This window comes from Nymphaea colorata, chromosome 8, assembly GCF_008831285.2.
Source record: "Nymphaea colorata isolate Beijing-Zhang1983 chromosome 8, ASM883128v2, whole genome shotgun sequence".
Taxonomy (NCBI): Eukaryota; Viridiplantae; Streptophyta; class Magnoliopsida; order Nymphaeales; family Nymphaeaceae; genus Nymphaea; species Nymphaea colorata.
In genome coordinates, this window is record NC_045145.1 from 3,970,951 (window position 1) to 4,043,039 (window position 72,089).

Below are 72,089 nucleotides of genomic sequence, written 5' to 3' on the forward strand. Positions count from 1 at the left end.
TTCCCAGAATTTTGTTCAACTTCTCTTCCGATTTGATGGTCGATTCTACTTGAGACTCATTTGAATGTAATTTCAGATTTTGGGTCCAAGCCCAACCCCAATCCACACGTATTTTATACTTCGGATCCAAATTCAGATATTGTCTATTTCTTTTCTCTCTATCTTAATGGTTTGATGATTTGCACCGGCACATATATAAAGAATAAAACTTAGTTTGGCTCATGTTTCGAACCAAAGGAAAAATGGTTGTTCAATGGGTACCAAACGCGTCACTTCTAAAAACCATCCAGTCCTAGTGACACTGGGGTATTATGGTCATTAGTTAGTGGCAAACTTGTAATTACCAACTATTCCCATCGGTAAGACCAGTCAATTCTCAGCTTGTCCATTAGATTTATGAATGTCCTGAGTCGGATAAGGGTAGGACATAATTTTTCAATCGAGTTGAAAATATAAAAAAACCCGGAGATCGGGTCGGCTCGAAACTCGATCTTCGTTTTGGCTAGACCCGATCTGGTTTTCATATATATATATATATATATATAATTAATATTAATAAAATATTAAAATTCTATGTAAAAATTAATAAAAATAATATTAAAAATATTTTATTAGGTCGAATCTAGCTTCTTTTTTCAGATCGGGCCAGTACCCAATGCCCATGCTTAACTGAAAATAGTGTGCGTGTTGACTTAAAAATAGACTTGCACGAATTAAAACAGCCATATATTTACGGCACCATGTTTAATATGGTTGATTCCGAAGCAATTCCTTTTAAAGTGGACGAGAGAGATGGCAAGTATTATCTGCCTGAAGATAGCAACGTTTCATTAATTACTGTCACTAAATTGGCACCATAACGGCGGCTGACACTTCTTCCAGAAACTATCCATCAACAGACAGCCTTCACTCAATTTCAACTAAAGTGCAAAGTAAAAATTGGCAGCTCGAAACAGCTGAACACCTGAAACCACTCGACCGTTGAGTTTTCTTCTTTTCCAGTATTCTGGAACCAAAACAGCAAAATTTGACTACCAACTGTTCAATAACATGATCCTTTTTAGTTATGGTATATGCTGTTTTTTTTATATGTAAGATGAAAGGAAACTTAAGCAAATCTGTATTTTGATTTTACTATATCTAATGGATAAAGGGTTCCCTCATCTCAATCTATTGATCAATGACTCCGGCGTATACAAGTATTTATAGGCCAGAATATGGCTTCAATATAGGCCTTGACACACAAATGGATAGCCATCAGTTACTTATACAGTTAGAAACTGATAGAACAGTCTAACTTACAGAAAGACAGCAGATAGGAGGAGCAGTTTTGAAGCTTCTAAAATAAATTGAAGGTAGGGACAAACTACTAACGGAATGCGAGTATGTAGCTTTCTTTTTTCTTTTTTCTTTTTTTCTAGAAGCTTCCCTTAAGGCAATGTGTCATAGTCTTATCAACAAAAGAGACTTCTCTAACTACTCAAGAACTGCTTCATGCTTTATGTTCTCTGAGTTCGGAGTCTTCAGACACATGTGAACTTAGAGGCCGTTATGGCAACCATAACTGATTGTTATTGTTCAATGGATCTGCCTTAAAATTGGAGCAGATTCTTAGAACAATGTAACAAATTGTTTAACGAATTTGCTTCAAGTTTTTGGATAATTCTTTGGACGGTATCAATCTCTTACTGTTGCCAAACAGGTTTCCATATAAAGCATCTGCTGCTTGTTGATAGTTCTTGACAGGAATCATGTGTTACTGTCATGTTACTTGACAGGAATTGCTGTCTTGAAAATGAATATGTTTATGTACTAGTCTGATATCAATTGTCTGGTATTCTTGTTGCAGGACCAACATTAACTGTGTCCTGACAACTTCATTGAGCAGATTGTGGAGCAGTATGTGTCGGCTCACCAACAGCATTGCTTGTTTATCTTTTTAGCCTTGAACGTGCCTGATTTGTTCTTAACGCTTTTATGAAGTGGTGCATCTAAATAACATCTTTTATGTTTTAAGCAAAAGTCTTCTTTCCTTCATCATTCGCTGAATGAATGATTTGAGATATGCAGTTGTTGTGGTTGATGATCATGGGTTTTAGAGCCTCTCTGCTGAATGATTTTAGATGCTGCATTGAACCAGGAATTAAAGGAAGGGTATTTTGTGCATAATAACTTGTTTAGTGCAGCACCATTTAAAGGGTGCAAATTTACCATATCAGATTGACTAAATATATTTAGAATTGATTCTCAAATTTCTTATGGGTCTCGTTAGGGATGTCAATATATCCGATTTAAATCGGATATCCGACCGATCCGATTCGAAAAAATCGAATATGGAAAAAAATTGAATATTCGATTTCTTAATCGGATCGGATTTGGATTTAATAAATGGCATCCGATCGAATTCAGAATCAGATCAGATTCATTTTTAGACAAATATCCTATATCTAATGCTATTAAATTTTGAAAATTGACAAAATCCGGTTCAAAATTTGGATTCAGATTCAAATATAAATATAAAAATCAGATTCAAATTGTAAAATTAGATTTCAGATTCGGATATGACTTTTCTTTATTCAAATTTGGATTCAGATTCAAATTCAAATATGCGAATATCCGAAAAAATGAATATGGTTAAAGATATATCCAATCTGAATTTGATCCATTCATATCCCTAGGTCTCTGCATCAAAGTTTCGTACTTGCCACTCTCTCTCTAAATAATAATAATAATAATAGTCATCATCATCAACCTTCAAGCTTTTGTTACAAAACATTTTCCTGGATTGTTTAGAAAATCACGATAAAAAGTTGTTAATTAATATTAAATGACTAAAATATACTATTTGCTTTTTATCTCCTTGATATTCTTTTAGCCTTTCATCTTGAAACGAACAAGGTCAGCATGATACAAATGTTAAGAAAGTCAAATTTCCGGTTTTATATCCAAACTTCAGCCGTCGCGATTTCGGCTTCTTTTTTCCGGCCCTTTCCCATTACGTGGTTGTCATTGTAAATCCGACCTGATTCTGGGCCTCTGGCTACGTTTGATCCAGTTTGGTCCGGAACATATTTTATGAGGTCGGGTCGGATTTACAAGAGCAATGCGTGACCGGACCGTCGACGGTACAGATTGACGAGTCTGTTCTCCCGCGATTCCCATCGCTAGGTCGGAGCGTCGTCCCGTGAGACTTCTTTCTCAGGGTTTACCAAACCTCCCGCGTCCCCCACCTTCTCTCTCCTTTACATCTCATCTTCCTCTGTTGGAAATGTCGAAGGTGGGTCATTCTCGTTATGGCTGATCGTGAAACTATCGCCAATTTCTTGTCTGGATTTGGGTTTTTGTTCGTTAGTCGGTTCGAGCTTAATCTTTGCTATTTTTTTTTTTCACTTGTGCACTATGCAGGAAACGCGCTTGTCTTCCTCAAATAAGTCCGGTAACCTTGACATTCAAGCTTTTATTTTCAGTCATTTGTTGAGAGTTGCATAAAACCCGAGCTTCGATTGCTTTTCTTGTTGGGTGCCATTTTAGTTTTGGCTGATTTTTTAATCTTTTGCCTTTCCCAGAGAATCGAGCAAAAGGAACCGAGGTTTTCATTGGGGCACTAGGTCGATCGGTGACGGAAAACATGATTCATCAGGTCCCTTTGTAATGCTTATTTGATATATCTTGCTATAGTTAACTTCTTGGTCATTCGAGGTATGGGGAAAGTTTCGGGAATTTCTTTGACGAAAATGTCGGAACAGAATAAACGTAAAGATTATTCAACTCGGATATTATATCTGCAATCTTATAGGAATATTAAAGCTTCGTATATATCTATACTTTGCTGCCCAAGTTGGAGGCGATATCACCCCCCCGAGCAAATGAACCATGCGTTGTGTATGTGAGCCTCATCGGCTGATTGAAGCTGAACAGTTTATTGATAAACCCTGTGTAGATAATTGAATGAACAGAAGAGTGTAAATCCACTTCAAACTTGTCTTCCATAACTTCAATAAGCACCTTCACAATTTGCTTGCCTATTGGCTGGAAGGTTCATATATGGTTATGGAAACCCTTTTTGTGCTCTACCTTTTTCGACAATTCCAGGTATAAAAACCAATATATGAAGTTGATTCAGTTAAAATTTTGATGCTATTTCCATCACCTAAGAGTAGAGTTATGTAAGCACCTCACTCCCTTCGATAATGGTCTCAGGTGTGTATTGTTCTATATACTCCCTTAGATAATTTTCTCAGGTGTCTATTGTATTACATATAAAGTCGTATATGTTTTGCATGCGCTATTAGCTGCAAAGGTTAGAGAAATTTCTATAAACATGTTGTTAGATACTTATGTATATCCTGAGTTTGCTGTTGAAAACTTGAAACAATTTGGAGATGTGGCGATTTGGCAAGGGAGCAAGTAAATTAAATTTCCTGCTGACGGGTTTAGATTGGTAAATGAATATTTTTTTTCTTCCAAATCGATTTGGTATATCTGTACCTTTGTGACTTGAGCTTTTCTTAAACCATGTGTACAGTGATATACTCCTTTTCTTGGAGGAAAAAATGTGTCTTTTGTAGTGACTTTTAATCAATCCTCTTTTGAGAAGTGGTCCAGAAGCATTTGTTGGATTAGATAACTTCTCCTTTTTTATGCTTCAGTTCTTATGCACTTCAGTTTGGTGCAAGAAGATATTGTTCTTATCATTGTGTTAATTTGACATCTATTACATTCTTCTGTACCTGTCTTTATAAAATTTAATTTTTAGGAGTTAGCCTTTGATTTTTCCTGTAGGGATAGTAAAACAATAATTTCTGCTCGATTTTGCAGGTTTTCTCCTCTTGTGGAGAAATACTAGAAATACGCCTGATGAAGGATAAAAATGGAATATCAAAGGTCCTAATTGTTAACTCACGTTCAGATTAACTTCATTTAATCATTTAATTGTTATGCTTCAGTATTTTTCAATAATTAAATGTTTGGCTGCTTTATCATTGCAGGGATACTGTTTTGTGCGTTTTACAACAAAAGATGCTGCTCTGAGAGCTCAAAAACAAAAGGATGGTTATGTGGTATGCCTATGAAATTGCACCATTTTGTCTTGGACAGTTGTCCCTATGATTCTTTCATGTATATCTATCTTTTATATTCTTGAAGCCTCCTTTTGTTGAATATCAATTTCGAGGAGATTGCTGAGTGCATCGTATTTGTCACCTTTTTCTTTGTTTGCCAAAAGCAGAAGCCCCCAATGACCCTAACATGTTCAAGTCTTATGCTCCTCATATGACATCCATGTCTTTTTAAGTTTTTGAAACGTTTGCAGTCAGCTTCAGGTCATGTTTGCTGTTGATGGAAAAACGTTGAATAGAAAAAATATTAAATTTGCTATTTATATTCGGTAGTGGCCTTATAATTAGTCGACTGCACATCCCAGCAACTGCACTTCAGGTCTTAGTTGTGAGTATTTTCTTCCAGACCACTGGAAGCTTTATTAGGTATATTATTCTGAAACTTTTTGGCCGATATTATACTAAGCACTCAATGCTTGATTTGCAGGCTCAAGCTTAAATTTCTCTTTTGTTCAGTTTTCAAGCTATTCCTTTTCGCCAAACTGCTTTTAGTATTTTATCTGCACCCTAAGGTCTCAACCATTTCCAATTTAGTGCTTTTTTACTTTCTTTACATGTGTCTCTTGGCTCAGCTCCGATGAAAGTGTCTGCAAGCACCATTTTGGTTTACTTTGTTGTGTGACAGAACATCCAGCTGTCTATTTATATGTGGTTTTCTCCAACTATGTCTGCATACACGTTTTTTCTTGTTATTTGTCAGCAAGCAGTGGAAACATTGATGTGAACATTAATATACTTGAGCATGCAAGATTGATGGATTGTACATGATTTTTTTTTTAAAATTTTTAGCTTCTTTATTTCAATGCTAATCTATTGTGCTGCCCTTTTTTGTTTGTTGGCTTGCTTCAAATATTTCAGATGGAAGGTAAAAAGATTGTGGTGGCTTTGTCATCTGATCAGAGTTCCTTGTTTTTTGGTAGCTTAAGGAAAGGTAAGCTTATGATTGGTTTTCTTCTTATTTAGTATTGATAACACTGATGCTTAAAAGTAAAGAGGACAAAGAACTAATATGTCTGATCTGCAAGAAGGGGTTAGGGTAAAGGAGAGGTGATAATGGTACAAGAATGGCTGATTCTCTTCCTTGAGGTTTTTGTTAATGATTAGCAATAAGGATTGGAAACTCTCTTAGTGAATGGTGGATGGTGCTAAGCTTGCTGCTAAGATACATACACTTTAGTTTGTAGCACAGCATGTATACCCAATGTTACATGGGTATGGGTGTGGGTGCAGACATAGGTTCAGAGCAATTTTAAGAAGCTTGGGTACAAGGATATGATTTTTTGTGTGTGTATATATGTAAAAATATCATAGTCACAAAAAATGTGTTTTTCTTGAAAAGAATACGATAAATTAAATTGCTGTTTAAAACTAAAAAAACACGTTTTTTTGAAAAAAACGTTAAAAACACGTTTTTTTCATTTTTTTTAATGCTAAACAGTTTTTTTTTTCATTTTCTATTTTTTATTTGTTGCAAATCTACTTATATTTTGATGTTTGTTTTATTAGTTTCTCACTTATTTTATTTTTCCTCCATTTTTAGTTTTTTTTTTAAATTTTTAAAAATTTACCATATTTTCTCCATATTTTTTTCTTTTTTTCAAGCTCGCCGTATTATACTCGAGAAAAATCTCACCGTTTACAACTCTAAAACGTTATTTATGACTATGACATGTATAACTAAAATATGATTTTAAACAAACAGTACAATGCATATCTGACCAACAAAAAAATCTGATTTGATGTGAGAATATTAGGTTTCAGATCCAGAATTTCAGGAAAGAGGTTACAAAATTATTTTAGTAAGAAACGAATACAATGAGAAGTAGGGTTTAAGAAACCAAGAGTTTAGACTGGAAAAGAATGAGGAAGATCTCTGACTGGAAGATCAAATAAACTGCATGGTTTGCACTTTGCATGCTAAAGAAAAATACTGATAGTGCATCGGAAAGAAAGAATGCATATTTGTGTCATTGCATATTCATATCATTTGCAAATCAGTTATGTCTATAGCTAGCATATGTGCATTTAATTGAGATAGCACCAGCATATTCATTTCTATGGTTATGTAAGACTTCTAATTAGTTTGATAGAATCACGAATGTTCATATCACTGCATGCTAAAAGAGAAACTAAAATTTACTAAAACTAAGAACGAGAGAAAGGGGGGGGGGGAGGGGATGGATTGAGGAAAACTAAGAAAGAGAGAGCAACTAGAGAGGACAAAGAAAGGAAGAGGCATGAATATGCCTGAAAGGGAGGGAGAAGCAGAGAAAAAAGGGAGGCAGAGGTAACATAATACCCGTTGCTGGAGAGAGAGCACCCAAAAAAAAAAGGGTGGTTTGCTTTCATGTGGATATTAACATCATACCTGTCCGTCATGGTGTAACCAAAGGGAACCAGCACTTTTATGTGGATATTGACATTTATGACTCAGAAATTATAAGTTTGACTAAAATTGTAGGATACTTAGAACAATCCAAAGGACGCTTGCAAGATATTGATCCTACAAGATATTGATCCTCCCATGTCTATTGAAAAAAGAAAAACTGTGACAATTTATTAGATATTGTACTAAGCATGCAACAATGCCGCCATAAAACAACTTAGAGTTCAGACATCTTCATTAGACTCTTCCATCAGTCATAGTTAGCGATGAGTAGAGATGTGGCCCCATTAAAGTGAGTGCAACAACCTTAAAATTTTCCTTTAGTGAAAGAAAAAACATCATATAAGATAAATTTAAGTAGCCATTAGTCACGGTAGCTAGAATAGAATCCATTGTTTTATTTAGCATAAATTTACATTGCAGGAATCATGGCCTTTACAAGCCAGACACATGCTTTAGATCCAGACTCAAGGCTACCCATCTTTCCTTCCCATTCAAACCTAGCCCTTCCCATTCAAACCTAGCCTTTCGTACATGTCCAGGCCTCATTTTAGATTTAAAAGACCACATTTTATTAGACAACCCGTGGCAAAATAAAATGAATCTCACTTGTCCAAAACTCCTTTCCCTAATTGCAACCCATTTAAACCTAAATAATAGGTAGATTCAATCTAAAACTCTTCCAGATGTCTCAATGGAACATATATTCCTTAGACCTCAAAGCCTGGATGCTTATCTTACCTTGGAAAGAAACCTCAAAGCAGCAGAAAGCAGTTGGAGGAAAAAGGAAAAAGAAGAATTAAAAGAAAAAATAGAGAAGTTGAAGCAAAAAATAGGGCTTTGGAAAAATATGCCGAAGAAGAAATGAAAAAATTAGGAGAAAAAAGAGAGACAATTCTTCCAAAACTTCTATTAGTAAAGGACCATATCTACCGCCTAGTCTTGAAGGATGAAAGGTGAGAACAAGTCAATATGCAAGGCATGCCTAAAGAATATGGCAAGAAGTCCCAACATGCAGAAGCCTGGTCTGCGCTTTAATTTAATTAGGTATCATCAAGATTATCATGAAAACAATTTCTTTTGTGAATGTGAAAAATAATTTTCCATAGTACATACTACTCTTAACCTTAGACGATGGAAAAATCAAGAAATTCAAGGAATAAAGCTATCTCCCAAGAGTTTATTGGATCAGAGGTTTTTAAGAAGAATTATGGTAACCAAGGAAGGATAGGGAAAACATGTGGAATTTAATTGGCAATTAGCATATGCAATTAGAGGGCTGTTCAAAGGAAACTCAGTAAACCCCTATGGATTTGTCAATATAGATATAGAAGTTATTCTTCCTTCTTATGAATATCTATGTGAAACAATGCAAGAAATTCTTATTAAAATTAATATTTGGTTGTAACCCCTACAAACTAGAATTCCTGCAGCCTAATGAGAAGAAGATGGAGAATGGAACAACAGAAAATACTGAGATAATAATGAGGAATATGAAGAAAAACCTATGGAAAAATGGACAATAATTAGTAGTAGGGACGATGCTGCTGGGTCCTTAACCCTGCAGCCAACGTTTGTCAAGATCGGAAAAAATTTGACCCTTGTAAGTAACGGTTAAACTTCTCATGGGTACAATACATCCTATGTAAAATTCAAGTAGTATTCGTTTGATCATTGATGAGGTGTGTGATAAACTTCTCATTGGGAAAATCCCCCAAGTGAAAACATGGATTTGCATTGTAGGTCATTGCTTAAAATCTACCTTGGGCCAATTCTCTAGGATAAGTATGAGTTTTACATTCATAAATTTTTTGACATAAAAATTTACCTTACAAATACCATACAGGATAAACTTTAGGTTACCTCTGAGATAAATCATATTGAGGAGTCCCTAGAAGATTGTCGTAGTTGTCGACAAACCTTTGTAAAATAAAACAACATATCCAACGAGATTAAAGGCAAAAGGAATCTCGCACACGTTAGACAAGTGCAAGTAATGATAAGTCAGATTGTTTTTTATTTGGAAAAAACAAAGGCGGTTACTGTAGCAGTTACTCTAATAGTTATTGTGGCATTGTGGAGAACACTCTTTGGCATTTTAGTACTATAACAATTCGGGACACTGTAGCACTGCGGCAAACATTGTGTTGCACTGTAGCACTTTTGACTTTCGGACACGTTCGATTGCAGCCTCATCCAGCACACGACATCTGTCCATTTTCAAGTTTCTTCTACCTTAGTGCTTGTAACGACTTTTGTTTGTTTATGCTTTGTTTGTTCGAGAAGGAATGTGATTCCTTTTTCAATTTGTAATGTTGTTTGGAGTTTGGTGCCTATATAAGCACCACCCCGGAGTTTGTAAAAATCATCCTCATCTTTGTTCATATTCATCCTCTATCATCATCCCTCAATCCTTTGTACATGTGCTTACTTGTTTGGTCTTGAGCCTTTCTCGATCTCCATTTCGACCCTCTTGCCTTCTTCTTTATCCCTATTCGTCATGGTGTAACCAAAGGGAACCAGTGCTTTCGTGTGGTAAATCCTCCAGCTGATTTTTGCTTGTGCTGCGTTGAGGGTTTTTTCCAAGGTAAGATAAACATCCAGGCTTTGGGGTCTAAGGGATATATGTTCCATGAAGACATTTGTAAGAGTTTTAGATTGGATGTGCCTATTTTTTAGGTTTAAATGGGTTGCCATTAGAGAAAAGATTTTTGGATAAGTGGGATTCCTTTTATTTTGCCACAGGTTGTCTAACACTTTAGAGAAGGGTGGTCGGATTTAACACACGAAAGCGTGTTCGCTTTCATTCCACCATGACAGACAGAGACAAATAAGAAGGGAAGAGGGTCAGAATGAAGACTGAGAAGGAATGACTAAGAATCAAACAAACAAAGCACTTGGAAGAAAGATTGAGGATGATGGTAGATGATGAACAAAGAAGAGGACGATTTTTATAGACTCTGGGATGATGCTTATATAAGCACCAGACTCCAAACGACTTTACAAATTGGAAAAGGAATCATATTCCTTCCCGAACAAACAAAGCATAAACAAACAAAAGTCGTTATAAACGATAAGGTGAAAGAAACTCAAAGATGGACAATTGTCATATGCTGGATGAGGTTGCACTAACGTGTTCGAAAGTTCAAAGTGCTACAATGCAATACAGTGTCTGCCGTAGTGTTAAGTGTTAAACAGTGTCCCACACTGCTACAGTACTACAGTGCCAAACAATGTTTCTCGCAGTGCCACAGTGACTGTTATAATAACCGTCTTTATTTTTTCCAAAAAAGAAACTGCAACTTGTCATTACTTGCACTTGTTTTACGCGTGTGAGATTCCTTTTGCCTTTATTCCCATTGACTTCAATGCTTTATTTTACAAAGACTTGTCGGCAACTACGACAACCTTTTAGAGGCCTCTTGAGATAATTTGTCTCAGGGGTAACCCAAAGATTATCCTGTGGGGTATTCGCATGGTAAATTTTTATGTCAAAAAGTTTATAAATGTAAAAGTTAAAACTCATATTTATCCTGCAGAGTTGGCCCACTGTAGCTTCTAAGGCGATGTCCTACAACGCAAATCCATGTTTTGACTTGGGAGATTTTCCCAAGGAGAAGTTTATCATGCATATTCTCAAACGGATAATACTTGAATTCTACATGGAAAGTACTGTACCCATGAGAAGTTTAACCGTTACTTACAAGGGTCAAGTTTTTTCGTTCTTGACGAACGTTAGGCTGCAAGGTTAAGGACTCAACAGCGTCGTCCCTACTATACTAAATTTTGTCCATATTTTCCGTACTTTCTTCTTCATATTCCTCATTATCATCTCAGTCTTCTTTGTTTTAACATCGTCCATTGTCTTCTCTTTGGAGAATTGCTCCTATACTCTGGGTATCTCTTGTCAGCTCTACGTCTTAGCTAGCTTGGATCTGGCAAAAATGTTCACATAGAGTAGGGTTTATTCTTATATTACTTTGGTAGGGTATACAGAAACTTGCAGTAATTCTGTTGTCTGCTAGATAAATGCGTGTATGTCTATTTTGGGTGATCATCCAATTGGTTCTGTTCCAATTGGAGGTCTGGTCTCTGGCTATTGTGAATGTTTTTTTTTTCTAAGTTGAAAATAAACGTCATCACAGCTTTGAGAGTGGTTGCCGGAATTCTAGTTTGTAGGGGATACAAACCATTATAAATTTTAATAAGAATTTCTTGCATGGCTTTACATGGATATTCATAAGAAGGGAAAATAACTTATATATCTATATTAACAAATTTGTAGGGGTTTACCCAGTTTCCCTTGAACAGCCCTCTAATTGCATATGCTAATCGCCAATTAAATTCCATCTGTTTTGCCTGTTCTTTCTTGGTTACCATAATTCTTCTTAAAAACCTCTGATCCAATAAACTCTTGGGAGATAGCTTTATTCTTTGAATTTCTTGATCTTGCCATCGTCTAAGATTAAGAGTAACATGTATTATGGAAATTCCTTTTTCACATTCATGAAAAGAATTGTTTTTATGATGATCTTGTTGATACCTAATTAAAGTAAAGCCTAGACCAGGCTTCTACATGCTGGGACTCCTTGCCATAATCCTTTCTATATCTTTCCATAAGCCTTCAAGAACTGTCAGGAAGGGTCGCATGCTTGACCCTTTTCTGCCCTATATACACAGGGATCAAAGAAAAAAAGCTCCAATTTTTTGATGAATATAGATTCCATCAGTTTTGATTGAGTTGAAAAATGGAAAAATTCGTCCGCGGGTGTGTTGAGCACATCCAACACGTTCAGATGGGTCAGACCTGCAAATGAGCCGTGTCCAGACCTGCACCTGTGTCTGCACCTGTGCTTGGGTGTGTCCAACCTGGTAGAACCACTTAAACAAGGTGGCAGTGTATACCTTTCTGTTTTCTTAGGTTTTCTTTTTGGCATGTACTGACAGCAGACAGAATGCTCACTTTAGGGGGAGACAAATATATGCGCTTTTGAGTTTGTTTTTAAGACTTGGGCAAGTCAACTGAGTTGGCTCAGCTGAGTCAAGTGACTCGGACCTCAATCTGGTAAGAAAAAAACCAAAAAAAACAGGAAGTTGGTTAGACTTGGCTGAGTCATGTTGTGGCCTCGCTGAGTTATCCAATTTTTGCAGAGTTAGCTGAGTTTTGGCCGAGGAAGCCAAGTCGAAGATTTTTTTTTATGAAGTCTATATGGCTATGTGCATGTCTATATATTTATATTTGACATTTGAAACATTATGTTAGAAAAGAAAAATAAGAAAAGTGAAAAAATGTAAAAAACCACTATATTTTAGATAAATTTTTAATTCTAAATATATTTTAAAATTTCTGGGTTTATTTTAATTTTTAATAACCATTTTCAACTTTTGTCAATGTACTTATAAGAAAATTAATAGAAATTCTAAATAATTTTAATTTTTTAAACTATAAATTAAATTTTTAAATTTGGGAGATTTTCTGGGAAAACATTCCTGATTGATGCCTGGCAAAACTTTGTCGATAAAAGGCTGAGAGCATATCTGGGACAACGATATACATGCATTATGCATATTACATATAACTATATCAATGTTAACGAACTACAAACGTTATGAGAAGAATGAAATTGTGAAAACCATGTCAAGTCATTCAGTTGACCAGCAAGTCACAGGTCAATCCACTTTGATGCGAATCTTTAGTCACTGGGTTTGAAAGCCCTTAGATGAGGTAATAACATGGTTGTAATTTGGGTGTCTGAGAGTTTAATCCTGGTAAATTGGTAGTCTTAACTCTTTGAACCACAATCATGAACTTTTTTATTTTTTTTTAATGGCAATTTTTATTTTTTAAATGTTTGCCAAATATATTTCTGGATTTTTTAAAAATAGATAGATGCTGGGATCCAGAACGCTTGTAGCGTGTATCATGATTGATGGAACTTTTAGCCTTTTGACTTAGTAGTAAAAAATGTGTCTATTTACCTGCCTAGGCACACTTGGGTGGGCTACACCTAGGAGGCCAAGTGAAGAAAATGTTGTAAAATTTTTGTCTTTTTTTTTTTTCCTTATACTACTTTCACCTCTTTGTTCCTTTTCATCTTCTTCTTTCTCCTCTACTTTTCTTTTGTTTACTGTTTTTTTGCCAGCCTAAGCCCCTGCCTAGCCGCTGCCTAGAACGCCCACTGCCTAGGCCTTCGTACCATTGGAGTCAAGTTGCATAGATATTCTATAGCGAGTGAACTGCAGATATGTTTTATCTCCCAAGTGTTTTCAGTATCCCAACAATTTAGGATAAGTTCTCAATCAAAATAACTTCCTGGTGTGCTACGTATCCGATAAACAAACTTACGAAGGTCTTCTTTAAGCCATATCTTTATGAACGACTTTTTAGTACTGATTCCTATCCTATTTTGTTATCTTATCTTCCATAATGGTTTCATTTTTGTTATTTTGTTTTGTCTTTAGATTGGAGTCAAGAAGAATTTGAGAAATTGGTGCGCCAGGTAAATATTTCTTGATCATATGATTTCATTTGTTTATTACCTATGCACCATTTTCAAGGGAAAAAGAAAGAGAAAAGAGCCAGAAAAAGACTTGGATCATTGTTATGAGTTCTTTCTTGTTCTAATTCATAGGCATTTGATGATGTTTTATCTGTCGATCTTGCGATGCCTTTAAGTCCTGGAGAATCTGGTAGAGGGAAAAAGCAAAAGAACAGGGGATTTGCATTTGTTCACTTCACTTCTCATGCTGTGAGTTACCACCATCAAATTTCTTTCTCATTCAAGTCTTGTTAATCTTATTGAACTACTTTGTTATTATCTTCTTATGAATTTATATTGTTTTTTTCTAAATGGGTTAACATTCATCTTCACAAGTTATTGCTTGTTGGTTAGATCTTCTAATTGTATATGTCAAGCCTTTTATTTTGTTTACTAATTTTTTCATGCCCTGTTGATTCTTTGGCAGAAATCTTCATTCGGCGAGCATGTTGTGGCCCTAATGGGTTTCATTTATCTCATTGTCATTGAATTATGCTTCCCGTAGTTGGTTCTTTTAAACAAAAGTGATTTAGTCTACCCCTATCATGTCAAACTGCTTGAATCATACTGATTTCTGCTCAACATGTCATTGTTTTGGTAACATATTTTCGTGTATCCATTCTTTGTGACTTTACATTATCTCCAGCTTCTGTGGCTTCAGTTTGTTATGTCAATTGAATCAGTTGATCTTTCATCTTTGCTTTCCATTATCTACAACATTTCCATGTCAATACTAAAAAAGTATCACAACGAATGTAAGTTGTGGTGTTTTCCTTCTCGTAAAATTGGATCTTTCTTCCATGTTATGGTTGCCATCCTCTATTTTCTAGATTTTCACTAGTTAGGGCAAGCATTTTGCTTCTATTCCTTACTGCTATGTGAAGAGAAAAGGTAAGCTATATCCAAATTACAAAGTGTAATCTCCTGAAAATGCATTCCTGTTTAGGCACTTCAAGGGCCAGTGTTTTACCACTGTTTCTTTAGACATCAAATCAGTGAAGCACAGGCTGCTTATTTGTTCAAACAGTTTTCTGCTGGAACAGTGAAACAATTCTTCTGTTGTACTTCTAACATACACATGTAATTGTGGTTTATTGTGACTAGTAATGGTCATAAGCAACAGTTTTATATGGTTTCTAGGCATGAAAATCTTTGCAGCCACTTCTATCATTGATCTGGACTTTGGATTAATGGAGGTGGTAGTGTGGTTGCCACATGGTATGCTTTCAAGAAACCATGTGTCTGCCTAAATTTGATAGGCATGAACACGTTTCTGTCTCCTCAAGGTAGCATAATCACATCTATGGGATTAAAAGACAATTTTCTATGTATTTTCCTCTGGTATCACTGGAAGTCTCTGTATATGAAGAGCATTTGCTGTTAATACTAGTCTTGGTTAGTCATATCCACAAAGCAAATGATACTTATCCTGTATATCTTCTTGTGAATTGTGTCCTTTTCCAGTCTATGGAACTTGTTATCATTTTCTGAAGGGAACTTTATCTTAGTCTTATTTTTTAGGTTTTAATGCTGTATGATTTTTTCTTCTTTTTCCCATATCTGAGTCATGTTTGAGCTCTTCCTAGACTAATCCATCCTCTCTTAGATCATTTTTGCTCCCTGCTGACTGTATGAGCATTTTCATGATTTTGTCTCATTATTTGTTAAAGTGGTCTATTTCTATTAGTTAACCACTGGTTACTATTGAACACATTTGAAGACAAACTTTAATAGTATCATTTTGACTAGCAACCTGCAAAGGGTTTTCTTGTTAAAACAGTTTTTTACTTGTGTAGTTTCCTGTGCTTTCTGAAACTTGCAAAGGTCAACATTTCTTGTTGACAGTTTGATTTAGGTGATCAAATAATTGCCTTTAATTGTAACTGCTTTCTGGTTGGTGCTCCTCTGAGATGACATTTTTTTAAATTCATGCTTTTCTGTTTTTTAATAGTCTCTGGTTGCTACAGGGCGGTTGTTTAACCATAGATATCTTATCATGGTTCAATAAGTCATAAGGAAGTAAAACTAGACTTTGTCTTGTAAGCTAAATTATTTATTTGCACCATCACTCCCTTTCTTGTCCTTGTGAAAAGTCCAAGTCTTCATCTAACGGAGTGTGGTTTTATGTGCATTATCTTCTTATGGAGACCTCCAGTTTGTTTTTCTGAGTTGGCCCCAAAGCCTCCTTATCTGAGTTGCAGAATTTGAGGTATTTCTTTGGTCAGTTCTTTATCATTTTTTTTCTCATCAAATAACAGAAAATAATTAAGGCCTATTAAGTAAAATCTAGAACTATCCTGTTGTTACTTTTTCACTAAAAAACATGTATCAAGTTAAGAACAACTTGAAATTTTTTGTTTAGGGGTATCACTACAGATACAACTAAATGCTGCACTTTGATTGTTGTGCATTCTGTGTCATATCTATGCAGCGGAGCAGTATCTTCAGATTTAGGTTGGGTAGGAACGTGCCGTTTAATCAGGTTGTTTTAAAGTTTGTAGGAAGCTGTAAGTGGATATTGATGGTTACAGGCTAATAACTTGTGTACCCCTCTGAAAGAGGAATTGGTCTTGCTTAAAGATTCCACTGCTCAGAGGCTTGGGGAACTCCTCAAAATGAACTGGACAATATTTTGAACCTAATGATCCTATGGGACTTGTAAGGATATGGTTGAATTCAGGAGTTTATATGCCAGGAAGTCAATTAGAAAAAGACTCATGTTATCTAACAAATGATTCTGGTGGACTGGATGCTGTTCATTAAGAATGATGAATCAAGTTCTAATTGCAATGTTGTGGTGGTTCCTAGCATAGAGGACATTGCTAAAGAAAAAAAAGCGAAAACGTGATAAATTAAGGCCGTTTAGAACTTTAAAAAACGTGTTTTTTTTTAAACGTTAAAAACAAAAAATGCGTTTTTAATGTGTTTTTAACTCGTTTTTTTCGTGTTTTTTTCATTTTTCCAAGTTCTTTAATGCCAAATAGTTCTTCTTTCATTTTCTATTTTTTATTTGTTGCAAATCTACTTACATTTTGATGTTTTTGTTATTAGTTTTTCACTTATTTTATTTTTTCCTCGTATTTCGTTTTTTAGAATTTTTAAAAATTTACCATATTTTTCCCGTTTTTTTCAAGCTCGCAGTTTTATACCCGAGAAAAACCTCGTCGTTTAAAAATCATTAACGTTATTTGTGGCTATCTACTCTCATGTAGTTATAAACATCTTAAACATGGTTTTGGCCAAGGTTTTAAAACCCTGACTTGGGGCTTGATTCGAAGTGAATTGACGGTTAACTTGCTGAGTCAACTCAGTGACTTGGCCTGGTTTTGGCAACTATATTTTTTCAAATAAAGTATATTGACATATGCATATGGTAGTGTTTTGAACATCTTAACCTTGATATATAAAATTTGTATAAAATGTACATGTATATACTAAATGCCAATTTTGGTTGTATATTTGCTATAAACTAGTAATATGTATATGCATCTTCTCTTGCATCTTCTTGTGATATAATGAAAATTTGACCGATAGTGTATAGTATAGTGTATACATGCATACCACACAATTTTTTAGTATCATTTTATGTAGTTTGCTTGTGTATATACACATTGTATACATGAATGACTATTAAACTTGGTTGAGTCGGTTGAGGCTTTAAACATTGGTTCTGGCAATGGACACACTAAACTCTGTGATATTTTGAAAATATTGCATCATAATATTGCTAACTTCAAGCCCATATTGTCAAGGGCTCGCCTGATAGCCTAGGCTAGCTGGTTTTAGGCGACTTGCCATTTTAAAATGGCAAGAATATAGCCTAGTATGTCTGGGTTCATCCAGACTATTGCCTAGTATGTCTGGGACTCTGGGTTCATCTAGAGACTAGCCTGGGCTTTTTCCATTGACAAATGAAAGGATTAATACATGAAAGGCCATGATGTAAATGTGCCATATCAAAGTCTCATTATATATGATGTTATCATGGTAATGTAGAGCTTGAACTTTTGTTCCTTCTTGAACATGTGCAGCTTCAATGAGCACCTTCTCTTGTCCGTCTCTCCATTACTCGATTGAAGTGTGATTTCTTAGGGATGAGTTTCTGAGTAGCTCTCACTGAAAGCTGTGCCATGCTATTCCCTAGGGGGCTCTTTGGGTATGGGGATTTTTGAGGACATCGTTTTGCTTAGATCATGGATTTTGAAGCTTTAGACATAACATAGTTACCTTTTGGTGATGCTTGTGGTCGGAGAAGGATGACAGAATCTTAAAAGCATAAAAGTCGTTCTTATTTTGATAAGTTGCAGGAGCTAGGGAGACATTGGTTTAATTTGAAATAACAACTCAAGGTAGTCTGACTTTGATTGACCTTACATATTGTCCTTAAATATGTGGTTTTGTTGAAGCTTTGCTTTCCTGCTTTGCCCCATCGTCCCCTTCTCTGCTTTATGATATGCTTAGTTTGGTGTCTGATCAAGAGCTTTCAGTCTGCTGCAGCACTGTCAGTTTCAATTGGCTTGATTAGGTTAACCACAATTTAATGAAATGAGAGAAAGAGCTATTTTATTTAGAAAGAGCATATCAGATGGGCATTGCTGAGGAGTGAGGACAGCAGATCATGTTCTGTTTAGATATTGAGAACTCCTGCTCTGTAATTTCATTTTCGAGTTCCTCGTGGGCAGGGAAACAAGAAAGATTGATGTAACAAGTTGAGTGTAAGTGATGGATAAGGATCTCAAACAATCTATCCTAGGGTACACAAGTACATGCAAGATGGTGTGAAGAGCTCTTCTGACAACGAGCTGCTTTTTATCCATGTGCATTATCAGTATGCATGCCCCAGATACCTTTTTATGCCTGAAATATATAGACTGATTAGAACTAGTATGCGAAGAGTGATTAGAATATGCTTATGCAATCCATTCAATGATGTCATCCCATTCTCTTGTCTCTAGAAAGTTGCCGTACTTGATTTTTTCCAGAGTTCTCCTTTTTCCAATTTAGAATGGAAAATTTTGGACAATAATGAAAATGGGAAGCATGACAAGATTTGCTGGAGAGCTAAATGATGGAAAAGAAGGCTTGCAAGACATGCTCCCTGTGAACAGAAAAGCACAAAAGATTAAGGAGATTAAACTGATTATATCTTTGACTATGTTGAACATGATTTGGAGATGTCCTATGGAAATGTGGTTCTGTTCATATGTTTATTTGTCATTTTTCTTGAATCTGCCTTCTTTCTTACCATATATTTCTCTTTATTGCAATTCCTCCTCTATGAACCGTAAAGTACTTGGTCAGTTGGTTGCTTTAGTAAGTGCATATAATTTGATAATCCATCGATATGGAAGTGCTATATGCATGCAAAATCTTTGAGCATGGATAAATATGTTATGAGCTCGTTTCTCTTCATGCTAAGCTTATTATCTACAAGCTTTTTAGATTCATCAAGTATTGACTTTGATAGATCTTCTGGTGCTTTTGAATCAAGATATTTGAATCGTTGAACATTTTCTTCTTATCTCATCCGGGTTTACTATTTTCATGCTTTTACAGATAGTTTCTTTTGACAGGGTCCTTACTTCAATAAATTCTCCTCTGCCCTGTATACCGACCATCTGCTAGTATACAGTCTATAGATTGCCATTTTCTGGATGTGATAATGGAAAAGAATGACTCTGTAATTCTTATTTGGCCTCTTTAACAACATGATCTCTTATTTCATTGAAGGGGTTTGAATCTCAAAAATAATTCAGGAGTATCTCTTATCTTAATCATCAATTACTTGTCTCCGGTCCAGCAGATATTTGCTGGAGTTCAGTCTGCTGAACACTTCAGATCTTTGCAGCTGCATGGTTCTAGGTTTCAAATATCTATTCTGTTTTCATCAATATCATATAAAGTGGATGCTCAGATGGAGCATCTGCTTGACTAAGTCTACCAAAATTTCCCACCATTATAAATTTTTGGGTCTAGATCACCTGGAAAATGTTCTTCCCAGTTCCAAATCACGTCACTAGCTCCTAAGCATTTGATCGAATCCACTGGAAAATTCTATCACAGGCTGCCGCACGTGCATTTAGAATTGGCAGCAAACCAGATTTTCGCCTTGGGGATGATTGGCATCCTATTGTGGATTGGGCTGAAAAGGAAGCTGAACTTGATCCCGAGGAAATGGCCAGGGTAATCTTTTACATGATTAAATTTCTCATATTTATGATTTTTTATCTGAGAACTGCTACTTGGAAGCAGATGATATGAGTTTTGTTCAAAATTCAGATAACAGTAGCATTTGTTGCCAACCTTCCTGGTGATGTCACTGAGGATTACTTACGAAGGTTGTTTGAGCCATTTGGGAAGGTATTGGCTTTTTTTCTTTTTCTCATCCCTCTTTTATTTAGGTTTAGTTGCAGTCTGCATATCTAGTTCAGAATCTTTTGCTAGTGCATCTGATTTTCTTTATAATTTTCTGTCTGCAGTTGGAGAGGGTTGCAATATCTCGAAAAAGTAATGTACCTGTTGGATTTGTCCACTATACAAGTCGCTCGGTGAGTTATAGATATTCCCATGGTAATCATGTTTATTCTCCTTAGCTGCAAGACATTTTTCTGTGTTTGCAATTTCTACTAATTTCTGTCCTTTTATGTCCCTTCATTTTTCATCATTTCTCTGTTTCACTGATACAGAGGTTAATTGAAGAGGTTGAGCTGAAATTGGTAACATCTTGTTTTAGGACATTATGTTTTAGCATGAAACATCCAGTTTGTATGTTGGAAAATAGAAGGATGAAACACCAAGTCCATACAGCTTAGCTGCTACTTGGAAGACGTTCTCCATTTTTTAGGGTTTTGTTTCAGACAAAATTTTGCCATTCGTCTTTGATTAAGTCTTTTTTGATCATTTGATCCTTATGAGATTTTGTGGAAAACCCACAACCAGTTTCTTGCAGCATATATGCATATATCTGTATGTGTTCTTATATTTCTTCTTAATTTTATTCCCAAGATCAAATTAAACGTACTCCAAACAACTACTCCAGGCTGGTCGTGATCAAAGTTTCAAAACCAGTGAGTTGGGTCTCAACTCATCCATTATCAACTGGTTTCTCAATGGGTCAGCCCGGCAAGGTTGGCCAGGTTTTGCTAACTATCATTTCTGAAAGAAAAACTATATATAGCTTGTCACTAACATATAAAAGGGATGCAAGAACATAACCTGATTAGTGATTACTTCTTATAATTCAGAAATAAATCAAATGAACATCAAGTAAAACATGTAACTGGATCATTGAGCTACCTTATAGTTGCATACTTCAACATAATTGAGTATCAGCTATCAAGCATCAACAGATCAATGAAAAACGACTACCCAACAAAAAAGCAGTAAAGTCAACATTTATTATCAAATGGCGAGTCAAACAAGTTCTGGGTGAGTCTTCTGAGTTTTGAATTAAACTGAGTCTTCGTCCAGAGTTGACATTGTAAGGTGTCTAGTTGAGCTGAGTCAACGACTTGAGTCAGCGGGTTTTTAAACTTGGTTCATGATTAGTCCTTTTAGGGCGTTGACCAACTTGTGGCTGACTTCCAATTTTGAATAGTTAGCTTTTAACCAAAGGTACTTATGTCTAACAGGTTAACTTAACATGATCAGTTCTCCAATAGGTTATAGGACTTGGGAGGGGATGGATTGACATCCCAAGTACTCCACAATCTTTAACATCATGAATATTCTCATGTGCAGAAGAAATAAATGTTGTGATTAATGGTGCAGAGTTTATGAGCTTGACTCTTAAGTTAAACAAGTTTGTAGTTCATGCTGTTCCTCTGAGGTTGTTTATTAAATGAAATTAGGCGAAGCACAGCTTTAGCTAAGCTTATGAATCATGACAACCTAAGCTGTAGCTAGAGTGGCCAAGCTTAACTTAAGCCCAAGCTTGACTTAAACTTGAGTTGAATGGGGTGATTCATGGCCAAGCTGAAGGAACCCATGATTTTGCTCATGTACTCTCCTGCTTGTGATTGGGATTCTGCGGAAATGATGAAAAAAGTACAATTCAGTTGCGCCATTATAACTGTAAAGAACTGATCCATGAACGATCTTTTGATGTTCCTACTGCAATAGTACTTGTGAATCAGTCTGAATACGGTTATGTTAATGAGGAGTATACCAATCATATAGGCTATAATCCTACATATCTGACCCACCCATGCCATTTCAGCACATTACACATTCTCCCTTCCTTTATGAAAGGGGAATGTAGGTGTGTGGATTCAGTTTTCCCTGTTAACGACAATAATTTTAGAACGAATCTTCGCTCCTTTCAACTTACGAGACATCCTACCCTTTATAAAACCAATCAGAAATTCCTACTCTTGAAAACCTTCCTAGCACCAATGAGTTAAACATTTGTGTGAAGTAAAAACGGGTTTGAAAGAGAGAAAACTATAGAGTTGGTGATATATGTTTCCTCCTTGAGACATAATTCTCCAGGTAACCAAAATGGAGGCCTTTCTGTTTCATAGTCTGCTCATGTATTATCTTCTATCAGAGATACTCTTCCTGTTGATGTTCTTGCTGTAGCTAAGCCTGAGGAAAAAATGATGCGTTGGAAACTAACCATGCTACGCTAAGATGATTGCCTATTAGCCCACAAGAACTGAAAGTATGCTTTGACATGTTGCCCGTCGACATGACCTCATCTCCATTCCATTCAGTCTCTAGCTTGCTGCAGCTGAATAGGATCAGTCCTTTTATCTTGATTCGTATTCTATGCCATTTAAATGTCTGTTGTAGGAAATTATTTTCCATAGCAGTGAACACGTAATTTTCCAAGGAAGTATGAGTTAATGGATATCAGCTTATTGTTAATTCAATGAAGATGAATCAACTAAAACTCTTGTCTTGAGGAATCACAGTTCCATGGAAATACAGTTCTTTTTTTTTTGGGGTAAAACTATGATTCTTTGTACTTTGTTCTAAACATGTACAAGATTGGGGAGCACTTTCCTTCAGCTTCAGAAGGGGTTCTAGGTAAGAAGGTTTTCTTAAAGCTTCTGATAATCATGAGAAGGCCATGAGCAACTTGGAGGGAGGTGTGACGGGTGTTTGATAGCAGATGAGATAGTATGCTGAAAGAAAAGACAGCAATATCCTTCTCGGGATACAATAACACTATGATGAAAGAAGTTTACAGGCTACAATAATTGAACTTCTTTAGACTAATCTGCTTGATTATATCTTTTAAGTTCTAACTGTAGAAAAGAGGTTCAGGAAACAGTGTTCTGCTTATCGGACATAAATTTGATTTGTACTGTAGTAAAAGCAATCCGAATTATGCTACCAAAAGGGAAGTTGTTGGGTTTCAAATGATGGATTTGTTTTACGTCTTATGAGAATTATCGGTTGAGTGAGGCAGCTTTGGGATGATTTTGGGGTTCTCCTGGCCGGGAAGGCTCCTCTTTTTCTTATCAAGCTGTCAAGAACTAGTTGTGTGGTTGAAATGGATGAAGTTTTGAAAAGTCCATGCTCTCTCTCTCCCTCAACAAAGTGAACTAGATTTTATTCTTTAATTGAATGATTTGAAAGTTATATATTCATATCTTCGTCTGTTTTTGTTTATCTCTGAACTGTTGAAGTCTTAATGTGCACTTAATGGTCTCTAGCCTCCTGTCACTAGTATTCAATTCTCTCGAGTAAATTGTTCTGATTTCTTTAGGACCTGGATAAAGCAATCAAGGAATTGGATGGAAAGCTAGTTCAAGGACCTGGGAAAGGGCCAAAATTTAACCTTCAGGTACTATGATCCTTTAGATGTTGCTTGGTAATATGGATATTCAGGTCTGGATTATATTGTTGATTCCCTTCTATCAGGTGTCAGTTGCAAGGACTATTGTGAAGGCTGACAAAAGAACTCATGATGAATCTCAAGCAAAGAGTACCCGGGGTGCAAGTCAGTACAAATCATCCAACACATATGACCATTCAGATGATCGTAAGATGAAAGTTCCCCGAGTTGACAGCCCAGTTGAGGTAAATTTTACATTTGCCATCAGTTCGTTGTTCAGAAAAGTATGTTTAGGGCATAATCGCGGAAACTGTTCTCACTTCTCAGCAATTTCTTTTCAGTCAAGATGTGGATTTTCTTGGGAAAATGTTATGAAAGTCTGAGAAGTTTTAGAACTCTAATGTACAAAAGACGAACAAGAAACTTGTCAAATGATAGGTTTTCTAGTATCTTTCTTGCAAAATATATAAATGAATAAGTAGGAATTTTTTTTAGAACATAAAAGAAACAAAATAATGAACTCGCATCATCAAAAATGTGAAAGAGGGTCTTTTATGACAGGAAGAGAGATGTCAGGTATATCTCTGAATGATATTGTGAACATATCATGACATTTTTGGTTAGTGTTATTAGTTATCGGGATGCTGATAATATTGGCAGGCTTCAAATGGTGATAATATCAGGGTATTTCACAGAACCAGAGATGTTTGTCTGAGGCATTAAGATTCATAATAGGAGCTTATTAGGATGAGAAGGTTCAAGCCATCTTAGCTTTGCTTTGTCAAATCTCATCCTGAACTAGGCTCAGGCACGAAAAGTTTGAGTCCAAGTTTAAAGTTGGTATGAAGCAGGAAACCCATTGGATGGCCAAGGTTGATTTATTTGCCAGTCCTATTCTCATCCTAAGAAAAGTTCAACCAAGGCTCTAGGGCAAATAGATTTGCTGAAATATTTATTTTCCTTGGGTTCCAGATATTACTTGGATGCTAGTTAGTTGTTACCAAAAATGGCAAGTCTGACAACAAACACTAGACAAGATCTCTCTCTTTCTCTCCCACTTACATACACACACATAACAAAAAGCAAACTTTTTTGCCCTTCTGTCAAGCTGTTTGACTTGTTATGTTTAGCTCTTTAACATGGTGGAAAAGATATAGTTTCTTGAGATGTGTGGGAAACTATTTTTGTAATTTTCTGCAACTTAAAGTTGTACATTATGTTTCTTCTACATATTTTGTCTCCTGTAGGACACTGGCGTTGCAGATCCTTATGAAGCAGCTGTACTTTCTTTGCCGTCATCAATTACAGGACGGTTGCTTCGCATCTTTCGACTTGGTATTGCTACACGATATGATGTAAGTAATCAACGAGTGTTAAAAGTGAATTGTTTCCCTTAGAATCACAACCTGAGTTGGTGGGTCTTTGGCTTAGGTCTTTTTTTACTATCATAGGAACCTCTTGGTCTGCCAACTTTGTTTGCTTTGGAAATGAGTTATTTATAGTATTATATGATTTATCTTTCACATTCTGCAGATTGACATTCAGTGCATTACTAGCCTGAAAGAACTTCCTGAGTCAACAGCAGTAGCAGTTCTCGATGAGGTATGAATCGTCAGCAAGTTTACAATTGGTTCTTCACCACTATACATGACTTTACATATACTATTGTTTTTTGCTGGCTTTGTAGTTTTTATCCAGTGGCCCAGTTGGTCATGCCAAAGGAGCTTATCTTACAAGCTTAATTGCTAAGGTTCATTTACTGTTTCCCACCTGTATGATTTGAATTTTTTTTCAGCATTCTTTAATTTTATCTATAGATTTTGTAGCTTCATTATATTTTCATATTTTCCTTTTGCAGCATCAGGCTGGCAGATTGGGCATTACCCATGATTCGTTTGCTGTCCGTCGGAGGTCCACAGAATTCACTTCCATTGAGCCTGATTTTGCAAAGGAACGAGCTTCTCTGCATACTCCTACTTATGACTCTTACATTTCTAGACCTGCTGCAACTTCTTCAATCAGGTGACATACATTTGCATTAGTTGTTTTAATTGCTTCATTGTCTACTTCTGATATCATCCGTTGATTGCTAATGAAGCATATAAATGGAACCAATATCCGTTATGTATGCCAACTGTCAAAAAAACCTGTGTTCTACTGGAGAATCTTAAACCACCATTGTGGGTTCTTTTGGGTGGAAAGTGCCAAAACTGAAGTGCTATGATCTGTTACTGGGGAACGCCAGTTATGCAAGTATCAAGTGTTGCTGATTTATTAACATAGCTGATGGTCTGATGCGTTGTTTATGCATATCCAAGTTATCTTGATGTCTTGATTAGGCATGATGCTGCTTTCTATAAGATTTATAGTCACAAGAAACACGTTTCTTCTTTTTGAAAAAAACGCGATAAATTAACTAGCCGTTTAAAATTAAAAAAAAAAACGTGTTTTTTGCGTTTTTTTAAGTTTTTTCATTTTCTATTTTTTATTTGTTGCAAATGTACTTATCTTTTGATGTTTGTGTTATTAGTTTCTCACTTATTTTATTTTTCCTCCATTTTTAGTTTTTTAAAATTTACCGTATTTTTTCGTTATTTTCAAGCTCGCCGTATTATATCCGAGAAGAACCTCGCCATTTAAAACTCCGAGACGTTATTTGCGACTATAAAACAAATAGACTCATAAAGCAATCCCAGATTCTTCCGTTATTGATCTCAAAAATTGAGGTTCACCAAGAGTTCAGAATTATGTCATCCGGATACCATAAAAGGCAATCATTCCCGCGTTGACCCTTCAGATGACACAAAGTGTAGACCTAGGACACGGATATGACTCAGTTAAAACCATGTCAATTGCAATCAATGCATCTTATAAGGTAGTACAACCCCTGCGAATTTCAGACTCAACCAACTTCAACTTGTCCAATTTTGCCTTTTGTTTTGCAAATCTTGTAAAAAAATTTCACATTTTCTTTTATTTTGTCAATAGTTTCATCTTTATATTCCAAAAATTTTAAATTTTGAACATTTTTATTGCATATTTTTAAGTAATGTATTAACCATTGTCACATATATCGTGTACGGGTATTATACGGCGAGAAATTTTTTGGGTATAATACGACAAAGTTGTATATCTCCGAAAAAATCTCGGCAAATTTTTAAAAAATTTGAAACATTTAATAAATCCTAAAATTCTAAAAAATAAAAAATAATAAAAAATACAAAAAAATGCGTATAATATGTGTTTTTATTTTCTTGCATTTTTTTAAAAAGATGCGTCTAATTGTCGTTTTATACAGCTGACTTATTTCTCGGGTATTATATGCATTTTTTTCGAATAATACGTGCTTTATGTGACAATGAATTTTGTTTAGTATCTAGGGTTCCGATCTAGGATCGGACATGAGTTGGATTTACTGGACTGACCCATAAGTTGGTTATAAATAAAGGAATTGGGATTCCAATTAGGGTTATCGATGTACTAGGGATTTTCGTCTAGTGAAGGTCGCTCCAACTGGGTTACGGCCGTGCGTGTGGATGAGTATTGTCTTGCATCTGGTTTAAGTGGGCAGGTGGCTGCTAACAATGGTATCAGGGCCAGTCTGTGAAGGCAACCTGATGAAGGACGTTTGCAGATAATTTGGGTCAGATAGAACAATGGAAGGTGAAACTGGAAGATTCTTTCGGTAGGATCGATAAAAAAATGCTTGACATTGACCAGAAACTTTAGGGGATTTGCCCGGGGCAACACGTTCTCAAGAAGCTGCTGCTGCAGTGGTTTCACGAAGACCGCAATGTTTCCGAGCTATGTCACATAGGTATGGGTACGCATACGGGTGCTGGTACGGGTGTTTTCGCCAATCTTGGTACGGCGGTAGAGCAATAATTGTATATTTTTAATTCTAAAAAACAAAATTAATATCATCACATCATTAAGACAATGTTCCTTTGATAGTTCCTACATATAATCTCATAAAAAAACATAAACAGGCCAAAACAATGTTTTTTGTATGGTTTGGATCGGTTCTGATCCGAAACCGATCCAAACGTACCCAGTCCGGTATAAGTACACCAGTACGCCAGTGCGGATACGTGGGCTCTCCCACGTGCCACTATGAGTTAGTTTCCGAGCAGATACAGTCTATGGTGAAGAAGCAACGTAACCCTCCAGAGATAGGACATGAGGATCTGAAAGAGAACGGAAAAGTTAAGCTTGTAACCAAAGTGCAACCTAGAAACACTCATACGGTTTCTAACGGTATGGAGGAAGCTGAAGGTGCTCTAGTAGTTGAGTTGATGAGCCAACGAGACTCACAGGAGGACTGCACATATCAAGTTGGGCACAGGGTTCACTAGTGAGGGAAAGAACCACGAAGCGAATGAGTTAGAAACAAAGATGATCTTGCATATTTTGCCACTCCCTTGCCAACCATGCATGCAACAGTTTCTTAGGGATTCCATAAACCCCTGATATGCAACAGGAAATCTAGGGAGGTGGCAAAACTTCCAAAGAAGGAAGCCTCAGCCTTCCTTATCGAGGGACCTATCCACTGGGCTCTAAGGGACATGCTTTGTGTAAAGAAGATGGGCCATGAAGAAGACGAAGAATGGGAGAGAGAGTGTGAAAGGCCACCTGGAAAACCTCCATGGCTTTATCGGCTGATAGGCAGAGCCATGTGCTCACCCTCGTCTAGGTTGAGGTTTCTACTATGCAAGAAGAGAGGGTGAAGGAATTGTTATGTCATGTGCCTAGTGTGTGAGTTTGAAGAATTGGGCGTAGATGAGCATGGGATCTTGGAGATGAGTTCTCTTAACATCAGCTGGTGGGAGATCTCAGTTGCTGGTCTTCCGCAGCGACCTCTTGTCAATGAGTTATCCAAGTCTGCTTCTAGTACTCGTATGATCAGTTGCATGTGAGAGCATTTAAGAGGAGCAACTGGAACAACCCAGCCCCATACTGAAAGGGTTATAATTAACCTGGGGTTAGTACTCATGAACCCTTGACAGACTCTTTCAGACGTTTACCCACATCTATATGCAGTGGTTTACCGCTCGCTTAAATTTATGTTGAATTTGGTTGAAGGGCAAGTAGTCCTTCTAGAACCTAGTGACACCACTACGAATTCTAGCTGCTGTTTGCAGTTGCTCCATATCTATGGCTCTCACAACATGGGGAAGGAGGATCCTGAAAGGGCAACTTCTGTTTATCCACTGTCAGCAATTTCTGTTACGACAGATGATTCCTGTAAGCATGATGGGCTTATTTGGCAGGAAAAGCAGGAGCATCAACATGATAACAGGGTAGTACAGAACAATCAGTTGTCAGGTGTATTACATGATTACACTGGTGATTTAACCCACGTGAGTACCTAAATCTGGCAAACAAGGGCTTCACTGGTCCTCTACCGAGCAAATGGGGTCAGCCTTCTAAGCTGCGCCACCTGGTAATTAGCAAGAATCAATTAGGTGGAGAAATTCTAGATGCAATCACAAACATTCCAGGGCTGCAAGAAGTGGGTTTTTCTTCCGACAATTTCAGTAGGACCATTCCTGTGAGGTTCTTTGTAGTTGCTAAATATATTGCGGAGAACCATACCAACTGCAACTCTAGCTCACAACAGCGTTTCTTGAGCTCTCCCATCGCCACCACATATTCACATTCATCAAATTTGGAATATCGTGGTTTTGTGATTGGTGGTGCTAGAGGAAGCCTAATTCTTGTATTTTCCATTAGGGTTGCATTCATTTACTTGAATTGCAAAGAACGTGCCTTCATGCATGAAACTGCCTTGGGCCAAATAAAGCAATTTTCTTGGCGTGAGCCGCAGCTTGCAACTGGTGATTTCAGCAAAACTAATGTCCTCGATCAATGTGGGTTTGGAAAAGTTTACAAGGGCATCCTTTCAGATATCACGAAGGTTGCTGTAGTACATTGGACAGCACACCACAGTCCTGTTGGTGAAGTTGCATTCCTTAGAGAGGTAAAGTCGATAAGTGTGGCAATTCATAAAAATGTTTTGAGACTAATTGGTTTCTGTATCACAGCACTATATCCATTCATGGAAAACCTGAGCGTTGCTCATTTCTACGAGATCTGAAACTTGGGAATAAGGTTTGAGGCTGGCTATGAAGGAAACGTTTTGCCCAGGAGACAGCTCGTGGATGGAATATTTGCGTGAGTACTTGAATCCTAAGTTTATACATCGTAATATGAAAGCTGCTAATATTTTATTAGATGAAAATTATGAACCAGTGGTTGGGGACTTTGGGCTAGTAATGCTGATTGATCCAAATTCCACCCTTGTGACAACCCTAGTGCATGGTGCAACGAGGCACATTGCTCCAAAACATTTAATCACAGGACGATCAGCGGGAAAGACAGATGTGTCTGGCTATGGGATTACACTTCTAGAACTAGTCACTGGACAACGTGCAATAGATCTCTCACGTCTTGAAGAACAGGAGGTTGTACTCCTAGACCCTATAAAAAAGCTTCTGAAAGAGGGAAGGCTGGCCGACTTTTTTAACAAATTGAAGCAGAACTATGATTCTAAAGAAGTAGAGGTAGTTGTCCAGGTGGCACCGTTGAGCACCCAACACTCACTTGATGATGGGCCAAAAGTGGCAGAAGTGGTGTGCATGCTGCAGGGCGAAGGGCTTGCGAAGCGACGCTGGAATATGATCTCGTGGAATACAATGGCTGCAAAGTATATTCAGCAGGGGTGTGCTATTGGAAATCTGAACCAACGGCAGACCCGAACACATGCAGTGGGTTTACTTGCAGACCCAAAACAGAGCTAGTGACTGCGAAAGTGGTGGCGGTCACTATTCCTTCATAGAGGCAGTCATGAAGAGCATTTCCCTAGCTATTGCATTTATGTATGCCATTTTATCCACTGCACTTGCACAGAGTGCCTCAACAATTGCAGAGAATGCAGCACAATAGTCATGGGAGGATACTTCTCCTTCGACAACAATTTTTTTTCAGCTATTCACACCTTGAGGACAAGGTGTTTTTGGAAGGGGGAAGTAATGTTAGTGTCCAGGGTTTGGATCTGCGATCGGACCTGAACTGGGTCTACTGGACTGACTCAGAAGTTGGTTATAAATAAAGGAATTGGGAGTCCAATTAGGGTTATTGATGTAATGGGTATTTTCCTCTAGTGAGGTCGCTCTAACTGGGTTAGGGCAGTGCGTGTGGGTGAGTATTGTCTTGTAGCAGGTGGAAGTTAGCAGGCAGCTGCTAACACTATTCTACTGCCAAAATATGCTTAACGGAGAATTTACTGATTTCAAGATGGCCCATGGGTGCAGAATGCAGAACGGTGCCTCAGTTGTTGAATATCATGTCCTGCTATTTGCTGGCGGTTGTGGTGCTTGGTTTAGTTTTGGGTTTAGAATTTTGATTGACCCTCCAAGCTAAGCCTGGTCATTCGACCCGGGCTCAGGCCCGAAAAAAGGCACCAGGCCAGCCGCATGGGCTCAACTTAGCCTTGTTCGGCCCGGTAAGATTTTTTTAATATTATTTTTATTGATTTTCATATATAATTATAATATTTTATTATGATTAATTATATTTATATATTATTTTATATTAAAAATATATATTTTTTAATTTTCACTGGGTCGGGCCTGGCTGGGCCCAGGTTTTCGGTGTTGGGCCGGACCGATGCCCAGGCCTACTCCAAGCTGGAACTTCTGAATTATTTCAGTGTAGCTCAGTTGGCTATGTGTCTGTTGGTTATGGGTCGACAGCTGGCTACTTGAACACCATCAAGTGGACAGTTTCTCCCATGATGATATGCGTGTTGCGTCATTGGATTATCTCTTCACAATTATGGCTTTCAGAATTGCTGTTGTACAAAGCCCTAAATAATTGCTCTCCTGGGCTTGAAATTGAAGTCCCCTGAAGAAAAATCAAATCAATTTCATATTCTACTTGCAAGACCCAATTTTTCTTAATATTCCATGCTAAATGATTAGAAAATCGAAGCTTTCCTTGTCTCAGTTTAGCCCATGCCACAGATGTAAATAGGTTGAATCTATGAGCTGATTAAAATGATCAAAACTTGAATGATGCTTGTACTCCATAATTACCTCAATTCAATTTGATGAGGTAACCTTTTTAACATAATAGACTTAATTATTTGATATTGGTTTGAGGTCGTTTTCATGCTTATTTATGTCTTCCACTTTGCAATTCTGCTCTTCTTTTTTTTGTTTTTTTTGTTTTTATATTCTGTTTGAGGGCATCTGTTAAGCTGTTTAGTGTTGCAGGTATGATATCTCACCTGCAAAAGAACGTTACCGATCATCTCTCTCAACTGAACCAATTCTTCCAAGGTCGAGCTTTACCTCGCCAGTTGATTCTGCACCTCATTCCTTATACAGAGAAACAGCGCCATCTCTTTCGTATGAAGAGACCATCAGGGCTGATCTTCGCCTTGCTTCAAGTGGTGCTGATCGCAGGCCCACTTTCCGCTTTGATCCATTCACTGGTACCCCTTACAAGTTTGATCCATTTACCGGTGAGCCAATTCAGCATGAAACATTTCCAAGTCACTCAAGTAGCAGATACTGAACGATTATAGAAATTAGATATTCCGAAGTAGCTGTGAAGGATCGTGTTAGAATCATTTGTTTATTTTACTGCTGTAGTGCATTGGTCGTTGGTAAACGGTGTAGGTGCCTAAATAGTGATTCCATAATCAACGATGTAATTGAAAAATTGTCAAGTTGATGTAGTCCTCCTTTGGCATTTTCATCGAGGACCTTCTTCAGTTGAAAAGCTTCTTTTCATTCTGTTCTTTTGAAGCCATCCGTCATAAACCGTAATCAACTGTTCACCTGAAAGTGGCTATTATGTTGGAATTCTGCCTAATTAAAGTTGTGCCCGCAAAAGATGAAAGTTACCAGTGAATTAGTGACTTGCAGTTGGACATGGTGCTGGTTCAGATTGGAAAGAGTGGAAATGCTCTTGCAGTGGGGGGCTCTAGTAAGAGGAACACTGCATTAGTGTTTGAAGGCAATGTCAGTTCCATACATCTTTACATCTTGCAAAAGTATGCAAATTTACATATTGTTCTGATTCCTTTGATGAAGAGTAGAATTTGCAAGGATAGTTTTTATAGCAGTTACCATAATGTGAAGGTGGATGTGGGTGGTTTGTAATCCTATTAGTACTTCTTAAGTGATAGATATGCCTTCCCTTAAGTGTTCTAAGTGTGAGGGACTAAAGGAAACTTGCAAAAAGTGATGAGGTAGCACTGTGAGAAGCCAACAAAGAGCTCTATTTAGAGTTCTAAAGCTTTACAAGATAAAAGGTTGTGTTCAAACTGCACTGCACCCAAATAGTCTGATAGAATTTTCTTATAGAAGAAAAGTAAAAGTTAAAAGCTTTTGATAGAATTTGGTTATAGAAGAGGAAAAAGGAAAAAGTATGGAGAGTGGAAGTCTACAAGTGGAACGTATTGGAAACAAAAGATAATGCAATGCTAGTCGTGGATGGGAGAATGAGAAGCATGTTTCTACCTACTGCGGAGCTTATTCCCTGACTAATCCGTTCATTTTAAAATGTCGAGGAACTGAAACTAAGAAAGGCTGGGGGGAGGGGGGTTGCTGCAGGGCCTGGGTGCCACCCTAACCCTTCAATTTTTTAAAAAAAAATACATGTAAAATTTAAAAAATCAATTATCTTGTGCAAAAGTTTTGAAAAATTATATTTCAGCCCAAGTTAAAATTTTAAAAATATAATTCGGCCAAAAAATTTTCGGGTCCGCCGCTTAGTGCATTGGCTTTGACTGAATACATGGTGTTGTCTTTAAAAATAACCTCGATTTTCTGCCTTCATACATTCTTGCTGGACCAGTTCATCTTTCTGCTGCTAAAACTTCGATCAATTCATTCTCTAACCGATCCCCACAAAGATTGTTCCATCTTCATTCAAACAGGTTTCCTACTTTTCTTAACATTTGGTTTACAGGCTTTTAGTGTTTGTTGAGTTGCGAGTGCACCATGTTAACCAAAATATGGGATGAGGGACACTTTGACGGCTCTTACATGAAACCATGGAGAAGGGATTCTTCTCTAGCGTCCCTTGGCTATTTTCAGCATTTCTTGGCTTCAAAGTGAGAGCAAGAATGTGAGAAATATGCCGCAGCTTGGATGAGAGTTAGAGCTCTTTTTTTTTTGTTCCATCCCTTTGCCCCAAGGTTCAAGGCTGTATCGATGCTTGGTGTGTGCTCCATATAGTGTTTGATTTGTAAAGAACTATATTTGAAAATAAATGAGAGGTCTTAAGAGTGTTTAGATTGAGGACTCAGATACCTCAAGTGTGCTTGCAATGGCACATGAGGCTGGTGATCCATTGATTCCATCCATGAGTTATGTGAGATGCTTCTTTGCAAATAACATTTACGAGTTTTAAATAATGAAGCTTTTTCAGGTATAATACATCGAAGTTATTTTCTTAGGGAAAATCTGTGCAAATGTTAAAAAAAATCTAAACTGATCCTAAAAGTTAAAGAAAAATAAAATAAATGATAAATAACTAGAAAACATCAACAAATAACTAAATAAGCAACAAATTGATTATTAAAAAAATGAAAGCAAGCAATCTTGCAAATATATAACAGCCAACAAAAGTTTATATCCTTCATGGTTTTACAAAACAATCAAGTCATTTTTCAATTAAAGTTAAAAAAGGAACAATTAATTTTTATAGTCTACATAAGCTTGGGTACGGAGTCGGGTAACAAAGTGCCCCACCCGATGAGGGCCCAGGCCTAAAAATTGGACGTCAGCCCGACTCATTTCGATAATTTACATTTAGTATTATTTTATTTTATATGTATATTATATTATAATGATTCATTGTATTTATCTATTATTGCAAAAAAATAACACACTTTTAACATTTCATATATTTTGCCTTTTTTTACATCAGTTTGGGACTCTCTCTCTCTCTCTCTTGAGAGATCGAGGTTGGATATGAGATCCAGGATTCTCAAACACCTCTCTAAGGTCATATACTTCTATCGTTACTGGCATGGTGATCCCTTTCTCAAAAAGAAATAGAGGAAAACCAGGTCATTCTCTTACCGATCGTTGGCATTAGAAACATGTGAGTGTTCCATGAATTTAACTTAAAATTGAAGTAAATTCATGAGGCATTTGTTCGAGTGCCTAATGAAATTTTGAGTTAGATTCATGAAACACTTACTCCTTGTTCCCAATGACAAACAACCTCTTAGTGTTACCAAATCAATCTCCCAGCTCTACATTGATGTCTCGCTAAAAGAGAGAGTACTAATAAAAATCATGATGACGAGTCAACCATCATTAAGCGCTATGACCTCTTCAGAATTGGCTTAAGAAATCTTGATCATCTTCATCGCATGCCTTTGGCAAATCTGTCATGAATAAAATAGATGTTCTGCCCTCGAGGAGATGGCGTAATTTTCAAGGACGCCAACCCTTTGTGTTGCAAAAATGGAGCCACTGATATGCAAGTTGAAGTGTGAGAGGAGCGACAACTAAATGAGAATATTACATATTTTTTTCCGTCATTGTACAAACACAAACGGATGTACAGTTTGTACTGCGTGATGCACATTGGAATAAATTATAGAAAGTAGCATTCTCTATCTAGGACACATTTTCAACCGCACGAAGTATTTTCCGTCTTCTGTTTTAGAATGAATGCCCTGCATTCTCCAAATTAAGCGATTTGCAAACTCTTTCTAATTGAAAGAAATTCGTCTATGAGGATCGATCTATCTAATTGAAGTTGATGTACAAATACTTAAAAAAAGCGCCAAGCAAGATAGCTTAGTATGGTTCAAGTTAGGGAGAGTTATGTTCCCAGCAAGGGCCGAGGCAAGGTAGGGGCCCACATGGGCTTTGACCCCACATCAATTTTTTTTTGTTTAATTTACATATAATTTTTAAAAAATTTCACTTTTTTAATATGAAATTTTGAAAAATGATATTTCGGTTCTAATCAAAATTTAGAAACTTTAATTTGACTCCTCTTACGAAAAATTTCTAGCTCCGCCCCTAGCTCCTAGTTAATGAAGTGACACATAGACTAGGTTGAAAATACAATGTCTTCACTTTAAGACCCCAAAGTAGTCCTAGACTCCAAGGCTAGAGAAAAAGAGAGGCGGAGAAAAAGGGGGACAGCGCTAGAATAGTCTTATTGTTTATTAGGAATTGTTTGATAATAGAAACAGTTTGTTATTGTTCGATGTACCATCTACTCTACATATTGTTGTTGTTGCCAAAGGGCCCCCTTAAAGTACTCTCTACATTTAGTGTGGCCGACGGTGGAAGCATGGAATTGACATTCCAATTGGAAAAGATCACCCACCAAACAGGTTCCATGAGTCAACTGGACCCAGGAACGGGTTTGGGGAATCTCAGAACTGGATCCAGACTGGAGAAGGGTTCGGGGCGGGTTTCCCTTTTTTCCTATTGGGTTAGACCCGGATTTAACAAGGGTTGCCGATGTTCACAGGCATGAGAATTGAGAAGCAAGAAATTCATAAATTGCCAGCCTGGCCTGACGCCAAGCATCAATGGAGAGAGAGAGGGAGGACAAGGAACGTGAATCCGTACTCTGCCACGCTCCCAGGCGTGGCTTTAATGTGTGTGTGTGTGTTTTTTTTTGTAAAGACTATCCTAAGGGTGGACATCTGACCCGCCGGGCACGACCCTGTAATAACCGGGTCGGGTATCCGAAACCGGGCTGGAGCGCGACCCGGCCCAGCCTGGCCTTTACAATTTTTTAAAATATAAAATAAAATTTTTGAATATAAAATATATTTTAAATAATAAAATATATATTATTATTAATAAAATTTAATTGAACCGAATCGAGCCTCCATCGAATCGATCCAGGCTGTCCCATCAAGCCCCGACCACCATTACTGGTAGTATGAACCTTCTTGACTCTCATTTTCTCTCTCTATAGCATAATCGGTCGGGTTCTATAGCATAATCGATCCCCCAAGTGTTAATTAGGGATGTCAACCTATCAGACTTGAATTGAATATGTTGACCGAACGAATCTAAAAAAAAAAAAAAGTTTTTCGATTAAGAAATCGGATTCAGATTTGAGAAATGACATTTGATCGGATTTGGCTATACATAAATATTCAATCGGATTCGGATCAGATTTATTTTTAAATAAATATCCTACATTTAATGCTGAAAATTGATAAAATTTGGTTCAAAATTCAGATTCGAATTGTAAAATCAGATTTCAGATTTGAATTTAGATATGACTTTTCTTGATTCATATTTGAACCCAAATACTTCACTCCTAAAAACCAGATATGATTAAAGGTATATTCTATCCAAATCCAATCTATTGACAACCTTTTCATCCGGGTTGAGCTTGAGTAAAGAAGCGAGTATCTTCTCTCTCTACTCATCCATCTCTCTCTCTCTTATGTTGACTGTTGTAAGATGGGGCATTGGCGACTGTATCAGTTTGCCTGTATCGTCTTATTTTCCAAATTTATGAATTTCAAAAGTAATTTAAATGGATTAACATAAGAAAAAAATTCAAAAATAAGAACCTTATATGAAGATCTGATACAACCATACCTACCACGCCCGATACATACCGTTAGGGAGTACTGACGCTAACAAAATTCTCTCCCTCTCTCTCCTTCTTAAATGGATGTTGGAAAATAAGAAAAAAAAAAAAACTTAATTGTATTCACCAACTTGAGGAGAGGACGGATAATCTACGATGCAATTGCACAATTTGTAAAATTACTTACACTTATGATCAAATTTTTATAGTTTATTTTTTTCAAGTCCAAATTGTGGAGAGGTGAGCACAGATCGGAAGCCAAATTGATCTCCTTTTACGTGATCAACAGAGCCAATACTGCATTGTTTGTTCATATAGAATTGGTGGTAGAGCAAGAAATTCCTTTTGCTAACGAGTACTAACACATCAATTTTTAGTTATTAAGGGGTATCCTACACCTAAGTAATTAATGACCATAATATATCAGTATATATATATAATGTAATGTGCTTGTTGCTTCAAAATTTAAAGGCAAATGCAAAATTGATCTGGTGGAAAGAAGGTTTTCTTGGATATGCTTGATTAATTAATAATTAATTTATATTTAGTTGTTATCAAGTTTGGTTATCAGGTTTCGGACGGAAGAGATTATGTCTGTTAGCGCCCATTTCACTTTAATAATTTATTCACTAATATACATATTTAAGTTACTCCAACTTGGGTTGCATGTGTTACTTCGAAGGGACGAAACTAAAAATTTTTGGTGAGGAGTGTTGAATGAATGTTTTTAAATTTTGACAAGGGCCGAAATATCATTTTTTTAACTTTTCATATATTACAAGTAAATTTTTTTAAAAATTTAAATGTAAATTAAAAAAAAATTGAGGTGAGGCCAGGGCTCTTGCGAGTCCCATTTGGCTCCACCCCTAGTTAAGATTAAGGCTGTATTTGTACCACAGCCTAGGCTTGCTGGAGAGGTCGAACTCAGCTGTGACTCATATATTGTTCAACTCAAGCTCGACTTGTTTCTCAAGTCAAACTTTACAAGGCCAACTCGATCTCAACTTGATAAACTATGTTGGAGCTTGAGATCTACTCATTTAAGCTTGTAAAATTAAAACCGTGTTGAGCTCGATCTGGGTAACACTTTAGCTCAACTCAAACTTGATAACAAGCTAATAGTTGAGCCACTGGGCTCAGGTCGAGCAGTACATGGGCCGAAGCCCTTGAACCAGCTATACGAGTATGCTCGACTTATTGAACACAGTAAGCCTACTTGAGTTTAAATGAATCGAGTTTGCGCTCAACTCATTCACAAAGTTGAGAGTTAATTTAAATTCGAAGTTGACTAGTTTAGTAAATGAGTTGAGTTTCCAATTAACACCCCTACGTAAGAGCACGTGAACTTGTGAATAGTGTTATCTCAGTATTTGCGTATTCAAATAGAATTGGTTGCAAACTCATTCGGCTTGGTCATTTCAAGAATGATACGTACCATTTTTTAAACTATTAAGGGAAATAATTTAAGGCTTTTATTTTATTTTATATATTTTGATTTATTTTTCAAGAATATATATATATATATATATATATTCTTGAAAAATAAATCAAAATATATAAAATAAAATAAAAGCCTTAAATTTTATATAATATATATATATATATTCTTATTCAATGATTCAATTCACAAACCAGTTTTCATAACACGGACCAAACCATCTTGAATGGGATGTAAAACTCCTTCGGCAAGTACGGGAGACTGTGTGAGTTCATGTAGGCAGTTAACCACAAGGACCCACATAATTTAGTTTTATTTGCTTCACTAGTTCTACATAATTTAGCTTCTTGTACATTAGTAACCACTAATTTAGGATTTTCCAAAAGTTGTAAAAATTGACTCTAACTAAGGCGAGCACAACGAGTCGAGTCAGCTCGAACTTGCTTGTTAAAACTCGACTCAAAATCAACTCGTTTATAAACTGTTTATAAACTGGTTGAGTTAGAGTTGAAACTTCGGTTTATAATAAGTGAGTCTTGTTTGTTTAAACTTGGTTCGCGTCAGCTACATGCTAAATTGAAATATAATGACAGAATAGTTAAATGACTAGCAACTAAACGTAACTCGACTTAAAAGAAATGAAACAAGCTTAACAAAAAATAAGTTAAATGGGTTAACCCATGTTCGACATTGTATTGTCGAATCAAGCTTGAGCTCAAGTCTAATCTACGGAACTTGACTCGAGTTCGAGCCGAGCTCAAGTTTTATGAGCGGCTTGTATACGATAGCGTTCGTGATGTTGATTTTATATAATATAGCTCTTTTCATTATCCGAAGTTAGTTTCATGCATATAATAAGATGGTCAAAAAAATGAGATGCGAGGAACCCACGGCTCTCTCTTCAGCTGTTCCGTACTCTTTCTCTCTCTTATATATATATATATATATACACATATAGTTGTTTGTTTGTATAGTGCTGCCAACCATCAATTCCATGCCGGGAATGTGCAGAATGTGCTACCATGTGAGCCGAATCACATCTCTCTCTTTCTCTCTCTTTCCCTTTCTGTCTCTCTCTCTCTCTAACAGGTCTTAAAGTTAACAAGGCCACCATGTGCATGTGCTACCATGTGAGCCGAATCACATCTCTCTCTTTCTCTCTCATCCCCACACACATGGAGCAGAAGTACATGCACTCTTCTCTCTCTCCCCACAGAGCCGATACACACACATGGTGCTCTCTGCCTATCTCTGCGCTGTGTGCTGCGAAGGCGCCGCCCTCTCCCTTTCGCTCTGGCTGGCCTTCGCTGTACATGCCGACTTCACATGCGCCCTTTGGGGAAACCACTCCCAATCTCCCTCCTCCTCCTCCCCCGACCGATTCCCTCACTTCCTTTTACTCTTTTGCCCTTCCTTCTCTCTCATGCCTTTCTCTCTCTATCTCTTCGTATTTCTTCCCTCCCATTTTCTTTGCTTGTTTTTCTTTTATGTTCGTTCTCTCTCCCATGCATTATTTTTTTTATTAATGAAATCATGCTTTTATTCACTTTTTAAGGTGCATTTGATTAATTAAGATTGAAAATACAATGCGGGTATGATGTGACAACGAGTAAATATTTCTTAAAATCTACGCTTGAAAGAGAAAAGGATCAGATAGAAAAGATCTTGGATTTTTTTTCACACAAGGAAACTACCTTGGTCTTTGCCTCTTATTTTTTAAATCGCGGAACAAGAGAAACGTGGCTCATGTCTGCCTTTAAAAAAAGGAAAGCGGCGTGTTATTATAAACAGAAAGCGAGGGGCAATCGCATCATTTTTTGTGAACGTGAATGGAAAGCGTTGCGAAGATCACGGGAAAGAGCGGACACAGGAGGGGGCTGAACCGGGGAGGGGCAAAACGGACATTTCCTTCTTCCCCAAAATCCGCTGCACATGCATGGTTGCAGGCCGGCAGGCCTTCTTTTGAGTTGAGAGAGAGATTTAAAACGCTTCCTTTTCTCTCGTTTCATTCTATCTCCTTCTCTCTCTCTCGCTATAATCTAGTCTCTCCTGAACATCTCTCATTTCAATCTAGTCTCTTCTCCTCCTGAGAGAGAAAGCACTTTCAGTGAGGGAGAGAGAGAGAGAGTCTCTGTTGAAAGAGAATGGCGGAGTGCATGAAGATGAAGACAGGCGCAGGGTGTAGAAGGATCATGAAGAGGGGAGGCATGAGGAAGCCCAGAAGAATCCCCCCAAGCAGGCGCGGCGGCCTGAAAGGCCAGCCGCTTGGTGGTGGGAGCGACAGAGGGTCGATCTCCGCCAAGTTGGTGGCGCTCCAGGGCCTGGTGGCGGCGGGAGGGAGGATGAAGGTGGAGACGCTGTTCCAGGAGACGGCCAAGTACATCCTCTGCCTGAGAACCCAAGTCCAGATCTTGCAACGCTTGGTTGAGCTCTACGGCGGCGATGATGGTGGTGATTGTGGAGGCGAAGGAAGATGAGGGGAGGCGCAGGGAACGATGGTTCTTGTCTTGGGGTTTGTACTTTGTACAGTAAAACTGCATGGGTTCCATTTTTTTTTTTTTGGGTTTATTTTCTCATTTTCCCCTCATTTTGCTCTTAGCTTCTTGGTAGCTAGTCCGGCTTCTTTTTGTTCCTTCACAAAGTAGAAAGTCTGCTATTTCCTTTCAATCTGTCTTCTTCTTTCTTTAATGGTTGCCGTGAAAGGATCTCTCTCTCTCTCTCTAAGCTAGCTGGGAGTCTTCAATGTTGAAAATGGTTTCTTTGTTTAACCAAATAATGGAAATAGCGCTGCTGCCTCCCTTTCCTACCAAATTTAAACAAAAAAAAAAAAACTAAGAAACACATCATCTCGACGATACTCTTTCATTTCTGGATTTCTTTTCCTCTGCAACATAAGAATCGCAGGGAGCTTCCTTCTTCTTCATTGTAGAAGGTCGTTCACAGAGATACTCATGTAACTGCCGATGGATGAAATGCAGCTAAGCCTGATGCCAAATGCAGTTCCAATTACAAAAAAGAATTCATATCATGCATCTAAATCAGAGCCACGCGTGAGTTGTAATCTGATGATGATGATATTACATGTGATTTCTTGGGGTTAAAATGTTTTGAGTTGTCTGGAGTGTGAGCATTTATGAGCAGAATGTTGGCACCCATTGCTGCCAACTTAGCTCTGCTTGCAATATTCTTCTAAAAGGAGGCTGATGAGTTGGAGTTCGCAGTCTCGACATGCCCAAAATTCTTTCTCACACATTTTATCTGGATATTGCCTCAACTTATCCAGAAAAATGTAGTATCGGGTGGTTTTGTTCATAATCCAACTACTCAAAGATTTTTCCCACCATTTCTGGTCAAATGAATGCTTGTCCGGACTGGGATATGTTCAGATATCGCACTATGAAAGTGGAAACTGTCTTTCCTAGATTCTAATATGTTGGGTGTACCCCAAACGCCCTCTTTATTTAAGTACCTAGTAGTTTTAAGCGTGGGTATTTAGTTTCATATATTTAAACAGGCAGATATGCTTATATTTTTGATTTTTTTTTTTAACTTTGCATATATAAAAAGTATGAAAAATATTGTTGGATCCATGTGCAAATATTTAAAAATATTATTAAGTTCTTTAAAAAAATTTTTAGCTCCGCCTCTGCCCTCAAAAGGTTTGATTGTTTTATGGAAGATTGAGAGTAAGGATGTAGATTCGGATCCAAGCAGCAAATTGCATTAGATGATGGATCTTGATTGTATTGTTATGCTTAAAAATATCAAAACCATATTCAAGACTAAGTACTCTTTTCTTCAGTTCTCTGATATGTTCTAAACCAACTGTACCGTACTATCTAGATGTAATTTTTTTCTTTAAAAAGTTGTCATCTCGGTTTCAGTTAAACGTATGCAGAATATATGTGTGAGAATGGCTTGTTCGTCAGAATGCAACATCCTAGCATGAGTTCAAGTGCATTCGCGGCCATTGATTGATTGATCTATTTACGTTTTCCTTTTCCTGTTTGTCCTTCTTCGTCCCATTTTACCTCTTCCCTTTTGTTTTACACTACGTGTTCCAACTGTTATTTGTCAGTGAGTCACATGGTTAGGACTATGAGAAGTAGTTGTAGATGATTTTATAGTAAAGTTTTTAATTTTCATATTATAAGTATGTGAAAATTGAATATCTAGAGTCACCCAATTTATTCATGAGGACTGTTGGATTCATCCTGATGAATGATTGAGAAAAAAAGATTATGGATATTTTTGTCATTTAGTATTGCATCATATTTTTTTTTCAACTGTTTATTACAATAAATCAAACAGCCTTCATGAGTATGAGTAAGGAGGATGACTCTCAAATATATATATATATATATATATATATATATATATATATATATATATATATATATATATATATATATAAAGAAAAAGAGAAAAGTTGGTAAAAACCACACCTAGGTCAGGAAGAAAAGCGAGATCCCTTGATCTTGATTTGTAAAGTGTTCTTTTTTGTAATATAACCTTATTATTAATATGGAATAGGTTGTTGATCATTTGTTAGACTTTAGTGGTATTTTTAAAATAAAAAAATAAACGGGCCCCATGACATGATAATGAACAAAAATCAACATTTTTCATTAAAACAACTTCAATCAAATCAAAATAGTATTTATAAATATATTCAATGTTTATATTATATTTAATAATAGTTTTTGAAAATTGATTTTTATCCATGACACAGGTGTCATGGTTTTTACCAACTTCTATGGTATATATATATATATATAATGACTATGAATGTAAAAAAAAAAAAATCATCATTACAAGCCTACAAAAGCAAAGACTAGAGTAAATTCTGGCCAGTACCAATCTTACTTGCTGAATAAATGTAAAAAATAAATGTCATGGACATAACCCGTCGATGGCGACGGACAGAAAACAACGGGAATAGTTGGTACGATTGTCATAAATTAAAAAGGCCATTGTGACAAGAAAGCAGAAGAATGGTGTTGAAGAAATAACTTCGTTTGATTGCTAACAAGTTAATCTTTATGTATTGGATTAATGAACGTTGCTGCTTCCGTAGAACCATGATGAACAGTTTTAATTGCCGAAAAGATTATGCTAAATTCCAAATGCCTACTGTATTGGATAATTCACAAGATTCTCATCTCTACTTATCCGATTGCACAGTTTCGGGTTACATCACATTGACCATTGCTCGAATTATAGTTTCAAAGTTGGGTTCTGTCACTCCATGAAAAGAAACTGGCCCCACTGTCTTTTGTCTTTTGACTTGGCTTGGTTTTTACTAGTGGAAGAGCCAGAAATTTTTTTTGGTAGGCATACTAATAAGCATATAGTTAACAAAAATTTCAATTGGCCGTCGAATAGTGACCGGGTTTTGTGGGACTCCATCAAAATCCAAAATATTTTCAATTTCATGAAATTGGTCGCGTTTGACATGCAGCCAAACCTGGTCTACCAAGCCCTAAGGGAGGAATTAACCTCCCATTAACTCAAGTGTGTACCTTGGTAATTGGTGAGGTTTCTCGCGAGTATTAATTAGAAAACTTGTTTTTCCTAACAAAATCTCAAGAAAAATCAGTCAAAACGTATATAAATAACATAAAAACTTAAGAAAGTTTGACTTTTTTACTGTTAAACATTTGAAGAATTGAAATATTTAAAATATTACGTTTTGATAAGGCATGGAAAAATGTTTTTTTTTTTCGTGTGTACACAATTTCTTTTCAAAATATTGCGATTTTCCCCTTATTTTGACGTTTTTTGGAAAAAAATCCCCGTGTTTGCGAAAATTTTTCCTAGCCAACAGCATGCCCTTGGCCAAATAATTTTAGTGCATCATTTTGGTTAGTGGTATCAAATCTTCAACATTAATTCGTCGCAGTGAGCATCTTACATTTTTGTTGTGGCATGCATGAAGTGCAGTAATCCTATCGGATTTGGTCTCTGAAACCTTAGTTAATGGGGGGAATGTTGCTTAATAAATAGCTAGTTTGGGTTTATTACATTTTAAATCAGTAAGCTGGTTGAATTTACTTAGATATGCATGTTCATCAATCGATTCTTGGAAAATGTTAACAAACGGTTAGCATATGTAGGATGAATCTGATTAGTGGCAATCAGTTTTAGTAAAGAAAAGCCCGTATCTTGGTTTTAGGTTTCCAAGGGCTTGCAATTTGATAATTAGGGATATATGTAGGTGGCTTAGATTATTGTTGGATCAGCTAATCACACTTTGAATATATATATATATATATATATATTCAGATCTGGCTAGCGTAAGGTCTAGCATTTATATGAAATTGGGTTTGAATCCTTGTTGAATCTCAGAAGCGGATTTAGATTCAGTTATGAAGCTGCTAACCCAAATCCTAATCTTCTGTGGGTATGATGTAAATTAGTCCTAATTCTCTGTGTGCTTTGCTTTACAAATTTGATGGGGATGCATGTGAACCCAAGAGCCCAATATTGCTAAAGTAATGTTCTTCTTCAAAAGATGTAGACCTCCATGTGATTTCTCCATTTGAATAGCTACCTTGCCACATTTCTGCACTCAAAAGGCTCTGCTTTTCATGATAGTTTAGTGTTGCATCAGGACCACATCCAAGTGAATGTGGATCACTTCCAAGGCACCTGTTGCATGGAAAAGCAGCTAAGAATTGCGCTGAGAGCCAAACAGTGCCCTAAATCTTCAAAAATAAATGATGTGCACATGCATGGGCCCATGGGGCGCTTTTTCGATGACGTTAGCCCTCGCGTAAAATGACATCAGCATTTCCAAATGAATGATTTAAGTTATTCGATTTCAATCGCGTGAGTTTCATTAATTAGACTAAGAGAGATTAGCGACCGACGTCTTCCTCTGAATGTTGGTGAAAGTCAATCTTCGCCGACATCATCCCCTGGACGTCGGTAAAAATGGACTTTCACCGAGGGCCATTTCCCCACACGTTAGTGAATCCATACAATATGCAAACTGTCAGGGGTAGAACCAAAGGAGGGGCGGCCGGGGCCCTGGCCCCCTTCAATTTTTTTTTTAAGATTTACATATAAATTTTTAAAAATTACATGTATTCTATATAAAATTTTTGAGAAAATGATATTTCGGCACCCGTCAAAATTTCAAAACTATAAGTTGGCCCCCTTTAGAAAAATTTCAGGCTCTGCCCTTGCAAGCACTGTAAAACATTAATATTGTTTGTCACATTTGATCTCCTTCCAGCCGCAATAGTAGGAGAAGTATTTATATATGGCCCCACTCAGGAGAATGTGGGTTTTGGGCTTGCTCACCGTGACTTGCCACACTAAAAAAAAAAAAGGTTTTACTGACATGTGAAAAATATAACGTCGATCGTCATCCTTTACTAACGTTTGAAGAAACATGTCAGTAATTTCATATTTTTAGTGACGTCCACAACTGGTCGTCGGTTAAAATTACTCATCATTGACGCGTGGCGCTACATTGAAGTTCAATATTTAGCGACGTAGATCATAAGATGTCAGTGAAAGTGAAGAAAACTATTCGACCCGTTATGGTTCCTGCATCGATGAAACTTTTCAACGTTGGCTATTAGTTACGTCAAACTGTGCGAATCGATAAAAACTTATTATCATCGACATGACTGTGCGAATCGATAAAAACTTATTATCATCGACATGTGAATCTCTTCGCGTCACTGAATATTGCATGTGGGTATTCACAACAGCCTTTTCACCAGAGTGGCCTTGACGTTTACCACATTAACATTACCGACATTTTAAGTCATACATTTATCGATGTTTTCTATGCGTCAGTAAAGGCTTCCCCAACTTGTTTCCCCCATCAAACCCTTCTTCTTGTTTGATATTTTTTTCTCTTCCGGTTTTCTTTGCACCTGCAATTTTCCTACGTGGTCTTCTTTTTCATTGTGGTTTTGGACTGCTTGAAGATTGAAAAGCATGGTTCGTCATTCTCCTCTTTTTTTTTTTAATTTTACATGATTTAAAGTTAAAACATCCAGTGACATTTTACCATTTTCTGGTAGTATTAGGCTGTGAAATTTTGGAAGAATGTTTGTTAACCTTACTACTTTCAATTTGATATATTAATTATATAAAATGTCCACACAATCACAAAACCTTCAATTTTGCCTTAATTTTTGTCATCCCAGGAATCCAGCTCATGGTGGCCAGATTTCAACATTAAATTTGTTCCAGTCTAATTAAAGTACACATATACTTATTTACAAAATATTATTTTGATTAGTTGTCATCTGAATGTTTTTTTGGAAGTTTTCGGTTCCTAGCATTTTAGCACCCACCATGTGTTTGACGAATTGTTTAAACAGCTTAGATTCTTGCGTCATTTATGAATTGTGCAGTATGTTAGATTGTCGTATGGTGCAATGAATCTTGTGTTACTTGTTTTTTGAATTAGGGATAAGATGATATTTATGTTGCATATATATTAAGTGCATCACTTTTTTTTTATGTTGTTTGAAAGATATATGATTATCCAAATAACATATTTAGCTGCTTGTTTGAAAGATTGTCTGATGAGCTATGCAATGAGTATTCATTTGTGTGAATCGAAAGCCATATGATTGAAATTTAGTATTGGCAATATGAGGAGTTGGTCATATTGAAGTTGGTTATACATGCTTATTAAAGATGGATAATCAAACGTAGATTATGATAAGAAGAGACAGTTTGAAATATGTAACTAGTGTGAAACAATTTTTTGACTATACTATCACGCATAATGTGATAGTGAGTGGACAAATAAGATGTCCTTGTGTAAGATGCAATAATATCTTCACTCAGACTAGTAAAGATGTTCTCAATCACATCATATGTAATGATTTTGTACAAACTTACCTTTGTTGGGAATATCATGTGGAGAGAAGATGGTCACATGAATATGCATTAGAAACAGTTGTATAAAACATTAAAGGTTGCTATCAGACGTGTTTCATGTACAACCAGATGCATAATCTTTTCATATGACAGATAATACGGAAGATGGTCAGATCAATGATGATTATGAAAGAATGATTAAAGATGGTCAATGTTTTCCAACGTCTAGGTCGCACCGGTGATGCGCTATTTATGAAGGTTAGCCCTACACCGATGCTTCTATTTAGTGTGTCAATGATGATTTTTATTGACACTCCATTTATCAGCAAAAGAATGAAATGTTGGTAAAACCATTACCAATGTGCATTTTCTTTTCGTTGACATTTTGTAGCTATCGGTAATGCTTAGGTTTTTTGTAGTGCTAGAGTCTAACTGAGGGACGACCAGGTTAATACTTCTCTCTTTGAATCAAACAGATTCACTTAATCCTGCTTATTACTTAGTATCCATTTAACAATTTTGAAGAAGAAAGCCTGTAATCCCAGCCTTGTATAGTCTCAAGTATTCGATCAACCTTTTTTTCATCAGCCTCTCTCTGGTCTGAGGTAGTATTCTCGCTTTTTCCTTGGGCTTGTGGTTTTTTTGTTTCATACTTTTTGTTTTCCCCATAACTTTTAGAGCTTCCTCTGTATTCCCAATGCTGCAAAAAATGTTTTGTTAATGATATTTTTCCCTTAAAATAGTTACCTACATTGGTGCGGTAGTTTATTTATTTTTCCAATGTCTATTTGACCTATAAATAAAAGTTTTTAACTTGACTGTGCATTTAAACTTAGGGCTTGGCCACTTTTATGACACATCGTGATCATCAGCCTCTAGCAACAGTTGATCAACATAATGGATGATAGGCTATGTCACACAGGTACATGTGAAGGCAGGTACATGGGTATGTTGACCCGGGTATGTAGGGTTTGGTAACAATAGTTTTTAACTATGTCATGAACCTGCTAAAAAAATTGAGGTAGATTCATAGAGCACTATATTAATTGATACATGAATTTATCAGTAACAATTTGTTACGGATACCAAACAGCTCCTAGTGGTATGGCCTATGCTTTAAAACTAAAAAGGTTATGCTTTCAAACATTAAGAAGAGATGACATGCTTATATTTCCCTTCTATTTTTACTTTAGTTTTCAATTTCCCCTTCCATTCTGTGTTTTCCTTCTGTTTTTGCTTCACTTTTTTTTTAATGGATTATTAAGTATACACACACACACACACGCACACACGGCAGTTGTACCCACACCCACAATTTTCAAAAATGGTGTGTCGAACCGGTACCGCCATACCCAAACCGGTACCTTACCTACACTCATGTGACATAGATAGTAAGATTTAGATCTGTGTTGTTTTTGGGCGTGAGTTGGCAGATCGTATAATTAGTTGGTTTCATCATCATGGGGTTGAAATATATATGACAAAGGAGAAGCCTTGGATGCTACACGTTCAGTTTGTTCACATTATGTGTTCGAGTCAATTTCCAATGATCAAACTTAAATACTTTTTCTAAGCTCATGACCAGCTAACAAGGGACGCTACGTCTAATCTAATCATTATTTCTCAATTTCGTTTGATTTTGAATGTTCAGGATATTAATGCTGAAATAGAACTGTGCTCGGACACAACTCCGATTATTTCTATCCAACTTATTAGAGACAACAACTAATATGAAAGCTTCTGCTGTCCAACTGGTTTAGAATGAAGATCATAGAGAGATTGAAGTTAAAAGCAGAGCAAGAATTTTGCCCTCGAGGGGCCTGAACTGCTATGCCATAGATTGAATATAATTTTTGAAAAATTTTCACGAGTCAATACCTATTTTTCAAAAGTTTCACATGTGGCGCCAAACTCACTTTTTTTTTTGAAAAATTTAATGTCCCCTTAATATATCTAATAAGGTTAGAAGCAATTCTATTGAAAATGAGTAATCACAATAGAAAACAACAACATCTACAAGATTGGAGCACCTTAAAGCATTGTGACTACCCCTTTGTTTCAAAAAACTGAAAAATGGGACAGTAAAGAAGAAAAAGTAAGAAAAAAAGTGATATTTGAAAAACACCAGAATATAAGTATTTTAAGTATTTTTAATGAAATACGTTTTTAGTTTATTCTAAGGTTTCTTTAAATGTTTTAAAAATTATTTTTTCGATTTTGACTAATGTTTCTGTAAAAACTTCATTAGAAATATTAAATTTCACAATCTTTCTTTGTCCTTTTCTTAAATTTTTGAATTCCACCATTTTTTCAAGAAAAGCAAACTTTCCATTTGACACCCAAGAAAAATTTAGTTTTAAAATCCTGAAAACACTATTTATCCTAATGCCTTAAAACGTATTACATAAAGTTCATAATCTTAATTGTATTATATATATATACAGGACGCGGAATTCTCTGGCCAACATATCACATAAAGTTCATGATGCTTAGTTTATTTTATATATATATATAATACATATAAAAAAACGTGGAGAGGCTGGAAAATCCGAACGAGACATACATGCATATATATATATATATATATATATATATATATATATATATTAATTAACTGATGTTAGAAAAATGGGAATAGACTTTAATTTTCTTTTCTTTGGATCGACGATATCTTTTATTTACTTAGATTTATATATATAGCGGATTAAGGCTGCATTGAGAAAATGTGCAGTGCCTATCTGGCTTTACAGACAGATTCAACGGATCATGGAAGACCATTGCTTGGTGCAATGGTAAAGTGCTCAAACACATGCATCATTTTCCAGAACAATTGCTTCTTACAGAAAGGGCAGAAAGGCCGGGACCATCTCCAGTACCTTTTCTTGATAGTGATATGCATATGCACATCACATGGTTGATGAGCAACACCACATGCTGGCTCAGAGACATGCATGTAACAGGTACCTGCCCGAGCACATGCATGCCATATGTTGGCACGTGGATGCTTATTGTGCGTATATACATAGGATTTATCAGTCAGGTCACCCTGATTCGATGAAACTCAAAGACAGAGGGAAGATTTCAGCTCGTGTGTATATATATATATATATATATATATATATATATATATATATATATATATATATATATATATATATATACAAACATAGAGTTGGCACATGAATGGTCGTCATCTGTGTGTATATTCATACCGTTATTGTTTAGATGAAGAAATCCTCTCGGACCATTGTATTAGGCAGTGTATTTAATCACACCCACCGATGCAATATATCAGGTGACCGGGATTGGATGAAACTGCAGGAAGATTTCAGCTCCTATACACACACACAATTGATACATGGATTCTCATCTGCGCGTATATGGATTTATCTGTCCGTGTTTAGATGAAGAAATCCTTTGGGTTCTCATACCATTGTGTTGGGCACTGTATTTAATCACACCCACAAATGCAATATATCAAGTGACCATGATTGGATGAAGCTCAAGATGGCCCCAACATTTTAACTCCTTATATATATATATATATATAGACACACACACATACATGCCATAGTCACAAAAAGTGCGATTTTTTTAATGTGATAAATTAAATTACCATTTAAAATTTATTTTTTCACTTTTTTCATTTTTTAATACCAAACAGTTTTTTTTTCTATTTTTTATTTGTTGCAAATTTATTTACCGTTTTTTTTTAAGTTTAAAAATTTACCATGTTTTTTTCTTCTTTTTTTTTCATTTTTTTCAAGCTTGTCGTATTATACCCAAGAAAAACATCACCATTTAAAACTCTGAAATATTATTTGAGACTATGATATACACACACATACACAAAACACATATGTACAACCACGATAACTTGTCTACATGCACCTTAAACTGCTGCTAGCGACAGGAAGCTTGTATCATGATATAGGCACGACAAAGTGGTACTTGTTTGGTGGAGCATGATGAGCATTTAACTAGCTAGCATGGTAAATTTCACTTTGCTTCAATATCAAAGTTTCAAGGTCCCTTAATGAGAATGCAACCACATGCAGCCCATGTGATGCATGAACATATACGGTCTGTTTTTTCTTCCTAGAGCACATGCAAGCCATGAGACAACAGGTTAGCATGTGCTTGTGAAGTGCATAGTGGGGCATCTTTGCAAGGCAGAGTTCATCAGTGTTACATGATTCGGCATTAATGCTCGGTACTCGTGCTACGGATCGAAAATGCAGTCCCAAAGATCAACTCCGAACTTCTTCGACCTGATATAATCTTAGGGGTAAGAGAAAGGGTGGGAGCTTCGGCCTCTCATCTGGGTGGTGAGATTCCCTTCTGTTCAATTAAACTAGATGCTGGTTGGGTGGTCAAAACAAGACAATTCCGGGCTTCCCAATGGGAAAAAGCAAAAGAAATACTCGTCATCAAATGCATGAGAATGTAAAATTTCCAGGTCTATGGATGCGGGGATAATAAATCCCATGCTTTGGAGAAAACTTGCGCATGCCCATGTTTGAATGTCGTATATAAACCAACTTAAGTTTAAGGCATATGCAGGGGCGGAACCAGAATTTTTTCATGAGGGCTGAATTGAAGTTTCTAAATTTTGACTAGGGCCGAAATGTCAATTTTTTAAATTTTTACATAAAATAAGTGATTTTTTTCTAAAATCTACATGTAAATTAAAAAAAAAAAATGTTTGAAGTAGGGCCCTACCTTAGCTCCGCCCCTTGGCATATATCATACATCATTTAAAATTAAATCAGAATTTTAATTTTGAGGATGCTTTTATAGCTATTTCATTTAGCATTATTTATTTTTTGTAGAGTATTCAAGCACTGTAAATTTATTGGCAGAGCGAAAAGTAGGAGTCCGGAAAGAAGCATGTATTCTTTTCCACATGCTGTCACACAAAGAGAATCCAAGATCTAATACCTTATGATCTATCATTTCATTGTTTTTGTCCGTTGAGCATGTATAGGAGTAAATTGTCTCAAATTGTTAGGTTATTGCAAACTGCATAACCAAAGGTTGGAATCAACCAAATCATCTTCATTTGGCTTTCATCCGGTTGTGCGGTCCAATCCATTATAAGTCTAGACGTTTAAATTGTGAAGTAGATAAGTTTATAATTTTATAGCGAAATTAATAAATTTCGTAGTTTACTAACAAGGTCTTCATGTTGTCAAATTAATTGGGGATGAAATCAAAATAACCGGTCTCCATAATTTGTTACTTTTGTCATTTAAGAAGTGTATGTGCATATTTGACATAATGTGCTAAGTAGGAGTTGCATACATGATTATTCAAGTAGTAAACTTCAAGAGATTGTTAGAACTGTTTCTAGTTTAGACCATAGTGACAAATATGGTTCTTTGCATTGATTCCTGACTTTTCGGAAGACATATTCCATAAAAGGGATAACTTTTCTTGAAATCAGAGCATCACTTCAGAATGCTTTTGCACATTGGCAAGACATATTTATAATTATTTACTGGCAATTAATCCCATCAGGCACTAGAGATAATTATCAGAAACTGAATACCCCAATGAATGCCCATATTTTTTTTTGTTCTTCTGTTGCTAATTTCATCTTGCCCTACTTAATAATTCTTTCTTTAATGGATCCAACTCAAAGATAGCATTCTTAGGAAGATCAACAAGTTTTACTAGACAGCAACTTTACATCAATTGGTCGATTTGCAGGTAACCTTACTTCTTTCATGCTTTGCGATTAAAAGAAAGAAAAAGAAAAAAAACTAATTATCATATAATGGTTATATAGTTAAACTTTTTGTGTTCCTTTCTCATTATACATTTGGTTGGTGCAAATTCATCAAGTTTACATTTACTTCCTACCGACAAAGTTCATTCTTCCTCATCTTTCAAGTATTTGGCCATGAAATTACCCAATTTTTTTTTTTCAAAACCATTTTGCAGCCAACTTTGTAAACCCTAAAGACATTTCCTTCATCTAGTAAAACTTTCATGATAGTAACAACCTCGTCTTAAGGTCAACCTTCACATCAGCCCACAAGTCAAGTTTAGCGTGCTTGAACTTTCTTTTATAGATGAATATTAACGTTAACTCCAGACAATTTGAAGCTGTAAAATTTGGTTTTTCAAAAGGCAATTTACAAGCGTTGCTTAGACAGTAACTAGAGCAGTTCTTATAAGTGTCATTCAAACCTTTGGACATATTGAAAATATCAAAATTTATAACATGCCCAAGTCTAAGATTTCAAAAAAGTAAATAAATTCTTACTAGATTGAGCAAATAAACATGAAAAAGTTTCTCCATGCAAATCTATTGTACAGCCATATATACAATTGGTCCCATTCATCCCTTCAAACAAAACCTTATTCTACTTATTCTTAATACAAAAAGAAGAGGCGCCAAACTCAAAATAGCAAAAGTTATCGTTACAAATTTGGCAACATGCAACCCTTTCTAAACAAAGGCAGAAAACATATTTTTCTTGCACAAAAATTCTAAGGTCTGTAATTTTAAAGTCCCACAATTTAGCATATACTTATTATTAGTGAAAGCTATCTCATTTGAAGTAATATAACCATCAGCACCAATATTTGAGTATAAATAGAATCTCACAACATCAAATTCATTGTTGCAACAAATGCCTTCAATAAATCATAAAAATCTTGGATAGTGTGATTCTTTTATCGCAAATTTGGTGCCAACTTAATTAAATTGACCTTGATTGCCACAACCTTGTTTTGGTCCAAAATTGGCATTGAAGTGGCTACCACTTTTGAATATGCCTCTACCTTAGCCATGATTTCGACCACTTTTACAGAAGAAAATGACAACATTGAATTCATTTTTATGACATGTATGGCAAAAGAAACTCCGTTAATCCTTAAGGAGATTATAAAACCTCCACAAATGAGGGAAGGTGCTTGAGAGCTGTCAAAATTGTGGACAAGATGGACAATGTTTTTTGCCCTTGCATCAACTGCAATAGTTTCATTTATAAATTTCAGATGGTTGAGGTAATCACTCACAGTCTTATCTTTCTTTAGAAATCTTCGACAACCATGCATGTTTTAGTTGGAGCATTTCAAGACTTGATTGCAAAGTCTAAGCTCTTTCAAGTGCCCATCAAACTTTACAAACTTATAATGAATAGTTTGGCTGAAAAATGATCTCCGAAGGTGGCCTTAATTGAAGTGTAGGCGAGTTGTTCAAGTTTTTTTTTCCAAATTCATGAATTAAAGATTGAGTTTCACTTCTGTTTGCATACTACAAAAAATTGAGATATTACTGACGGAAAGAAAATAAACCGTTAGTAAAAATAAATTTTCACCTATGTACTTAACTATATATATACTGGTATTGATTTTCATGGGAGATAACTATGCTAATCAAGCTTTGTTGAGAGAGAAAAAAATATCCACTCTATGGCAATATTGGGAGTCAAACTAATTGCAAAAAGTACACCTGCTGCCACGATGGTGTATTTGATACCATGTAAAACTAAACATGCAAACAAAAAAGCAAGACAATTCATCTGGTAAGGCCAAAGTTTGGTCAGCATCCATGAAACTTTACTAGTTCTCACATTTCAAAATCACGAGAAGATGAGGATATCCATTTATTTATCATGTGATTGCTATATGACAAGGTTAGTAATCTCTTTCTCAGCGTACAATTGGTTGGTAAAAAATTAACTTGCAAATTTTCACATTTACTTCTATGTTTGGAGCTTCTACGTCCTCAACATTGAGATATTTGGTAATAAGAATTTCAATATTTTTGAACTTGATATTGGTGATACTTTTAGATACCTTGGAGGCATTTCCTTTATCTTGCATAACCTAGGCCACCTTGGTTGCCATAGCTAACTTACCATTATTACAAATAAACTTACATTCACTCATAGTTGGCAAATTTTCAAACTCGTCGGCCTCGCTCAAGAATTGCCTGAGTCGAGGGGTGGAGCCAGAAATTTTTCATGAGGGGGGCCGAATTACAGCTTCTAAATTTTTAGACAGGTTGAAATATCATTTTTTAAAATTTTTATATAGGACTAGTAAAATTTTCTAAAATTTACATGCAACTTTTTTTTTTAAAAAAAATTGAGGTGGGGCTAGGGCCCATGTGGGCCCCCTTGTTTTCATCCATGCCTGAGTCAGCTCAGATTGTTGAAAAAATCGCCCATGAGTTGGCCTGATTTGGCTCTGACTCACCCGATTCAGCTACAATGATTTACATTATGGTTATTTTAAAACTTGAACGAGTCGATGAGTCAACTTGCTGACCTAGTGGCTCGGTGATCTGAGTCCAAGTCATGAGTTTGCCAACTGTTCATTCACTATTCATCATAGTAATTCCTCAATGTGGAAAACCTTGGAGTTTGGTTAACAATTGGCTTCATCTCCTCATAAACTTGCATAAATTGTTGGATGCAATGATGTGATTGCTGGTATATCACTAAAAAAATTTTAAATTATTATAAGCATGGATGGTGGTAGAGCGAGGTAGGTTATATCAGTCATGGAGTAAGTCATCATCCAGCTTCCACACTATCATTCTTTGCACAAGCAAAGCTCTTAATTTTTGTGAATAAGATGAGAGATTTTTCTCACAAAATAGTCAAACTAAAATTTTGTGTGTATAAAGAACTGGTTTATCCAGCTTCCCAAGTAATGATGAAATTAAGTTGTTCCCAGAATACCTTTTCAACATCAAGATCGCAATCAACTAATTTCTACTGAAATATATCAAGTCTCTTCTTTCCTTCCTGCATCAATTTTTGTTTTTTCAACATGCATATACGTTAAGGGGTAGTCTTAAGTGGCTGTTTTGGCAATACAAACACTCTCGGAGTCAGGTGCGAAGGCAAGGCGGCCCGCAGGGGCCATGGCTCCCCTTCAGATTTTTCAAAAAAAAAAAAAAATTACACATAAATTTAAAACATTTCAGTTTAACCTATATAAAAGTTTGAAAAATTATATTTTGGCCCTTGTTAAAATTTTGAAATTATAGTTCGGCTCCTGCAACCAATTTTTTTTTAGCTCCACCCCTACTTAGAGCGTCCCATGAATCAGTCCCAATGAAACACCCATAAAATGCCATGTGATTCCGTACTGCCAAACAAACCCTAAGAGTGCCAGGGGTCGCCGCCCTGTCTTCCCTTGTAACGCACAAGCTGCCATACACACATGCACACAGGAGCGTAGCTAGGGTGCTGATAGGGCCATGGTCACACCTCCTTCAAATTTTTTTTTTTTGAAAATTATAAATGTAATTTGAAAAGTTTGCATTTAGTCTACATAAAAATTTTGAAAAATTATATTTCATCCCCTGTCAAACATTGGACCTATAGTTGGGCAACCCTAATAAAAAAATTCCTAATCATGAACAGGTTTGCCATCACTCTAACGTTCTTCTAATCAATAACGATACAATTATCTCAAAAGCACCTGAAATGCTTCTTTTTAACTCTCCAGACCTTATAGGTATTACATACAATTCTTAATAAATTACACACACTTTTTAGTAAAACATTCTTTATGTCATGTAATTTTAGCATAAATATGAATGTTTTAATATTTGAGACATTACAGTCAAGAATATGTTATTTTTTAAGCATTGAAAATTTATGCTTTTATGAGCCTAAAATGTCATATAAAATAAACCATGTTAGGTATATGAGGCTTAACTGCAGTAAAACAATATCTAACAATGGTTTTCGCAGAGCGAGAAGAGAGATAGATACTGATACGGGTCTGCCTAGGACTAGGCCGAGACTAGCCTCACTCGCTGCCAAATGCCACCTACTACCCACGACCCGGAACGCAATGCTCGACTGCGCGAACCCTTTGTCGCCAGGAGAGCCCGAGAGGCTTAGTGAGGGTGTGACTTGGCCACACGACGTAGGAGGATTAGGAGCTGTACTAACCCTTGTGGATGCAGGTCATAGCACTGGAGACACCGCACCCAGCACCGCGGCACCTCACGTGACCTGACCGAACCAGCCACTGCTGGCCGAGGCCACCCCGCAGCTGCCGAGCGTGGCCGAGCTAGCCGCGGACGACGGACGCACTTGCCGCGGAGAGGACGACTGCCGAGGTGACCAGGAGAGGCTGCCGGGCGTGAACGAGCCAGCTGCCGAGGACAGGAGCGCTGGCCGCAGCCAGGACGACCGCCGGAGTGACCAGGAGCTGCTGCCGAGCGTGGCCGAGCCAGCTGCCGAGGGCCAGGACGGACGGACAGTCGACGAGAGTGCTGGCCGCAGAGGAGGCGAGTGCCCGGCAGAGCAGACGACGCCGCCGGGCCAGCCGGGGCCGGGCGTTGCCGCGCCGTGCGTTGCCGCGCCGGGCGTTGCCGTGCCAGGTACTGCCGCGCCGGGCACTGCCGCGCCGAGCACTGCCGCGAGCAGGACGACCGCCGAGGCCCGTCGGGCGACGCAGGACAGCCGCAGCCGCCCTCGAGCCCCTGCCATAGATCACAGGGAGGTTGCCTTCTGCCGACAGCCTTGCCCAGACCCTGCCGAGATTCATTGTGAGGCTACGGTCCGAGTTGTAGATGCCTTCAAAAATGCTAGGGAGGCTATTCACCAAGTCCAGCTCAAGACCACCGAGCCCAGTTCGTCCCACCAGACCGAGCCCAGCGGTCCGTTGACCAGAGCCCAGACAGGTTTGACCAGAGATGCACAGCGGACCATGTTTGATCGTGGACTTGATACAAGAGATCCAGGTACAGAGATCCAGACCCGAACCGTTGATCCAGATCCAGACAGATTCGGAGCGGGTCCTAGAGCAAGAGCGACAGAGCAGATCCATGGATCAGGATCCACCCTTTAGACCGAACCGGTTCAGTGAGTGAGACGGACCGAGACGGGACGATTTTTGTATCGAATCGGTTTTCTGAAACCGGTTCCTAGATCTATGATTTAGACTCGATACGTTGGTGTATCGACCCGGCTCACTCGCCGACCCGGGACGAGACTTAGACCGTCCCGGGACGTGCAATAGTATATAAGATAATGCTACAATGTTTTAGGGTAAGCTTTGTAATAAGTTTTTATCAATGTTTCAATGTGTGAAGCGTCTTCAGGCGCCGCCTTCTTCTTCCTCTTCTCGTCTGCAACTTCCTCACCCGAGAGCTCATTGAAGCTCATTTTTTGCATCCGAGGATCACGACGGTGATCTTCCCCTCTCCTTCGAATCTTCTCTGGTTCTTCTTCAACCGGAAGCTCACAGGCGTGAAGAACCGGCTAGTTCTTCATCTCTTTCGTTCATCTTCCCCGTTTCCACCGAGAACGACGAACCAGCCGCGGGTTTGGTGATCACGGCCAAACCGGGAGGGCTGGCTCGACAACAGGGAAGGAGACGCCGGACTGACTGTGTCTAGACGACCATTCCAGCCTCCGGCATGCTCAGGCGATGGATTCAGTCAAGGAAACGCGACATCGGGTGAGGAGGAAACGTGCGCAGGCCTCAGCAAGCCGGTGCGTTCTACCTCTCGATCGGGCTCTCCATTGACCGAATCTTTTGGGGCTTTTGCTCCCACTGCATTCATCGGAAAGTATACTGCAACTTTTCCTTTTGAACTTTCCGATTTGGTGGAGAATCGAAGCCGGAAAGTGAAGAACAAACAGGTGGGTTCCTGATAGGCTCCGTCGCCGACCTCTTCGTGTTTCCGGCGAGTTTTCCATCGATCCGACCGTCCGATCATCACAACTCCGGTGCCATTCTCTTCCTAACATCTGTGCGCCTCTACCCACCAAGTTTCGCGAAGATCCAACGGTGGCGTGAGAGGTCCCGGACAGAATCTGGTGGAAATCGATGGCGTTTTTATAGAATCGCCGCCTGTCACCACCACGACCCAAGAATCGACTCACTCTTGGGATTTCCATGAAATCTGGTGATGTTTTAACTTCCATTCTCTTCGTTTTTTAGTTATACATCCATCCATAGTGGTTTCATGGCTGTATTCCTCGTCGTTCGCCCGATTTGAAGCTTGGAAGGACGAAATCTGCTGAGAACGCAGGCAACGAGCTTCCTAGACGACGCAGAACTCCGGCGGGATTTCGGGCTCAACGAGTGGGCCTTCTGGTGCTCGGTTGGCCCTCATCTTTTGGGCGTCTAATCCTCTGGGTGTTGACTTCCTCTCAGCCGAGTTTTACGATTTTAGGAGCTCTCTACAGATTATAGAGATTTTTTGAAGCTTCAGAGGTCTGGCGGGTCATCTTCTCCAGAATGTGTGCTGGCAGAGTTCGAGCGGGCTTCTCCTTCGTCGAACCCAGCTGCAGACGCGTCGGGCTTCCTCTTCCTGAAGATAATCCTTTCCCTGAGCGTGCTGGTGTCCTCTGTACAGCTCCAGATCGACGAGAATCAGCTGGACCTCGCTGTTCTTCCCTGGGAGATGCCTTGCAGTCGTAGACCACACGATCGCGCGTCTGCCTGAACCGAGGCTCAGCCTCAAGCTTTCCCGAATCGAACTTCTCTTCGGGATAAGCACCGTGCCTGGTGCATCTCTTTCCTCTTTTCTGTGCTTTTCTGATTCATCTTCCTCCCTGTAATGCGTTATATCTCTTACTCTTACTGTTGTGAGGAAGACCCGAAGGAGCCAGCGAGGGTTACTACGTACAGAAACCCTCGGGAAGAACAGGGAGCTGCGGGTTTTCGTTGATCGGTGGGGTGTTGCTGTCGAGATTTTCACCTTCACGAGCTGAGTGGGAATCAAAGACCGATTCCCTGCCTTCGTCTGTAGCTGCTGCTTTTGGTTGCGAGGAAGACCCGACGACAAGAGTTGCCTTCGAACCAAAAGGACGCGGGGTTTCGGTGAAAACAGAGGTCTGAGAACGCTTGACATCCTGAGCAGAGGAGAACAGGGGACCCGGACACTTGCTGTTCTGAGCGAGAGGGAGATAGAAGCTCGGCATCCTTGACACCCACTCGAGGAGACACTGCTGCACCCCTCCCTTTGACGCTCCGATCAGGCTTCTTCCCGGCTATCTTCAATTGCTGTCGTGGAGCTGCCAGCCGAATCTTCCTCTGTTCACTCGTTTTGCTGTAACAGGGGCCGCTCGTGAGATGACGCTTACCCTTGCGGTTGTGTGCTGCTGAGACAGGACTGCTAAAAACGAGAACCGAACCGGGACTTACGCACTCCTTCTCCCAGCCGAGCTTTAGGCTCAACCCACGTGACAGAGTGGGCTGATTGCTGAGTGCCTTGACTCGGACTTTTTTGTCAAGGCGTGACCCCGGACTAGCTCCGGGAAGGTTGGTGTCGATTTCCCCCTATAGAGCGGGGACTGAGTGTTTTTGCTTGAGCCCGCCTTCGAAGGCGTTGCGGCCGACCGAGGTCCTCTTGGGCACAAGTGCCGAAGACACCTACGAGCTGCTTGACCACCTAGGGGTTACAGGCGTGGTTTGCTCGACTAGGCATGCTTGAATGGTTTAGTTATGTGAATGTGATGCGCGTTGAGTGAGGTGAGTGCTTACTTGTATCGCATCGGTTGTACTAGCCTTGTCCCTCCTTGCGTCCGTGTTAGGAGTTGGCCTTTGGGGTTTTGGGAAACCATTCCAGTTTTCACGTCCTAAGGGAAAAATTTTAGCCGGGGTTGCATGTCCGGCAGAGATTGAGTTGTATAAGTCTCATTATATTGTTTTCCGCGTCTATCTCAAGAGATCATTGGGAAGGGAGTTCGGCATTCGGCAGCTAGTTTAGGCGGTCCGACCCGGGGTCCCATCAAATTGGTATCAGAGCCACTTGGGGCAGACTGAACCGTCATGGCCAAGAAGAAGTACCCGTTGTCCGTGCTACGCGAATCGAAGATGGGAAACGAGTATGCCGCAATCGAATTGGCGCAAGCGGCCGGCGATAGGTGCGTCCCAAACAAGGAGCGTTTTTCGCGTTTAGAATCTGATCTCAATGTCGTTAAGGACAAGATGGTTCAACTTGAGCGCATTCCCCAAATGGAAGCGCAACACACGGGTTTCGAGGACTATATGTGCGATCAAATGACTCAAATCAACCGAAATTTAAGTATGTTGGCTAGTCAAACCGCCAAGATCCGACCCATGTCCGAAAGCATCGATTCACTTAATCAAAGAATGAGTAAAATGGAACGGACATCACGTCAAGAAGTGAGTCGGGAAGAAAAAGGAAAAGGGGTACTTGAGACTCCCAACACGTCTCATCAAGCAAACCAAACCCACGTGGAACCAACATTTCGGGATCCCAAGACTTGGACCCACCAACAATTTGGGTCATTTCCCCAAAGATCAAGGGAAATCAACATTGGAGGATCTCGCCCGTGGGGATCCAACGTGGCAGCCACTTCACGCCCACCCAGGGGTAACGAATTTGAGGATATTTCGAACGATGGCAGCCAAGATTTTGGGCAATTAGGTCCTAAGAGGGCAAACCGAAGTACAGAACAACCCACAATCGGCCCTAAGATGGACTTCCTTCGTTTTGACAGCAAAGACGTCCAAGGTTGGATGATTAAGGCCGAGCAATATTTTGAGTGCCAAGGAACAAGAGAGGATCGTAAGATCATAAACGCAATGATGAACTTTGAGGGGCCAGCCATTCGGTACTACCGGTGGTACAAAAAGAAGGGCCTACGAATGGAGTGGGAAGCTTTTTCCCAAGCATTGCTCACACGATTTGACACGTCTACCTACACTAACTACCACATGGAACTCATCAACTTAAAGCAAACTTCTACGGTAGAAGAGTTCTAAGGGCGCTTTGAAGATCTATCTTGCATGGTAGATGAGTGGCCTGATGATGCACTCATGGGTGCAGTCATGTCCGGGCTAAGAGATGACATCCGTGTTGAGTTGTTATCCGACGATAACCTCAACATTGGCAACTGTTTCGCTAAGGCACGCAAGGTTGATGACCAACTCCTCAAGAGGGCAGCGATAAAGAAGGCCAAGATACATCAAATCAACAAAAACAAGATGGTCCACCTCCAACCGCCCCCAAGCCTCAACCTCCCGTTTTCCCAAAAGTCGAACCAAGACCGGCTTTTAGGGACAACGTGCATGTCCGTTACCTCACGGCAAAGGAAAGAGATGAAATATTTAAGGCAGGCCTTTGTGTGTCGTGCGATGAAAAGTGGGTCAAGGGTCACAAGTGCCAAGGAATTCACATGTTTGTAGTCATAGATGACGAAGAAGAAGATGAGTTCCCACCTCCCAACCGTGAGGACCCTCAAGAGACCCAAGAGGGCGAAGTCACGAACAAGGTTGTCCAAGGTGCATGTTATACCTTGAGAGTCCTTAGCCAACCAAGTGCCAAGGTGGTGTCTGGCAGCCTTAAAGAACGTGAAAGTAACCATGTTCAACAAGCTAAAAGATCGTCTGCCTATGACCTTGAAGGATATGAGCTCCGATTACTGTTCCAAGGGGACGAATTCGTCCATCAAACCGAGAGTATGGAGACACATAGCCCAAACGACATGGGACTCGACCACCATGGGATGTCTCAAAAAAAACACACCGAAGGGGTGGAGATGATGTTGAGCAATGAGCAGCCTATCATGGTCCAACCAGCTGAAATTTCTGAGGGGCAGACCGTCACGACCGAATGCAAGGAAACGGCATTGGGGGCGTTAGAGAGTGAACATGCATTAGCAATCAGTGTTGGTCAAGGTGAAAACGGGATTGAGGACCCATTTATGGAGCTGAAACCGGTACGTAAACCAGAACTTTTCCTATGCTTGGCCACTGCCAAATCTGGTCAGAGTGGTATTAACAAAAGTTGGACAACTCGGGTTGATAGCGTGGAGCACCTACGACTACCAACGGTTGTTAGGGAGCAATTGTGGGTCCCGTGGATAAGGACGATTCAGTGGGGAACCCCGACGACTAAGTTGCCACCTAAGAAGGGTGGCGATACTGCCACAAAGTTTTCAACACAGTCCACACGTGGAGAGTCAGAGCAAAACACAGTGGCCGTAATTTCCGGGCATCCAATAGTCGGTCTAGTAGAAAAAGATAGGCCAAGGCTAATGAGGACTGAAGAATGGACAAATATCACAGCGATTGGCAGGTCATGGACGAAACGTTGGCAGAAATTTTTGGAGCCCTCCCAAGGTGTTACTCACGCCCTAACAATCATAGGTGCTAAACCAACGAATGAGGGCAAAGAAAGTATGAGGAAAATGGAGAATGCCACCAATCTTAGATCCCTTTTAGCAGCTTTCAAGGGTCAGCTCTTAGCCAAGTCACAAGCACACATGGGGCTGATTTTCGATCGCAGGAAGGTGCAAGAAATGATGGCATCAGACACTTTCAAGGAACTTCGTGTTAGGGGAGAATCCCAACTAGACAGACTCCCCAGGGATTATGGACCATGTTTTCGTCGAGTAATTTTCTTTTTACACGCCCTTACTCCCAGAACAAAAGTTGTAATGTGTGTGGGCGATCCGTACACAAGAGCCAAGAGGTTCGCGGGTCAGGCCTACGACAGAGGGAAACCCCATGGTAAGAGCACCTGGGCCGGTTATGCATCGGAGCTCTTCAAGAGGGTAGTACAGGACTTTCCGGGTACGAGAGCTTGGGGACAAGCTCAGTCTCAGCGGGGTGAAACTGATATGGGTCTGCCTAAGACTAGGTCGGGACTAGCCTCACTCGCTGCCGAATGCCACATACTACCCACGACCCGGAACGCAATGCTCGACTGCGCGAACCCTTTTGTCGTCACGAGTGCCCGAGAGGCTTAGTGAGGGTGTGACTTGGCCACACGACGTAGGAGGATTAGGGGCAGTACTAACCCTTTTGGATGCAGGTCATAGCACTAGAGACACCGCACCCAGCGCCGCGGCACGTCACGTGACCTGGCCGGACCAGCCATTGCCGGCCGAGGTCACCCTACAGCTGCCGAGCGTGGCCGAGCCAGCCGTGGACGACGGACGCACTTGCCGCGGAGAGGACGACTGCCGAGGTGACCAGGAGAGGCTGCCGGGCGTGGCCGAGCCAGCTTCCGATGACAGGAGCGCTGGCCGCAGCCCGCAGCTGCCGAGCGTGGCCGAGCCAGCCGCGGACGACGGACGCACTTGCCGCGGAGAGGATGACTGCCGAGGTGACCAGGAGAGGCTGCCGGGCGTGGCCGAGCCAGCTGTCGATGGAAGGAGCGCTGGCCGCAGCCAGGACGACCGCCGGAGTGACCAGGAGCTGCTGCTGAACGTGGCCGAGCCAGCTGCCGAGGGCCAGGACGGACAGACAGTCGACGAGAGTGCTGGCCGCAGAGGAGGCGAGCGCCGGGCAGAGCAGACGACGTTGCCGCGCCGGGCGTTGCCATGCTGGGTACTGCCGCGCCGGGCACTGCCGCGCCGAGTGCTGCCCCGAGCAGGACGACCGCCGAGGCCCGTCGGGCGACGCAGGACAGCCGCAGCCGCCCTCGAGCCCCTGCCACAAATCACAGGGAGGTTGCCTTCTGCCGACAGCCTTGCCCAGACCCTGCCGAGATTCATTGTGAGGCTACGGTCCGAGTTGCAGACGCCTTCAGAAATGTTAGGGAGGCTATTCACCGAGCCCAGCTCAGGACCACCGAGCCCAGCTCGTCCCACCAGACCGAGCCCAGCGGTCCGTTGACCAGAGATGCACAGCGGACCATGTTTGACCGTGGACTTGGTACAAGAGATCCAGGTACAGAGATCCAGACCCGAACCGTTGATCCAGATCCAGACAGATTCGGAGCGGGTCCTGGAGCAGGAGCGACAGAGCAGATCCATGGATCAGGATCCACCATTCAGACCGAACCGGTTCAGTGAGTGAGACAGACCGAGACAGGACGATTTTTGTATCGAATCGATTTTCTGAAACCTATTCCTAGATCTATGATTTAGACTCGATACGTTGGTGTATCGACCCAGCTCACGCGCCGACCCGGGACGAGACTTAGACCGTTCCGGGACGCGCAATAGTATATAAGATAATGCTACAGTGTTTTAGGGTAAGCTTTGTAATAAGTTTTTATCAATGTTTTAATGTGTGAAGCATCTTCAGGCGCGGCCTTCTTCTTCCTCTTCTCGTCTGCAACTTCCTCACCCGAGAGCTCATTGCAGCTCATTTTCTGCATCCAAGGATCATGACGGTGATCTTCCCCTCTCCTTTGAATCTTCTCTGGTTCTTCTTCAACCGGAAGTTCACAGGCGTGAAGAACCGGTGGGTTCTTCATCTCCTTCGTTCATCTTCCCTGTTTCCACCGAGAACGACGAACCAGCCGCGGGTTTGGTGATCACGGCCAAACCGGGAGGGCTGGCTCGACAACAGGGAAGGAGACGCCGGACTGACTGTGTCTAGACGACCATTCCAGCCTCCGGCATGCTCAGGCGATGGATTCAGTCAAAGAAACGCGACATCGGGTGAGGAGGAAACGTGCGCAGGCCTCAGCAAGCCGGTGCGTTCTACCTCTCGATCGTGCTCTCCATTGACCGAATCTTTTGGGGCTTTTACTCCCACTGCATTCCTCGAAAAGTATACTGCAACTTTCCCTTTTGAATTTTCCGATTTGGTGGAGAATCGAAGCCGGAAAGTTAAGAACAAACAGGTGGGTTCCTGACAGGCTCCGCCGCCGACCTCTTCGTGTTTCCGGCGAATTTTCCGGCGATTCGACCGTCCGATCATCACAACTCCGGTGCCATTCTCTTCCTAACATCTGTGCGCCTCTACCCACCAAGTTTCGCGAAGATCCAACGGTGGATGGCGGCGTGAGAGGTCTCGAAATGAATCTGGTGGAAATCGGCGGCGTTTTCACAGAATCGCCGCCTGTCACCACCACGACCCAAGAATCGACTAATTCTTGGGATTTCCATGGAATCTGGTGATGTTTTAACTTCCATTCTCTTCATTTTTTAGTTATACATCCATCCATACTGGTTTCATGGCTGTATTCCTCGTCGTTCGCCCGATTTGAAGCTCGAAAGGACGAAATCTGCTGAGAACGCAGGCGACGAGCTTCCTGGACGACGTAGAACTCCGGCGGGATTTCGGGCTCAACGAGTGGGCCTTCTGGTGCTCGGTTGGCCCTCATCTTTTGGGCGTCTAATCCTCTTGGTGTTGGCTTCCTCTCAGTCGAGTTTCACGATTTTAGGAGCTCTCTACAGATTATGGAGATTTTTTGAAGCTTTGGAGGTCTGGCAGGTCATCTTCTCCAGAACCTGTGCTGGCAGAGTTCGAGCGGGCTTCTCCTTCGTCGAACCCAGCTGCAGACGCGTCGGGCTTCCTCTTCCTGAAGATAATCCTTTCCCTGAGCGTGCTGGTGTCCTCTGTACAGCTCCAGATCGACGAGAATCAGCTGGACCTCGCTGTTCTTCCCTGGGAGATGCCTTGCAGTCGCAGACCACACAATCGCGCGTCTGCCTGAACCGAGGCTCAGCCTCAAGCTTTCCCGAATCGAACTTCTCTTCAGGATAAGCACCGTGCCTGGTGCATCTCTTCCCTCTCTTCTGTGCTTTTCTGATTCATCTTCCTCCCTGTAATGCGTTATATCTCTTACTGTTGTGAGGAAGACCCGAAGGAGCCAGCGAGGGTTACTGCGTACAGAAACCCTCGGGAAGAACAGGGAGCTGCGGGTTTTCGTTGATCGGTGGGGTGTTGCTGTCGAGATTTTCACCTTCACGAGCTGAGTGGGAATCAAAGACCGATTCCCTGCCTTCGTCTGTAGCTGCTGCTTTTGGCTGCGAGGAAGACCCGACGACAAGAGTTGCCTTCGAACCAAAAGGACGCGGGGTTTCGGTGAAAACAGAGGTCTGAGAACGCTTGACATCCTGAGCAGAGGAGAACAGGGGACCCAGACACTTGCTGTTCTGAGCGAGAGGGAGATAGAAGCTCGGCATCCTCGACACCCACTCGAGGAGACACTGCTGCACCCCTCCCTTTGACGCTCCGATCAGGCTTCTTCCTGGCTATCTTCAGTTGCTGTCGTGGAGCTGCCAACCGAATCTTCCTCTGTTCACTCGAGTTGCTGTAACAGGGGCCGCTCGGGAGATGACGCTTACCCTTGCGGTTGTGTGCTGCTGAGACAGGACTGCTAAAAAGGGGAACCGAACCGGGACTTACGCACTCCTTCTCCCAGCCGAGCTTTAGGCTCAACCCACGTGACAGAGTGGGCTGATTGCTGAGTGCCTTGACTCGGACTTTTTTGTCAAGGCGTGACCCCGGACTAGCTCCGGGAAGGTTGGTGTCGATTTCCCCCTATAGAGCGGGGAATGGGTGTTTTTGCTTGAGCCCGCCTTCGAAGGCGTTGCGGCCGACCGAGGTCCTTTTGGGCACAAGTGCCGAAGACACACCTACGGGCTACTTGACCACCTAGGGGTTACGGGCGTGGTTTGCTCGACTAGGCATGCTTGAATGGTTTGGTTATGTGAATGTGATGCGCGTTGAGTGAGTGCTTACTTGTATCGCATCGGTTGTACTAGCGTCGTCCCTCATTGCGTCCGTGTTAGGAGTTGGCCTTTGGGGTTTTGGAAAACCATTCCAGTTTTCACGTCCTAAGGAAAAAATTTTAGCTGGGGTTGCATGTCCGGCATGGATTGAGTTGTATAAGTCTCATTATATTGTTTTCCGCGTCTATCTCAAGAGATCTTTGGGAAAGGAGTTCGGCATTCGGCAGCTAGTTTAGGCGGTCCGACCCGGGGTCCCATCAGATTGGTATCAGAGAAGAACAGTACGAAGATTAGTTTTAATTAAATAGTCAGAATTAGATCTCAAATCTGATTGGAAACCAAATGTGATTCTTATCTTACTAAGGATTAAGGTGGGCATCCGGCCGGGCGGTCCAAGTCTCAAGAAACTTGAAATCAAGCTCGCCTGAAGCTTTTGCCGGACGGCTCGTAGTTATTGGAAAGGATCCGACTGTCAACTTCATACCCACCGGATGGACGATTGAATGTGTCTACCCCTATTTGAAACCCTTGACCATTCATTTTTTAATATCTCATAAACAATTGATGATGTGATAAGCGCTTCTAAAAGAGACATCAGCTACACACAAAGAGTTTTTTGAGAGAATCACTAAGACACACAAAAACTGTTTAAGGGAGTCATTAGTGACATGCCAAAAGTTTGTACGCTATATATATATATATATATAAAAAGAGAGAGAGAGAGAGAAATATAAAAAAATGAGTTTTAAACACTTATGTGGGGTCGAGTTAGGCCTTAAATACCTGACTCGAGCCCGCTGATCAGCACAAGCCCCTGCCATCAGGGATACCCGACCGTTGCCCACCCTTACTAATGACCCGAGTACGAAAATAACGAATCGGTTCTGAACAAATATCCGATTAAAACCGAACCATTTGGCGCCCGAAGTCGCCAACGAGGGCCCGGGATGGGCATAAGCAGGCAGCTCTGGGTTCCGGATCGCGTAAATTTACCGGGAATCACCTGTTCGAAAAATGGCGGAAGATGACGAAGGTCCGCCGGAGGCAGTCGAGATTGTCAAAGTCGTTAATCGGAGTGCGGAGGTGTCTGCCTCAGGGGTTCAATCTCTTCCGGATGATGTTACGAGCTCGGTTGGGGTGACCGTAATTACTGGCTACCTCGGTGCCGGTAAATCGACGGTAGGTACTTTTTTGCAACTTACATATAGGGTTTCTTGTGCAATTACCTTTTCATTTCTAGTAGTTTTCTGAATACAAGTCCGAGCTATTGGTACTCTTTTTCTGGTTTGAGTATTTGCAAAAGCTCTTTTTAGGTTGAGCTACTGGTCGTATCGAAGTTGGTTTTCTTGATAAAGATGGAGATTATGTGAGAATTTTCCGTCAAAGTGATGGACAATAGTTTGAGAGCTTGCAACTTATTATCTGAAGAGAAAATTCTTCGGTAATTGAAAATTTGAGTCTGACTGTAGAGTTTAACACATTCGCCGCTAACAATAGGGTTTTTTTTTTTTTTTTTTTTGGGTGACCAAGGAGTTGGACTCTCTATGTCCAATGGGCGTACAGAAGGAAAGTTCGAAGGGAAAAAAATAAAACGTTAGAAGAGCTTGAAGACTTACGATTCTCAAAGATGAACCCACCTCGATCTTACACTGTAAAAGCCCAAGGAACCGTCATTTTGTTCTTTAACTGAGGCTGCACAAAACGTCGAGCCTCTGTTCCAGAAATTGGTTTGAGAAAAAACAGATTCACCAGTTTGCGCTCTTCTTTGCAAGTGTGTAAAGTGCGTTGTTAATTGTTATTATAGAAATTACCAATGAAAGGCACGGTTGAAATCATTGCCTGTTCCGATTTCTGTCCTTTTTTTTATTATGCTAAGAGAATGAAGCTGGTTCCATGGAACATCTACTTGTTCTGTTTTTGCTTTTGTTTAGCAGTCTTTCCTTGAGAGAAGGAACATTTGCTTCGATATTGCTGTCTTTTAATAACATGGGAAGTTCTTCAATTCTTTATCCTGTTTTTATCTTAAATGATACCTGAAAAATGGTGGTTACTTTCAACTTAGAGACTGGTGGACGTGAGTTTGCATCAGCTTAACAAATGATACCTCACGTTGTGACTTCAGCTGGTTAATTATGTACTCAACGCCCAACATGGTAAGAAGATTGCAGTGATTTTGAATGAGTTTGGTGAAGAGATTGGTGTTGAAAGAGCAATGATTAATGAAGGAGAAGACGGCAGTTTAGTTGAAGAATGGGTAGAACTTGGCAATGGCTGCGTTTGCTGCACGGTCAAACACAGCTTGGTTCAGGCCCTGGAGCAACTGGTTCAAAGGAAGCAGAAGTGAGTGCTTTTCATCTAGTCTCCAGTAGTGGCTGACATATACCTTGAAAAATTTTATTGGTCTTCTTGTTCCTAGACATTTTCACATCCAATCATGCGTGTTCCAAAATAAACACATATCTACACAATTGAGTGGTGTGCCTGGATGAGTACTTTTATTTTTCCAGGTGTTTTGGTGCTCTAAAATGGTCTTTTGGGAAATATATTTTTGCAGTCCCGGCTGTTTTTCCTCGACAAAGCGTGTTCTATGCTTGTGTTTTGTAACTTCTATTTCTCTTAATCAGCAAATTTTCACATTGGAGACTGAATTGCCTCGAAAGAGTTATATTGTTTGTAATTTAAAATCATATTCTATGATCATACTAGCTCATTGAAGTAATAACCGTTGAGTATTTATCATGGTGCTGGATATTACAGGCTTGATCACATACTGTTGGAGACCACAGGCTTGGCTAATCCTGCTTCAATTGCATCTGTGCTTTGGCTGGATGACCAACTTGAATCATCTGTTAGGCTAGACTCCATCATTACCGTGAGTTACTATTGATGATTTAACCGTTGTATTTTAGTAGTTTATATGTTCTTGTGTTCAGTGGCTTTCATGGTATATTAATTCAATGAATGAAAATTTCGTTTATCTTCCAAGAAAAGTAGATGTTCACAACTTGAAATTATGAGCTTTCTACTGCTTTTCTTATAAAAACATTGATAAAAGTTCAAAACAGATATTAAATGATAAAACAAGCCTGAAAATGTTTAAAATATATTAAGAACGTTCTTTGTGGAAAATCTTGTGATATCATCACTGATCACACACTTTCAAGATATTTTCATTTTTGCAATACAATTTTTTTCTCACAGCATTTTGAAGATATGGCAGATATGTGTGACAGTGATTAGAGCCTGCTGTTTCTTTTGGCATGTTAGTTGTCATGATTGCAGGTCAAGCATGGGTCACTTGAGGCAACAAAAGGCTAGTCAGTCTGGTCAGTCTAAGTATATATATGTACACACACACACACACACTCACACACACACACACATACACACACGTATGCACATGGAAGGAATTTTTTAATTGACCAACCACTAGGCTGATTAGTTGACTAGTCTGACGAAATGGTTGCTGGTTTGACAACATAAGTCAGTTGACGACTGGTGGGATTTTAACTACTAAGTTTGTCAATAGACTAAAATTATACTGTTTCAGGTGTTTGGTAATGGTCCACATTCCTAAGAGCTTGTCTCTAAATACATTTTGATAGAAAACTGTCAACCATGTACAACTGTACATTTTTTACTCATCAGTGTTCTGTGGCTTTTGTCCTTGTATATAATTGCTAAGACTTAAGCATTGAAGCCTTTATTCTTAGGAATACTTGAGAAAAGTGATGCAAAAATTCCCGGGAAAACATTACTTAAAAGTACTTTTTTGACATGGTCCTTTCTGATGGGTCAAGAGACATGTTGGATGGCATAATTGCTGTGTACATATTAATCAACGGCCATGTCAATCACTTCACTCATGAAAATCAATTCTGCCAATTCCTTCATTTGAGATAAGAAATTCAACTAGTGGAGATATGCAAATAATTGATTCGTTAGCTAATGTAGTGTTTGGTACATGTGGCAAACTAGTTAAGAGTGAT

At 39.1% G+C, this 72,089-nt stretch overlaps 3 protein-coding genes and 1 pseudogene across 8 annotated transcripts in view; all 4 read left to right on the forward strand.

Moving 5' to 3' along the window:
• Positions 1–3,032: 3,032 nt before the first annotated feature.
• LOC116259353 (uncharacterized) lies at positions 3,033–32,639 on the forward strand. Of its 2 annotated transcripts, none has more exons than XM_050078947.1 (18): positions 3,033–3,277; positions 3,406–3,436; positions 3,567–3,640; positions 4,819–4,884; positions 4,989–5,060; positions 5,976–6,048; positions 13,966–14,003; positions 14,136–14,252; positions 20,106–20,225; positions 20,322–20,402; positions 20,522–20,590; positions 23,758–23,835; positions 23,913–24,071; positions 25,074–25,181; positions 25,360–25,428; positions 25,514–25,576; positions 25,685–25,848; positions 32,217–32,639. In XM_050078947.1, the coding sequence occupies exons 1-18, from the start codon at positions 3,269–3,271 to the stop codon at positions 32,404–32,406; spliced, it is 1,581 nt and encodes a 526-aa protein (XP_049934904.1). In that variant the 5' UTR covers positions 3,033–3,268; the 3' UTR covers positions 32,407–32,639. The 2 variants fall into 2 exon arrangements, with proteins under 2 accessions (XP_049934904.1, XP_031492986.1); XM_031637126.2 differs by having other exon boundaries at positions 3,044–3,277; positions 32,103–32,639.
• On the forward strand, positions 27,120–32,070 carry LOC116259354 (LRR receptor kinase SERK2-like; annotated as a pseudogene).
• An 8,216-nt stretch (positions 32,640–40,855) lies between the features above and the next one.
• LOC116259218 (uncharacterized) lies at positions 40,856–41,533 on the forward strand. The gene has a single exon (XM_031636919.2). It carries the CDS (start codon positions 41,011–41,013, stop codon positions 41,341–41,343), a length of 333 nt encoding a protein of 110 aa, XP_031492779.1. The 5' UTR covers positions 40,856–41,010; the 3' UTR covers positions 41,344–41,533.
• A 27,436-nt stretch (positions 41,534–68,969) lies between these two features.
• The window catches only part of LOC116259216 (uncharacterized), a 10,040-nt gene continuing 6,920 nt past the window's right edge, over positions 68,970–72,089 (forward strand). For 2 of the 5 annotated variants that reach the window (XM_050079238.1, XM_031636915.2), the window contains exons 1-3: positions 68,976–69,279; positions 70,223–70,440; positions 70,858–70,972. In XM_050079238.1, coding sequence (XP_049935195.1) covers positions 69,115–69,279; positions 70,223–70,440; positions 70,858–70,972 — 498 coding nt within the window. In that variant the 5' untranslated portion in view covers positions 68,976–69,114. Of the gene's footprint in view, positions 69,280–70,222; positions 70,441–70,857; positions 70,973–72,089 lie in introns of all 5 variants that reach the window. The other 3 variants (XM_031636916.2, XM_031636914.2, XM_031636913.2) reach the window with 3 other exon arrangements.

What these genes read in the sequence shown, in the direction of transcription:
- LOC116259353 (XM_031637126.2), top strand. An exon ending in GAGTTGACAGCCCAGTTGAG is followed by an intron (nt 24,072 to 25,073) that starts GTAAATTTTACA and finishes TGTCTCCTGTAG; the next exon opens with GACACTGGCGTTGCAGATCC. An exon ending in GTATTGCTACACGATATGAT is followed by an intron (nt 25,182 to 25,359) that starts GTAAGTAATCAA and finishes CACATTCTGCAG; the next exon opens with ATTGACATTCAGTGCATTAC.
- LOC116259218 (XM_031636919.2), top strand. Translation starts at nt 41,011, where the DNA reads ATGGCGGAGTGCATGAAGATGAAGACAGGCGCAGGGTGTAGAAGGATC.